Here is a 68,119-nt window from a genome sequence, read left to right as displayed (position 1 = left end):
CAAGGCTGCAGTGAGCTGCGATTATGGCACTGCACTCGAGACTGGACAACAGACCAAGACCCTATTTCTAAAAAAAATAATAAAAATTAGAAAAAAAAAAAAGAGCTCTCTGGCTGCCTTGTGTGGGATAGATTAGGGGGGATGGGGGCGGCGGCTCAGAGAACCAGGACAAACACCATAGAAATGCAGAGAAAGGCCAGGGAGCAGTGATTCACACCTGTAATCCCAGCACTTTGGGAGGCTGAGGTGGGTGGATCACCTGAGGCCCGGAGTTCGAGACCAGCCTGACCAACATGGTGAAACCCCGTCTCTACTAAATACAAAAAATTAGCTGGGTGTGGTGACGCATGCCTGTAGTTCCAGCTACTTGGGAGGCTGAATCAGGAGAATTGCTTGAACCTGGGAGGTGGAGGTTGCCGTGAGCCAAGATTGCGCCATTGTACTCCAGCCTAGGCGGCAAAAGCAAGACTCCGTCACAAACAAAACAAAACAAACAAAACAAAACAAAACAAAACACAACAAAAAAAACAAGAAATGCAGAGAAAGGGTTGAAGGCAGAGTGTTTGGGATGACGGAGCAACTTCAGGGCTATAGGGAGGAGGGCGCAGAGGCACTGATGCCAGGGCCCCTCCTGCCTGCCCGTTTCCCCAGGGCTCTCACAGGCCACGCGCAGCTCCAGCGTCTTGGAGAGCTGCACGTCATCTGCCGCGTCGTAATCCTCCACTCTGCAGCCGTAGGTCCCGCTCTGGCCCCGGGTCACTCCCTCTAGGGTCAAGTTCCCCTCGAGATTCACATTCAGCACTTCCTCCTGCTCGTCCTGAGAGACGGGGGATGAGGAACCAGGCTCAGAAGCCACCCCAGTTCAGCGGGCTTATGCTAGGTCAGAAGCCACCAGGTTAGTGTCATGCTAAGCCAGAATCAGGGGTCAGGGGTCATCAAGTCAGGTGGCATGCTAAGTGCTGGCTCTATCAAATCAGGGGTCAGAGGTCCTTTTAGTTCGTGGGCCACCAGATCAGGTGGCTGCCTAAACCATGGGGCCTCCCAGGTCCCACATTAGAAGACATGCCGGTTAGTAGGTCACAGAAGTCAGGGGCTGGGGGGTGGATCCCAGAGGGACCCTTGGGTGGGTCACCTGAAGGCGGAAAAGCGTATACTCCGGGCTGGGGCTGCCGTCCCCCCGGCAGAGCAGCTGAACAGTGTCACCCTCGCGTACCCAGCCTGCTGGGGTGGACGGGCTGCCCACCCAGAACTGCACGTGCTCCGTGGGATCTAAGGGAAGGGCAGGGAGATGGGAATTGTGATCAGGGGAAGGGTCAAGGCTAGAGGACAGGCGAGAGGTCTGCCCTGCATCCCAGGTGAGGGTTATGGTGGGTCAAAGGTTAGGGGTCATAGGTTTCAAGCCTCAGGTTCACACTTATTCCGAGTGCCAGAGTTCAGAGGTTGAAATAAACTAAGAGTATAGGTCAACAGTCAGAGGTCCGGGGTGATGGGTCAGTGTGAGACTTGGAGCCAGATGTCACAGGGGGACCCGATTCAGTGTGAGAAGGTGGAAAGCACCATTTAGTCATAAACTCCATGAGGTCCAGGGTGCTAAGTGGAGGTCGGAGGTCAGAGGTCAGGATGGGGCTTGTGCGACCAATTGAGGTCAGAGGTCAGTGGCCAGCACTAGCACATTTTTTTTTTTAGCATGAAGTAGGGAGGTAGAGGGTCAGAGGGGAGTGTGAGGCCACCAGGTGGAGGGTCAGGCCTCATGAGGTGTGGAGCCTGAGGTCAGAGGTCAAAGGCCAGCACAGACTCACAGTGCAGGGTGAGGTGGAAGGTGGGGCTGTCCAGACGGCCGTGGCGGCCCTCGGGCAGGCTGTAGTGGGCGGCGCAGTGGAAGCTGGCATCTCGGTCATCCTTGTGGAGCCGCAGGTAGAGGGTGCTGGTGAGGGACAGCAGGCCCGAGGCCTCCCGGACCGTGCGACTGGTCATGTAGCCCTCTGGGAGAGATCGGAGGAGGTGGCAGTCAGCCAGGCCCTAGCCCTGCCACCCACCCCAGCCCACGTCCCGCCACGCTCCCGCGCTGCTCACCTGAGTTCATCTCTACGGGCACCTCCAGGCGCTGCCCGTTGCGATACCACGTGATCTTGGGGGCCGGGTTCCCGTTCCGGCTGTTGCAGGTGGCGATCTGAGGCAGACACAGGCATGGCCCTGGGCTTGGAGCTAGGACTCTGAATTCGGGGCTCCTCTCTCAGTTCTCCCCACTCAGACTCAGGAGCCAGGCTCTTAACTCCCGACTCTCCCAGGACCCAGGAGTCCGAATTCTAGTCCCCGACTCAGACTAAAGAGTCCAGGCCTCCAGCACCATCCTCCAGGGACCAAGGATTCTGGGTCCCCCAGCTCTCTCCTTCCCAGGACACAGGAGTCTTCCCCCTCTGCCCCTCCTTTTTTTTTCTTTTATTTTTCTTTTCTTCTTCTTTTTTTTTTTTTTTTTTTTTGAGACAGAGTATCGCTCTGTGGCCCAGGCTGGAGTGCAGTGGTGTGATCTTAGCTCACTGTAGCCTCTGCCTTCTGGGTTCAAGTGATTCTCCTGCCTCAGCCTCCCGAGCAGGTGGGATTACAGTTGCACACCACCACGCCCGGCTAATTTTTGTATCTTTAGTGGAGACGGGGTTTCATTATGTTGGCCAGGGTGGTCTGGAACTCCTGACCCCAGGTGATCCGCCTGCCTCTGCCTCCCAAAATGCTGGGATTACAGGCATGAGCCACCTCGCCTGGCCTTGCCCCTCCTCCTGTATTACCCAGGGGTCCCCAGCCCCTCCTCCCTCAGACCCAGGAGTCCAGGGCCCTGTCCCCTCCTCCTCCAGGACCCTGGGACCAAGGTCCACCCGAGAGTACCTCCTGGGCAGAGTCCTCCATCACAGACAGTGTCCCTTTGTTGGGGGAGACCTCAGTGGCCTCTGGCTTTGCTGTGAAAAAGACGTTCACGTCAGGAGCCCGTGCCCTGCGCCCCTCCCTGCCTGCCTCCCTTCGGGGGATGCCCGTGGACACTTACCAAACACGTTGAGCCGCGCGGTGGCCTCGGCAGTGCCTGCCGCCCCTGCCCTCACCACGCACACGTAGTCTCGCTCGTCGCCCACCTGGGCCTCAGCCAGCACCAGGCGCCCCTGGGAGTCCAGCTGGTATGGGGGACTGCGGCCCCGGGTGTCGTGCATTGTGACCTGGAGCTCAGAGCCCTGCATCTCGGCGGAGGCTAGGCGGGGGCGAGCTCCCGAGCGGTCGGTCTGCGGGCGCAGGGCAGGCTCTCAGCTCCGGGTGTCCCAGCGCTCCTCAGTCTCTCTCTCTCTCTCTGGGCCCTTTCTCTCTGCAGCTCCTGGCTCTGCCTCTTTTCCTCTTGTTATGGGTCTCCCTGGTCCCTCTGTCCCTCCCCCGCTTCCCATTCTCCTGCCCCCATTCCCTATCCGTTCTTGATTTTTCCTGTCTCCTTTTCTCCATCTCATTCCGGTCCCATCCCTCCTCCTCTCCATCTCTCCCTCTCCCACTTGTCTCTCATTTTCTCTCCTCTTTTTTTTTTTTTTTTTTTGAGACAGAGTCTTGCTCTGTCACCTGGCTGGAGAGCAGTGGCTCGCTCTCGGCCCACTGCAACCTCCGCCTCCCAGGTTCAAGCGATTCTCCTGCCTCAGCCTCCTGAGTAGCTGGGATTACAGGCACATGCCATCACGCCCGGCTAATTTTTGTATTTTTAGTAGAGACGGGGTTTCACCATGTTGGTCAGGACAGTCTTGATCTCTTGACCTCGTGATCCACCCACCTCGGCCTCCGAAAATGCTGGGATTACAAGCGTGAGCCACCGTGCCTGGTCTTCTCTCCTCTTTAGTCCTCCCTGACCCCTCGAGTCTCCTGCTTTCTTTTTTTCTTTTTCTTTTTGAGATGGGGTTTCGCTCTTTTTGCCCAGGGTGGAGTGCAGTGGCATGATCTCCGCTCACTGCAACCTCCGCCTCCCAGGTTCAAGCGATTCTCCTACCTCAGCCTCCTGGGTAGCTGGGATTACAGGTGCCCGCCACCATGCCCGGCTAATTTTTGTATTTTTGTAGAGACGGGGTTTTGCCATGTTGGCCAGGCTGGTCTCGAACTCCTGACCTCAGGTGATCCACCCGCCTGGGCCTCCCAAAGTGCTGGGATTACAGGCGTGAGCCACCGCGCCCGGCTTCTGCTTTCTTGGTGTCTATCTCTGTTCTCTCTCTCAAGAGCCCGCAGTCCAGAGCAGGTCAATGTCATTCTAGACTCGGCTGTGCCTAGACACAGGGCACCTTGCAGATCCCTTCCCCTCAGTGGGACTCAGTGACCCCATCTGTAACAAGGAGTGTGGCTTGGTGGATCTCTACAGGCCTTAGGCACTGATGAGACAATGAACCTTTGCTGCCCTGCTGTGCCCAGACTCCAGGCCCCCCAGCCCCAAGCACTCACAAGGAACCATTCCAGCATATAATGGTCGTGGGTTCCCGTAGGGGTGCAGTCCAGAATGACAGACTTTCCTCGCATCACCTCCACCAGTGGGGGCACAGACAAGCGCACCTCCGCCTGGGCATCTGCAAGAGGGCAACTGAGCTATCATCCACCACACCAACAGGAAAAGCCCTCCAGACAGGGTCCCCTCTCCCCCAGGACACAAGCGTCCCGGTCCCCACCCCTCCTCCCTCAGACCCAGGAGTCCAGGTGCCAGCCCCTCCTCCCTCAGACCCAGGAGTCTGGGCCCCTGTCCCCTCCTCCCTCAGACCCAGGAGTCCAGGCCTCAGCCCCTCCTCCCTCAGACCCAGGAGTCTAGGCCCCAGCCCCTCCTCCCTGAGATCCTTTCGCCCTCCATCCCTTCTCCCTGCATCTCTGGGTCTCAAATCCATCTCTCCCTGCACTTGCAGAGCTCAGGGCTCCTCCTCTGGGCTGCACAGGGCCCTGTGGCCTCCGCTGAACACTCCTGGGGTAATACCGCACTGGCCCTTGCTTCTCCCAACAGAGCACACGCCACCACCCAGGGCAGGGCCAGGCCTGGCTCAGCCATTCGCCTCCAGCACCCTGGGCAGGGCCACCTCCGTGATGATGGATAAATGTCTCTCTCCATCCTGGTCTCCACCTTTGCGTGTGTCTCTCCTCTTGGGTCTCCATCTCTGTCCCTGTCTCTGCCTCTCTCTGCACCAGGACCACTCAGTCCCTGGGTCTCTTCTGCTCTCCCATGAGTGAGGGGCTGGGGTGTGGGCTGCGGCTGGGCCCGGAGCTTAGGCGGGATGGGTGTGTGGGGGCGGTGAGGGGGGACAGGGCTGGGCAGGTTTCAGGAATGTGGGAGGGACAGGCTGGCTGAGACCTGCCCGGCCTGGAGCCAGAGCCCCCAACCGCCTCTTGGCCCCCCTCTCCGTTTGCTACAACAGCAAACGGGATAAGTTGAGTCATCTTGCAACAGGATAAGGTTGGGGCCCAGGATCTCGGGAAGCTGGGCACCTGGACTCCTGGGATCAGAGGGAAGAGGAGGCTGGGGCCTGGTGGAGTAGTCCTTGTAGAAAAACCACCACCCTCCCTCACCCTCTGGGCTGGCATCCTGGCATCAGCTCTCAGTGCTTCTTAGAAACTCCCTTCCCTTTTCTGCTCAATCTGGCCCAGTCCTACCCCTGGGGACCCACTGTTGACCATGAGTGTGCCAGGGGCCTGGATTCCCAAGCGCTCACCTCTGGCCCCAGCCTGTCCCCAGGGAGGGGTGACGGGGTCCAGGCTGGTGCCTAAGGCTGGGTCTGAGCTGCAGACAACAAGTGGAGGCAGAGAGTTCCTCCCTCTTCCCCAATCTCTCTCATCTCTCTGTCCCTCTGTCCCCAGCACCCCCGCCACCCCCACCCCCGCCGCCCCGGGCCTCCTCTCCTTCTATCCCCATGCAGGTGTGTAAATGTAGCTGAGGCCCCAGCAAGGGGGCCTGTCACTTGGAAACACTTTGTTCCACTGTCACTGCCCGGGGCTGGTGCTCCGGCCCTTTCCTGAGGGAGGCGGGTTCTTTATACTGGACTCTGGAAACTCCCAAATATGTATGGATCGCTGGTGTGGGGACACATGGTCCTCGCTTCTCTACGGGGTCCCTGGACCTCTCAAAACTTGAGGACCTTTGGGGGAGGAAGCCCTGGGGTTTTGATCCTCTGTGCCCTGGGGGAAGCTATTCTAGCCACTGGAGGCCTGGACTCCTGGGTCTGAGGAAAGGGGCTGGGGGCCCAGATTCCAGGGTCTGAGGGAGGAGGCAGGTGGGACCCAGATTCCAGGGTGCTGAGTGGGAAGGGGGCTGACTTCTCTGGTTGTCTCTGATCCACCGCCTGGGTATCCCCAGCTCTCCTGCCTGGCTGTCCCCATATCTCTCACTGGAAGGCATACCTTCCAACACTCCCATATCTCTCCTCCTTGGGGTCCCCACATTTTGCTTCCTGGGGTCAGGGTAAAGCCCTTTTTCCTCGCTTTCCCGGGGTCCCCAGGGGTCTCTCCCGAGTCCCACCTTGCCCTCTGCCCAAGCCATACCTGGGTGCGCCGCCAGCATGACTGCGAGCAACAGCAGCCGTGGGGCCCCGCGCGCCTGGGCCGGTGCGTCCGGGGGCTCCATGTTCACGGCAGCGGCGGCGACTGAGCCCCGGCTGCAGCTCGGCCGCTGCGGGGCTGGAAGCCAGAGGCCCCGCCCCCGGCAGCCCCGCCCCGCCCCGCCCTCCAGGCCCCCCTCGTCCCCCCATGCCCGGGCGCGGGGCCAGGACCTCCCACTGCCCGGAGCGGACCTCCCAGTGCACGGGGCCAGGCTCGGGGCTCGTCCGCCCCCAAGCCTAGGGCTGTCCGGGCTTACTGACCAGCGCCTGCAGCGGGGGGCCTGATCGACCAGCGTAGCCAGCGACCCGAGCTGGTATCTCACCAGGCAACCACGGACCCTCTCCTCGTTATTCTGACCAGGGGCCTTGGGGACTCGTCCCCACTGTGACCAGCAGCCTGGGCTGGCATCGTCGATTTTAACCACAGGACCCCACTGCAACCTGTGGCCTGCGATGGCCTCTCCCAGTGTAACTAAAGGCCCCAAGCGTGCCGTCCGGGTGGCCTGCACTGGCCTCTCCCAGTCCAACCAGTGACCCCCGCAGCCTGACCAGTGGCCCCCAGTAGCTGCTCCCAGTATGCCCGGAGATGTTTTCCCCTGTGGTCAGTGCTCCGGGCTGCTTTCCTCGTCTGACCAGTAGCCTGGAATCAACCGGTTTAATCTCTTATCTTCAATGGTCTTCAAATCCAGGTCCTCCTAGGGCGCTTTGATGATGGAGCTGGGGGTGGGGTATGGGGTGCCCTCTCTGCTTGCTCACCCATGGAAGGCCCTCCCACTCTTCCCCCTGTCCAGGGAATCCCAGGAATGCCACCCTCCCTTCCTCCTTCCCGCTCTCTCCTTCATTCCCTCCCAACCTTGTGGGGAGGGGAGGAGTCAGGCTGGCCGGAGCAGGTGAGGAGGGCTGGGGAAGAGGCCAGGGCACCTGCGGGAAGGGGGAGGAGTCCAGCCACTGCTAGGAAGGGTGGGTCACAGGTCTGACCGCCCAAGGCCCCTACAGGCCAGGTCAGACTGGGACAAAATCCCCCACTAGATGTCACTAGTTGCCCAGGACAGTGGTCAGAACGTGGGAGGGTGGGGGGTCGCTGGCCACACTGGGAGAGGTTCCCCAGGCTTCTGATCAGCCTGGGGGTTGAGGTAGCCCTGGAGCTGGGCTTTGCCTGCTCAGACACACAGAGAAGGCTTGGATTACAGGTCAGCCTGGGAGTTATTAGACTGGTCAAGGTTACTTTATCCGTTGGTCACACAGGAGGGCAACTTCTTTTTTTTTTTTTTTTTTTTGACAGGGTCTTGCTCTGTTGCCCAGCCTGGAGTGCAGTGGGCGCAATCATAGCTCACTGAAACCTCAACCGCCTGGGCTCAAGCAATCCTTCCACTTCAGCCTCCCAAGTAGCTGGGACTATACGCTTGTGCTACCATGTCCAGCTAATTTTTGTATTTTTTTGGTAATAGAAACAGGGTATTACTATGTTGCCCAGGCTGGTCTCCAACTCTTGGGCTCAAGTGATCCTCCCGTCTTCCAAAGTGCTGGGATTACAGGCATGAGCCATTGCGTCCATCCTAGAGAGCAACTGTTACATGGGGAAAGATGACCTTTTAGGATTAGCTGTACCATCCCCTCCTCCAGGAAGTCCCCTCTGCCGTCCCTGGCTGGGTCACGTTCCCCCTCTGGGCTCCCCCACCTGAGCCCTGCACACTCTGGGGGTCCCTGGCTGGGGATGGGTCTGTCCCCCTCAGTGGACTGTGAGCCTGTGAGGGCAGGGCCAGGGATGTCTTGATCACTGTGGTGAGCTAAGGGCTCCTCCCCTGGGCACCCCGCCCAGCACAAGACCAGACACAGTGCAGGTGCTCAGGGAAGGTTTGCAAGGCACACAAGCTCACGTGCAGATTCCACTCAGACTGGAGCATCCCAGGATACACAATACAAACTCACTCATGGGGAATGCGGCGGCACTCCAAGACAGTCCCAGGTGCTGTCAAGCTCACACACTGTGAGCGCCGACACCCACACCTAGCTCTTCTGTCCCCGGCCTGTGCACCTTCTGTTTGGGCTGGACCCTGGTACATGCCCTCTCAGCAGCCATCCCCCGCTTCCACCTCCCTCAAGAACCCGGCCAGCTGAGGCTGGGCACAGTGGCTCACGCCTGTAATCCCAGCACTTTGGGAGGCCGAGGTGGGTGGATCACCTGAGGTCAGGAGTTCGAGACCAGCCTGACCAACCTGGTGAAACCGCATCTCTACTAAAAACACAAAATTAGCTGGGCATGGTGGCACATGCCTGTAATCTCAGCTACTCAGGAGGCTAAGGCAGGAGAATCGCTTGAATCTGGGAGGTGGAGGTTGCAGTGAGCTGAGATCGTGCCACTGCACTCCAGCCTGGGCAACAAGAGTGAAATTCTGTCTCAAAAAAAAAAAAAAGAAGAAGAACCTAGCCATCTGAGGTTCTGGGTGAGGGAGGAGAACTCTATGGCACGTATATGAAGGAGAAAAGTCAGTAACACCAAAACAGCAGCCGTGGCCCCTTGCAGACTTGCAGAAACTAGTCTTGTTCATCTGCCTTTGTCCCCTGTAATTTATTCTCGCAAAACAGCCTGAAGGATTCCTTTTAAATGTGAATCAACTCATGTCACTCTTCTGCCCAGGGTCCTCCCATGACTTCTGTCTCATTTAGGGTAAAAGCTAAGGTCCAGGTCAGCCGCAGGGACTCATGTCTGTAATCCCAGCAATTTAGGAGCCTGAGGCGGGAGGACTGCTTGAGCCCGGGAGTTTGAGACCAGCCTGGGCAACATAGCGAAACCCCATCTCTACAAAAAAATATAAAAATGGCCGGGCATGGTGGCCCACGCCTGCAATCCCAGCACTTTGGGAGGCCGAGGTGGGCAGATCACCTGAGGTCAGGAGTTCAAGACCAGCCTCGCCAACATGGTGAAACCCCCTCTCTACTTAAAATAAAAAAATTAGCCAGGGGTTGTGGCAGGCGCCTGTAATCCCAGCTACTCGGGAGGCTGAGGGAGGAGAATTGCTTGAACCCGGGAGGCGGAGGTTGCAGTGAGCCGAGATCGCGCCATTGTACTCCAGCCTGGGGGACAAGAGCGAGACTTCATCTCAAAAAAAAAAAATTAACTGGGCGTGGTGGTGCATGCGTGTAGTCCCAGCTAAACGGGAGGCTGAGGTGTGAGGATTGCTTGAGCCTGGGAGGTCAGGGTTGCAGTGAGCCATGATCGTGCCACTGAACTCCAGCGTAGGTGACAGAGTGAGACCCTGTCTCAAATAAAATAAAATAAAATAAATAAAGTAAAATGGCAACTCCTTTTATCCCAGCCTCTCCTTATTTCTCTTATCTTACATTTTCCTTGGTAGCATTTATTGCTGCCAGATAAATTACATTTAGTTATTTGTTATTGTTAATCTTATCCAGAATTTAAGGTGCAAGAGAACAGTAACTTGCTTCTGTTCATCACTGTATCTCGTGTCTAGAACAGTGCTTGGCATGAGGAGGAGATGAGTAAATATTTGTGGACTGAATTAAATCACGTTCTAAGGCCGGGCACGGTGGCTCACGCCTGTAATCCCAGCACTCGGGGGGCCGAGATAGGTGGATCATGAGATCAGGAGTTTGAGACCAGCCTGGCTAACATGGTGAAACCCCATCTCTACTAAAAATACAAAAATTATCCAGACGTGGTGGCGCGCGCCTGTAATCCCAGCTACTCAGGAGGCTGAGGCAGGAGAATTGCTTGAACCCAGGAGGTGGAGGTTGCAGTGAGCTGAGATCATGCCACTGCACCCCAGCCTGGGTGACAGAGTGAGACTCAGTCTCAAAAAAAAAAAAAAAAAAAAGTTCTAATTCCATCCATGCTGCTGCAGGTGTATATCCTCATATATTTTAACTAACAAGGCTTATCTTTTCTGAAACTCTGGGCTCAAGAGGTCCTCCTACCTCAGCCTCCCAAAGTGCTGGGATTACAGGTGTGGGCCACCACGGTTGGCCAGACTTACCTTTTCATTGTTTTTGAGATGGAGTTTCACTCTTGTTGCCCAGACTGGAATGCAATGGCGCGATCTTGGCTCACTGCAACCTCCGCCTCCCAGGTTCAAGCGATTCTCCTGCCTTAGCCTCCCAAGTAGCTGGGATTACAGGCATGCGCCACCAAGCCTGGCTAATTTTGTATTTTTAGTAGAGACAGGTTTTCACCATGCTGGCCAGGCTGGTTTCGAACCCCTGACCTCAGGTGATCCACCAGCCTCAGCCTCCCAAAATGTTGGGATTACAGGCAGGAGCCACAGCACCCGGCTGACTTATCTTTTCTTGACCTTTTATCCCATTATTTTTCAAACAGTGTGTGACGATTAACTTTACAACTAGCTCACAGCTTGCGGAATATGGGGAGAATGACACATTTGGAGGGGAATGGTTCTTCCCTGATTCCAGTCTCAGATCTGGAAAACGGAACTATTGAAATTTTTTGTCTTGGGTGGCAGTGTGAATGCATTTTTGATTGTACAAGAGACGGCTGTGCAGGGAATGTTTTGATAAGAACTTCTGCAAAGAACCTATTGATATTGAACATTCAAAGCCAGCTGTGGTGGCTCATATCTACAATCCCAGCACTTTGGGAGGCTGAGGCAGGCGGATCGCTTGAGCCCAGGAATTTGGGACCAGCCTGGGCAACATGGCAAAACCCTGTATTTACAAAAAATACATATTAACGGCGTGTGGTGGTGGTTTGTGCTTGTAGTCCCAGCTACTCGGGAGGCTGAGGTGGGAGGATCGCTTGAACTGGGGAGATGAAGGCTGCAATGAGCCAAGATCGTGCTACTGCACTCCAGCCTGGGTGAAAGAGTGAGACCTTGTCTCAAAAACAAAACACAACAACAACAAAAAAAACCAAAGGAGTGGGCTATAGTAGATATTTTGCCGGAAGGATTATCTAGCATCTGCAGCCCCTTCCCACATTTAAGGAAATTCCCACTGTCGGAAAGCCTCTGTTGCCCACTGTTGAAGCCAACAAGAATGGAGGTTTGCTTTCCTGCATCTGTTGGAGCTAAGGTGACCTAAGCTTGGCAAATCCTTCCACACTTTTGAGTATCAGGAATCGGCCATCTCTTCCAGCCATGCATGGCAGCTGGGACAGATTCTGTTTTCCAGAGATGGCTACAACAATCTCTTTTTTCTTTTTGAGACAGGGTCTTGCTCTGTCACCCAGGTTGGAGTGCAATGGCATGATCATGGCTCACTGCAGCCTTGTCCTCCAGGGCTCAAGCGATCCTCTCACCTCAGCCTCCTGGGTAGCTGTGAGTACAGGTGTGTGCCACCATTCCTAAATTTTTTTTTTTTTGTAGGAATGGGGTTTTGCCATGTTGCGACAGTGTCTTTCATCCCACATGTGTTTCCACAATCAGAGCTTGATACTCTTTTCATCAAGAGCTGGGGTCTATGGCACCTTCCTCTCAAATCTGTGCAGTTTGGTGACTTGCATGCAACCAACAGAATTCAGCTGAAGTGAAGTTGCGGAACTCCCAAAATGAGCTAGAAACGGCCATGCAGCTTCTGCCTGGGTCTTCAGCGGCCATATAAAGTTTGACTACCTTGAGGCAGCCATGCTGTGGGGAAGCCCAAGCTGGCCAGTGCAGAGACCACATGGTGGGGGAGGCCCTGAGACCACAGAGAGATGCCCACTTGTCCAGCATCCCCAGCCGCCCTGTGGCAAGCATCACTGATTGTACCGTTTGTTTGCATCCTGAGCCAAAACCAACCAGCCACGCCTTTCTTCAAATCCCAGCCCACAGCAACCATGAGATTTAATGCAATGATTGCTGTCATTTGCGGCTAAGTTGTGAAGTGATTTATTACCAGCAACAGCTAATGAGAAGAGCAGCCATATCCTATTTCTGGGGCAGCAGAGGCAGCAAGACAACTACAGTGTCCAGTGGCCATCGCCAGCATGGCCTCATCAGACCGGTTCTGTGGTGTCACTGTGGCTGGGTTACCATTGGTGGCCAGTTGCCAGTATTCTTCCTGCTCACTTTCCAATCCTGATTCCCCAGTTCACTCCTGGGATTCTGTGAGGGACCCCAAATCCTCTCAATAAATTCCCTTTCTGCCCCTGAGGTAGCGTCTGTTGCTTGTGATAATTCTTTCTTTTTCTTTCTTCCTTCCTTCCTTCGTTTTTCTTTCTTTTTCTTTCTTCTTTCTCTCTCTCTTTTCTTTTTCTTTTTTCTTTCTTTTCCTTCCTTCCTTCCTTTTTTTCTTTCCCTCTCTCTCCCTCCCTCCCTTCCTTCCTTTCCTTCCCTTCCTTCCCTTCTTTTTTTTTTTTTCAGAGTTTCGCTCTTGTTGCCCAGGCTGGAGTACAATGGCGCAATCTCGGCTCACTGCAACCTCCATCTCCTGGGTTGAAGTGATTCTCTTGCCTCAGTCTCCCGAGTAGCTGGGATTACAGGTGCCCACCACCATGCCTGGCTAATTTTTGTATTTTTAGTACAGACCGGGTTTCACCATGTTGGCCAGGCTGGTCTCGAATTCCTGACCTCAGATGATCTGCCTGCCTCGGCCTCCCAAAGTGCTGGGATTACAGGTGTGAGCCACTGCGCCCAGCCCTGATACATTCTTTCAAGCCTCCTGTCCATTGGAATACTTTCTCATCATTTAAAAAATTTTCTTTTCTTTTTTGAGACAGGGTCTTGCCCTGTTGCCCAGGTTGGAGTGCAGTGGTGCAATCTCGGCTCACTGAAGCCTTGACCTCCCAGGCTCAAGCCATCCTCCCACCTCAGCCTCCTGAGTAGCTAGGACTTACAGACATGTGCCACCATGCCTGGCTAATTTTTCCAAAATTTTTTGTAGAGATGGAGTTTCATCACGTTGCTCAGGCTGGTCTCAAACTTCTGAGCTCAAGCATCCCACCTGCCTCAGCCTCCCAAAGTGCTGGGATTACAGGCATGAGCCACCACGTCTGGCCTCATCATCTTTTAAGTATCAGCTCAGACATCGCCTCCTCCTGGAAGCACTCCCTGACCTCCCAGGCTGAGTCAGGTGCGCACTCTGGGTTCCTGTAGCCCCCTGGGATTCCCTACCCCAGCCATGCCCACTCTGGGTCATCACTATCTAGGGACAGGTCTCTTTCCTCTAGTGGAAGGTGAGCCCTAGTGGGGCAGTGATCACTGCTTCCTGATCAGCATTGCTCAGCCCAGGGCTGGACACAGGGCAAGGTCTCCAGGAATGGGGCATTTTAAACAAGGTGGAGGGAGGCTTGGGCCATTCCAAGATGAATCATGAGGTGGCATCTCTTCTTCCTCAGCAAGATTTAGACTGGAAGTTAGCAGTTACTCTGGGAGAAAGATGTCAGAGAGGAATGAAGGACAGAGAGAGGAATAAGAACAGACTGTGGCAAGGTAAGGTGCATAACCATCAGGGAAACGTGTGGTCCTTTTGACCAGGGACTTAACCTGGATATCTGGGTCTGGGTTCAGGGATTTTTTTTGCCATGATGAAGGAGAAGGGTTGGATGCCTGATTCTCAGAGAACTTGGGATTCTGGACTTCTAAATCCTGAGAGCAGGACTCCCTGGTATCACAGAGAAGGCTGGGGGCCCAGTTTCTTTTTTTTTCATTTTTTTTTTTTTTAAGACAGGATCTTGGTCTGTCACCCAGGCTGGATTGCTGTGGCACAATCGCAGCTCCCTGCAACCTCAGCTTCCTAGGCTCAATCTTTCCCACTTGGCCTCCCAAAGCCTTGGAATTATAAGCGTGCGCCACCGTGCCTGGCCCCAGCTTCCATTTGAAGATCTGAGGGTGGAGGAGGCTGGGGGCCTGGACTCCTGGGTCTGAGGGAGGAGGGGCTGGGGTCTGAACTCTTGGGTCCCAGGGAGGAGGGTCTAGGGTCCGGACTCCTGAGTCCAAGGAAGGAGGGGCTGGGGGTCTGAATTCCTGGGTCTGAGGGAGGACGGACTAGGGTCTGGACTCCTGGGTCTGGGGGAGGAGGGACTGGGGGTCTGGACTTCTGGGTCTGAGGGAGGAGAGGCTGGAGTATGGACTCCTGGGTCTGGGGGAGGAGGGACTGGGGGTCTGAACTCCTGGGTCTGGGGGAGGAGGGGCTGGAGTGTGGACTGCTGGGTCTGAGGGAGGAGGGGCTGGAGTATGGACTCCTGGGTCTGAGGGAGGAGGGGCTGGGGCCTGGAACAACAGTTCAGGTCGGGACCAGGCCTGGGGACAGCCCTTTCCCAGTGCCCGCTGCCCTCTGCTGCCCCCTGCTGGCCACTGCACTCTTCCTTCGCACCCTGGAGGACAGACCAGGCTTGGCAGTTTATTTCAGTTTCACAACCCCCTTCCAGCCCTTGGGGCTCCCTTTAGCAGCACATCTCGGTGCCCTGTAGGCGGAGAGAGGGGTGGGTTAGATGAGGTCACCTCCAGGTGGAGGAGGGTGGAGTGGGGTGGAGTGGGCCAGGGAGGGTTAGGGAGTGGACTCACCTGGCCTTCAGGCCGGGGCAGGGTCCTGGGGTCCCAGGGCAGCTGGAGGGGAGTTCCCCTTTAGGAGTCGCTGCAATGGAGATATTTTGAGAGGGCGGTTGATTGCCGGCATCCAACCTTTCCCTCTGCCCCTCTTCCCTGTCCCCTTTGTCTTAGACCTGGGAGTCCCAGACCACCTGGGGGCTGGAGGTGGCTTCCTGCGCAGCTGAGGCCACAGCCTTAATTCTTGGCAAGAGAAGAGGGGCCCGAAGTCTGGGGAGGGCCAGAAGTGCCTGGGGGGAGGAGATTAAGAAATGTCTCTGCTAGGCTGCAGCCTGGGTGGACGTCCTTTCACAGGCCCTGGACAGGGGTGACACAGTGGTGGCGGCCACCGTCTGACAGGACCTTTGGCCTTGTCCCTAGTCCATGCTGCCTTTTCCCTCTCACCTCTAACTCGTGTAGGATGAAGTTTCAGTTTGTCTGTCCGCCTGTCCATCCATGTGTCCATGCTTCTGCTCACTCGTGTGCCCCACAGACAGTCCCCAAGCCTCTCCAGTGGGTCAGGCCCTTTTATTTTCTTTTCCTTTTCTCTGTCTTTTTTCTTCGTTCTCTCTCTCTTCTTTCTTTCTTTCTTTCTTTTTCTTTTTCTTTCCTTCTTTTCTTTCTTTCTCTCGCTCTCTCCTTCCTTCCTTTTCTTTCCCTCCCTCCCTTTCTTTCTTTTTCTATTTCTTTCTCTCTTTCCTTTCTTTCTTTCTTTTCTCTCCCTCCTTCTTTCTCTCTCTCTCTCTTTCTTTCCTTGTCTTTTTTTAAAAACAACAACAACAACAACAACAAACCGAAAAAACAGGGGCCACGCGTGGTGGCTCACGCCTGTAATCCCAGCACTTTGGGAGGCCGAGGTGGGTGGATCACCTGAGGTCAGGTTTGAGACCAGCCTGGCCAAGATGGTGAAACCCTGTCTCTATGAAAAATACAAAATTGGCCGGGCGCGGTGGCTCACGCTTGTAATCCCAGCACTTTGGGAGGCCGAGGCGGGCGGATCACGAGGTCAGGAGATCGAGACCACGGTGAAACCCCATCTCTACTAAAAATACAAAAAATTAGCCGTGCGTGGTGGCAGGCACCTGTAGTCCCAGCTACTCGGAGAGGCTGAGGCAGGAGAATGGCGTGAACCCGGGAGGCGGAGCTTGCAGTGAGCCGAGATTGCGCCACTGCACTCCAGCCTGGGCGACAGAGCAAGACTCCGTCTCAAAAAAAAAAGAAAAATACAAAATTAGCCAGGGGTGGTGGCACATTCCTGTAATTCCAGCTACTTGGAGGCTGAGGCAGGAGAATCGTTTGAACCCAGGAAGTGGGGATTACCATAAGCCAAGATTGCACCACTGCACTCTAGCCTGGGCAACAAGAGCGAAACTGTCTCAAAACAAAACAAAGCAAAACAGGGTCTCACTCTGTTGCCTAGTCTGAAGTGCAGTGATATGACCATAGCTCACTGCAGCCTTGACCTCCTGGGCTCAAACCATCCTCCTGCCTCAGCCTCCCAAAGTGCTGGGATTACAGGCATGACCCACCGCGCCAGGCCAAGGCCGTGTTTTTCGCTCTGAGAAGACAGCTGTGAGCAAGACAGAAAACTATCTTTGTCCTGGTGGAGCTGATGCTCCACTGAACCCGAGGTTTGCAGTGACTGATCAGCTCCTGAACAAGGAAGCGTCCCAGAGCATGTTCCATGTCCTTCAAAGTGCCTGGGAGAGGGAAGATGCCGGGGAGGCCTCTTGGAGATGGAAATGACCCAGCTGATGCCTGAGTGCAAGAAGGATCCAGACAGAGGCTCCAAGTGAGTGGGGGCTTGCTGGCAAGTTAGAAGAGCAGCAAGGGTCCAATGCTGCTGGAAAGGAGTCGGAGTGGGGGAGATCAGAGAGGTGGGGAAGGGTCAGATCCCCAGCCCCAGGTCTTTGGGCAGTGGAGAGGACTTTGGCTTGAGTTCTTAGAGCCCTGGGGAGCCAGTGGGGATTTCTTTCTTTCCTTCTTTTTTGAGACGGAGTTTTTGCACTGTCGCCCAGGCTGGAGTGCAGTGGCACAATCTCGGCTCACTGCAACTTCCGCCTCCTGGCGGAAGCGATAATCAAGTGAGAATCAAGCGATTCTCCTACCTCAGCCTCCCGAGTAGCTGGGATTATGGGTGCCCGCCACCATGCCTGGCTAATTTTTGTATTTTTTAGTAGAGACAGGGTTTCAACATGTTGGCCAGGCTGGTCTCAAACTCCTGACCTCAAGCGATTTGCCCACCTCGGCCTCCCAAAGTGCTGAGATTACAGGTGTGAGCCACCGAACCTGGCTGCCAGTAGAGATTTCTGAGAGGTGAGGGAGGGGATATGACTCAGGTTAGAGATGACTGAGCTTGCTGGCTTCATCAAAACTCATGGGGAGGCTAGACGAAGTGGCTAATGCCAGTAATCCTAGCACTTTGGGAGGCCGAGACAGGAGGATCACTTGAGCCCAGGAGTTAGAGACCAACTTTGGCAACATGGTGAGACTCTGTCTCTAATTAAATTAAAACATTAAAAAAAAAAACCCAGCTTGTGGGGCTTGCGTCAGACTGGTCCCCATTTTCCCCATGAAAACACTGAGGGTCAGAGAGGTCCCCAGTGGTCAGTGGGGTGATGAGATCCAGCTCAATGGCAGTGTCGTCCCCTAAAGGGAGGTTTCTCAGATGGAGAATAGCAGTGTGTAGACAGCAACCCCAGGGGCCACTGCACCATACACAGATCACAACCACAGTGACACTGACCACTGACACAGTCCCATCACATCCAGTGTCCACAGCAGCCCCAGCCTCACCTCTGCAAAAAAAATTAAAAAATGAGCTGGGTGTGGAGACATGCACCTAGTAGCTACTCTGGGGGCTGACGAGGGAGGATCACTTGAGCCCAGGAGATTGAGGTTATAGTTAGCTGTGATTGCACCACTGCACTCCAGCCTGGCTGACAGAGACCCCATTTTTTTTTTGAGACGGAGTCTCGCTCTGTCACCCAGGCTGGAGTGCAATGGTGCTATCTCGGCTCACTGCAACCTCTGCCTCCTGGGTTCAAGTGATTCTCCTGCCTCAGCCTCCTGAGTAGCTGGGATTACAGGTGCATGCCACCACACTCCGCTAGACAGAGACCCCATCTTAAAAAAAAAAAAAAAAGCAACGCCAGGCACATAGCAAAAGTTATGACAGGCGGGGCCCACGCCTGTAGTCCCAGCACTTTAGAAGGCCGAGGCGGGCAGATGACTGGAGGTCAGGAGTTCAAGACCAGCCTGGCCAACATGATGAAACCCCGTCTCTACTAAAAATACAAAAATTAGCCGGGCATGGTGGCGGGCACCTGTGACCCCAGCTACTCGAGAGGCTGAGGCAGGAGAATCGCTTGAACCTGGGAGGCGGAAGTTGCAATGAGCCGAGATTGTGCCACTGCACTCCAGCCTGGGTGACAAAGTGAGACTCCATCTCAAAAAAAAAAAAAAAAAAAAAAAAAGTTTTGACAGTGCTTTGCTGAGAAGTAGCAAACCCAAGGCTGTCTCTTCCGTGGTATGTTTTGAAGAATGAAAGGGTAGGTGGGAGTGGACTGGAATTTTAATCAGGCAGGGTTTGGGGAGAGGAGGAAAGGGCGGGGGAGGCAGAGGGTACGGCCTAGGCAAAGGTGTCACCATCAGGCCCGAGGTCCCTGTCAGCCTGCTGTCCTGGCTGTGTCCCCCATCACTGTCCTCTGGGAGCCGGCTGAGTGCCTCCTAATGTTTCCATTTGCTTTTGGCGGCAGGTTGGATCTGTTTTTAGCTTCCCCGGCTGGTTTCATCGCCACCCCCCCGCTTCCTGCTGGCTCTCTTGTTTGCTGTGGTCGAATAATGTTCCCGGACTTCCTGAGCTGTTTGTTTGAAGACAGCTCAGTATTGATCAAAGCCTGTGTGTACTCAGCCGGAGATACTGAGATCTGCCTCTCCCCAGCAATCCAGGGTCCCAAAAATCCTGGGGTGGTAGCGTGGGGAGAAAAGAAAGCCAGGACAGGGCTCATTAAAAAATAAGTAGGCCGGGCGCGGTGGCTCACCCCTGTAATCCCAGCACTTTGGGAGGCCAAGGTAGGCGGATCACCTGAGGTCGGGAGTTCGAGACCAGCCTGACTAACATGGAGAAACCCCGTCTCTACTAAAAAATACAAAATTTGCCAGGCGTGGTGGCACATGCCTGTAATCCCAGCTACTCAGGAGGCTGAGGCAGGAGAATTCGCTTGAACCCCAGAGGCGGAGGTTGCAGTGAGACGAAGACTGCAGTGAGCCGAAATCATACTATTTCACTCCAGCCTGGGCAATAAGAGTGAAACTCCATCTCAAAAGAAAAACAAACAAACAAAGAAACAACAAAAAAATAAGTAGATGGTTTGGGGGCCTTAAAGACTCCAACACGCTTTTCCTCTTTCAGGCTGTGTGGTTTTGGGCAGGTACTGTCACCTCTCTGAACTTTTTTCCTCTGGAAAATGGAGAGAGGAACATCTGTTTGTTTGTTTGTTTTTTGAGACAGGGTCTCATACTCTGTCATCCAGGCTGGAGTGCGGTGGCGCAATCTTGGCTCACTGCAACCTCCACCTCCCGGGTTCAAGCGATTCTCCTGCCACAGTCTTCCAAGTAGCTGGGCTTACAGACGTGCGCCACCACGCCCAGCTAATTTTTGTATTTTCAGTAGAGACAGGGTTTCACCATGTTGGTCAGGCTGGTCTCAAACTCCTGACCTCAGTGATCCACCTGCCTCAGCTTCCCAAAATGTTGGGATTACAGGCATAAGCCACCGCGCCCAGCCGGGAGGGGAACATTTTTGACTTCATAGGGCTATTGGGAAGACTCACTTCAGTGTATTCATTTGGCATCTATTTATTGAGCACCTATGATGTGTGTGTGTGCTAGGCACTGTTCTGGACTCTGGAGATATGTTGGAAAAGACAACAAAGGGCTGACCTGCAGGACGGTTGCAACCTGACAGTGATAAAAGCCAGTAAAACCAACCCTAAGCTGTGCCGGGTGGCGAAAGATCTTTGAACATACAGCAGAGCAGGCGCCGGAGGGACAGCGGCGCTATTTTCATCTTTGCTTTTTTTTGTTTTAGAGAATGGGGTCCCACTATATTGCCCAGAAAGGTCTCAAAATCCTGGGCTCAAGCTTTCCTCCTGCCTCTGCCTCCCGAAGATCTGGGATTATAGACTCTGTTTTTTTTTTTTCTTTATTGGTTTAGAGACAGGGTCTCATTCTGTTGCCCAGGCTGGAGTGCAGTGGTGTGATCACGCCTCACTGGAGCTACCAACTCCTGGGATCAAGGGACCCTCCCACCTCAGCCTCCTGAGCAGCTGGGACTATGGGCGTGCGCCACAACTTTGGGGTAATTTTTAAATTTTTTTGTAGTATTGGGGTCTTGTGATGTTGCCCAGACTGGTCTCAAATGCCTGGGCTCAAACCGTCCTCCTGCCTTGGCCTCCCAAAGTGTTGGGATTGCAGGCTGGGCATGGTGGCTCATGCCAGTAATCCCAGCACTTTGGGAGGCCAAGGTGAGTGGATCAACTGAGGGCAGGAGTTCGAGACCAGCCTGGCCAGCGTGGCAAAACCTCATCTCTACTAAAAATCCAAAAATTAGCCGGGCATGGTGGCGGATGCCTGTAGTCCCAGCTACTTAGGAGGCTGAGGCAGGAGCATTGCTTGAACCTGGGAGGCAGAGGTTGCAGTGAGCCGAGATTATGCCACTGCACTGCAGCCTGGGCTACAGAGTGAGACTCCAACTCAAAAAAAAAAAAAAAAAAAAAGAAGTATTGGGATTGCAGGCGTGAGCCACCACCCCAGCTGGGGGTGCCATCTTGAACACAGTGATCAGGGAAGGTCTCCCTGAGAAGGAATGGGAAAGCGAGCCTCAGGAAAGGCCATGCAGGCCAAGGGCTTGTGCAACGGCCCTGAGGTAGGACACATCTGGGATGCTGGAAGGAGAGCAGGAAAGTCCTTGAGGCCGGCGCGGTGGCTCACTCCTGTAATCCCAGCACTTTGGGAGGCCAAGGAGGGCAGATCACGAGGTCAGGAGTTCAAGACCAGCCTGACCAACATGTTGAAATTCTGTCTCTACTAAAAATACAAAAATTAGCGGGGCATGGTGGCAGGCACCTGTAATACCAGCTACTCAGGAGGCTGAGGCAGGAGAATTGCTTGAATCCGGGAGGTGGAGGTTGCAGTGAGCCAAGATTGCGCCACTGCTCTCCAGCCTGAGCGACAGAGCAGGATTCCGTCTCCAAAAAAAAAAAAAGAAAAGAAAAGAAAAGAAAGTCCTAGAGGGGGAATGAACCAGGAAAAAAACAAGGAAAGAGGTCACAGAGGGGATGGGGGCCTTGGAAATGGGTGCCAAGGATGAGTCCCTGCCCTGGCACCCTGAGTGCACAGGTGAACCAGGGACCCTGGAGGTGAGGGAGGCCCCAGCCCCCAACCTCAGACCAGCGCCTGACTCACCGCCTTCGACTGGGCATTTCTGGGCTTCCTGGGGGGCAGATCTGGCCGTGGGGGCAATGGAGGAGCCGAAAGGGGCACCTGGAGGGGACAGAGGAAGGAGAGGGGGCTTGTGAGCTGCCATTTTCTTCTCGCCTCCATGTTCTCCTGCCTGGGACTCAGCATTCAGGCACTGTTCTAGACTCAAGATATAACAGAGACCAAGACAACGTATGAACACTTAGGAGGGTTACAGCCAGGGAAATCCACAGCCCCAGCCCTTGGGGAAGCCAAAGACCACTTCCCTAGGACCTGAGAATCTTGTTATCAGCCCCCTCCTCTCCTAGAACCCAGGAGTGTGGGCCCTCAGCTCTTCCTCCCTCAGACCCAGGAGTCCAGACCCCAGCCCTTCCTCCCTCAGACCCAGGAGTCCAGACCCCAGCCCTTCCTTCCTCAGACTCAGGATTCCAGGCCCCCATCCCTCCTCCCTCAGGCCCAGGAGTCCAGGCTCCAGTCCCTCCTCCCTCAGGCCTCAGGAATGTGGATTCCAGCTCCCGGCTGGCCCTGCTCACCTGCTCCAGCTCCAACTCCCTGCCTTCCTGGTCACTGCTGTCCCCCGAGTCCTCAGCAGTAGCTTGACCATGGAACTGGTAGATACTCACGGCCTCCCGGCCCTTGATCTCGCAGCGGCAGAAGGGGCAGGTCTGGCTGTCAGAGTGCTGGGGGAGGTCGGTAGGGAAAGGGTCAGTGCCCCCCTGCTCTCCATCCCGTCCTTTGGGCCAACGAGGAGCTCCCTGCCCAAAAGATCGATGTGGGGAAGACAGACAGAGGAAGGGAGACGGAAGGAGAGAAGAGGAGTCGTGGAGAGCAGGGGAATGTGGAGGGAAATGCTGGGAGGGAAGGTGAGAGAGGAACGGAACCAGAGCCGAGGTCAGGAGGGGGCACACAGGCCAGGGATCCTCCCCCATGGAGCCATGGCCACAGCTTCCAGACCAGGCCTTTCTGGGCTCAGACCCTCACTGTGGCCCTCGTTGTTGTTGTTGCTGTTTTTTAAAAAAACGGAGTCTCGCTCTGTCACCCAGGCTGGAGTGCAGTGGCGCGACCTCTGCTCACTGCAACCTCTGCCTCCCAGGTTCAAGTGATTCTCATGCCTCAGCCTCCTGAGCAGCTGGGATTACAGGCACCTACCATCACACCCGTCTAAGTTTTGTTATTTTTTTTTTTAGTAGACACGGGTTTTCCCCATGTTGGCCAGGCTGGTCTCAAACTCCTGACCTCAAGTGATCCACCCACCCCGGCCTCCCAAAGTGCTGAGATTACAGGCGTGAGCCACGGTGCCCAGCCTCACTGTGGCCCTTGGGAGGTCACTATTCTCAGCCCCGTTCTCCAGGGGACGAGGCTAAGGCTCAGAGAGGTGAAGCCACTGGCTGGGGATCACCCAGGCAGAGAAGGAAGGAGAGCTTTAGACTGATAACATTGCCAGAGAGGGAGAAAGAGAGGCAGCGTGTGCAGAGTGGGATGGAACCACAGGCCCGGGGAAAGACAGCCGGGCTCCTGAGTGGTCGCCGTCAGGTCTCTGCCCTCTCTGGACTTTGGTTTCCCCATATGATCAATGAGGCATAGAGGAGATCCTTTTGGGGCTTTCCCTGTAGAGAGGGGGAGACCAGAGGGGAAGGCGCCACAGGGGTCAGACCCACCTGCCAGGCAGCCAGGCAGCGGCTGCAGAGCAGGTGCCCGCACGGTTCGATCTTCACATCCTTGTTGCTCTCAGCACAGATCTTGCAGAGCTCAAATGTGGAGTCCATGGCCCAGTAGAGCTGCAGTTGCTCCTGGCAGGTGAGAGGATAGAGAAGACAGCGAGGGGCATGTTTCAGCCACGGGGACACAACTTGGGCCACAGGAAGAAAATCCCAAACCTCAGCTGGTTGTGGTGGCTCATGCCTGTAGTCCCAGCACTTTGGAGGCCGAGGTGGAGGGATCACCTGAGGTCGGGAGTTCGAGACCAACCTGGTCAACATGTTGAAACCCCGTCTCTACTAAAAATACAAAAATTAGCTGGGCATGGTGGTGAATGCCTGTAGTCCCAGCTACTCGGGAGGCTGAGGCAGGAGAATCACTTGAACCCGGGAGATGGAGGCTGCAGTGAGCTGAGATTGCACCATTGAGCTGCAGCCTGGGTAACAAGAGCAAAACTCCGTCTCAAAAAAAAAAAAAAAAAAAAAAAAAAGACAGGAAAATCCCAAACCTCTGTCTTGGTGCTGTGGCTCATGCCTGTAATCCCAGCACTTCTGGCAGCCAAGGCAGGTGGAATGCTTGAGCCCAGGAGTTCTGGACCAGCAAGGGCAGCATAGTAAGACCCCGTCTCTATTTAAAAAAAAAAACAAAAAACCTCTGTGCCAGACCTGAACCCTCTCCTAAGTCCAAGGTTGGCATGTCCAACGGCCTCCTACATGTCTTCACTCGTTTTTTTTTTTTTTTTTTTTTTTTTTTTGGAGACTGTCTTGCTCTGTTGCCCAGGCTGGAGTGCAGTGGCACGATCTTGGCTCACTGCAACCTTTGCCTCTGGGTTCAAGCGATTCTCGTGCCTCAGCCTCCTGAGTAGCTGGGACTACAGGCATGAGCCACCATACCTGGCTAATTTTTGTATTTTTAGTAGAGATGGGGTTTCACCATGTTGGCCAGGCTAGTCTCGAACTCCTGACCTCAAGTGATCTGCCCGCCTTGGCCTCCCAAAGTGCTGGAATTACAGGTGTGAGCCACCTCACCCGGCCATGTCTTCGCTCCTTGTTATGAGACTTCTTCTCCCCAGTTGTCTACACCCAGTGGTGCCAGATTTAGCAAATAAAAGTACTGAATGCTGCTAAATTTGAATTTCATTCTTTTTTTTTTTTTTTGTGGGTCGGAGTCCCACTCTGTTACCCAGGTTGAAGTGCAGGGTCGCGATCTTGGCCTACCGCAACCTCTAACTCCCAGGCTCAAGTGATCCACCCGCCTCAGCCTCCCAGAGTACTGGGATTACAGGCATGAACCACTGTGCCTAATCTAAATTTGAATTTCTTTCTTTCTTTTTTTTTTCTTTCTTGAGACCAAGTCTCACTCTGTTGCCCAGGCTGGAGTGCAGTGGTGTGATCTCAGCTCACTGCAACCTCCGCCTCCTGGGTTCAAGTGATTCTCGTGCCTCAGCCTCCCAACTCAAGTGCCTCAGCTGGGACTACAGGTGTGAGCTACCACACCCAGCTAATTTTTGTATTTTTGGTAGAGATGGGTTTCACTATGTTGGCCAGGCTGGTCTTGAACTCCTGACCTCAGGTGATCTGCCCGCCTTGGCCTACCAAAGTGCTGGGATTACGGGCGCGGTGGCACCCGGCCTCCAAATTTGAATTTCATGTAAACAGTGAATACAATTTGAAGTATAAGGATGTCCCAAATATTGCACAGTATATATTTATACTAAAACAAATTTAGGGCCAGATACAGTGGCTCATGCCTATAATCCCAGCACTTTGGGAGGTGGAGGCGAGAGGATCGCTGGAAGCTAGGAGTTCAAAACCAGCTTGGGCAACATGGCGAAACGCCATCTCTACAGAGAAATACAAAAATTAGCTGGGTGCAGTGGCTCACACCTGTACTCCCAGCTGCTCGGGAAGCTGAGGTGGGAGGATTGCTTGAGCCCGGTCGAGGCTGCAGTGAGCCATGATTGCACCACTGCACTCCAGCCTGGGTGACAGAAGAGATCCTGTCTCTAAAAATAAAAATAAATAAAAAATAAATTATTTATTTATTATTGTGTCTCTCTCACTCGTGGGGTGGCTGTGAAGATTAGGAGCTGGCATGGGGCTATCGCTGGCAAATGCTCAAATGCATTAGCTGTCCTGATGATCTCAGCAGCATCAGTTCCTTATTTAATCCCCGTGATCACCCCTGGGAAAGAGGCAGGAGGAGCCATATTTTCTGGAAGAATAACTGAGCCTCAGAGAGGTCAGGTGATTTACCCAAGGTCACACAGCCACCAAGCCAACACTCCAACCCCAGGCCTCTGGGCCAAGGCGACGTGGGGATGGCAGGGTCAGGGAATGGGGACCGCAGGTGCAGGTGCGGGTCTCACCTCTGACACGTGGATGCGCTGCTGGGGTTCTGCCTGGCCGAGCTCAGTCAGGTCTGGGTTGTGGTTCTTTCCATCTGGGTAGAGGTAGCTGGGGGAAGGGAAGAGAGGGGGACTGGGGGGCCATCCAGTATCTCCCACCCCCAGATGAACAAAGACCTTTACCCCCTACAGGGCCTCATATTTCCCTTGAGATGAGGATCTGCCCCAAATCCCTTGCTGGCCTGGGGTTATTTTCCCTCTGCCCGCCTCTAATTGGCACTGTGTCTTCTCAGATACCCCAGGGCAGGGCTATGTCCTCTCAGACTCCCAAGGTAGGGCACACGAAACCTCAGTGACTCAAGCTTCAGAAACAAGGATGAGATAGAATAAGAACCAGAAAATGGGATGAAAATTTCTGGCTTAGGGCAGGCGTGGTGGCTCACGCCTGTAATCCCAGCACTTTGGGAGGCCGAGGTGGGTGGATCATCTGAGGTCAGGAGTTCAAGACCAGCTTGGCTAACATGGTGGGACCCCGTCTCTACTGAAAATATAAAAATTAGCTGGGCGTGGTGGTGCATGCCTGTAATCCTAGCTACTCAGGAGGCTGAGTCAGGAGAATTGCTTGAATCCGGGAGGCAGAGGTTGCAGTGAGCCGAGATCATGCCATTGCACTGCAGCCTGGGCGACAGAGTGAGACTCTGTCGCAAAAAAAAAAAAAAAAAAAAAAAAAAAAAGGAAAATGTCTGGCTTAGCTCTTCTAGAACCTCACTCTTCTCCTCCATGCCCAAGCATAACAGATTTTAGCGTCACAGATCATGAAAGTGATCAAATCCTAGAATCTGATAGTATCAGGATGGAAAGACCCTCTGAGAACACCTGTACCACTTCTTCCCTCACAGACAGTGACCCAAGGCTCAGGGTGGGAAAGGCGCCTGCCCAAGGTCACACAGCAAGGACCAGAGAGACTCAGAACCAGGGTCGTAGGCCAGATCTCAGCACTGGGCTCCAGGACGCCGGAGAAGCAAGCTCTGGGCTCCCTGGGTCTCCCACTGGACCATTTCCTCGGCCTATCTGGCATGTCTCAACGCCACTCCAATTATCCCGACGGGGTCATGAGTCCCTGAGGCTAGTGGCCCTGCCTGGCCTGTCATGTGGAGCAGTGCAGGATCCCTGACCTGAGCCCCACAGCGGCTCTCCCACTAACACACTGTGTGACCTGGCTGGGGCCACTCTACCTTTCTGGCCTCAGTTTCCCCTTCTGTAACATGGACATAATCACGCCTGAGGCAAAGATTTGTGATGAGGATTAAATAAGACAGTGCTGGCCGGGCACGTTGGCTCACACCTGTAATCCCAGCACTTTGGGAGGCCGAGGCAGGCAGATCATTTGAGGCCAGGAGTTTGAGACCAGCCTGGCCAACATGGTGAAACCCCGTTTCTACTAAAAATAGCAAAATAAATAAATAAATAAAATAATAACTAGCCAGGCATGGAGGTGCGTGTCTGTAATCACAGCTACTTGGCAGGCTGAGGCAGGAGAATTTCATGAACCCAGGAGGCAGAGGTTGTAGTGAATGGATATCACACCACTGCACTCCAGCCTGGGCAACACAGCAAGACTCTGTCTCAAAAAAAAAAAAAAAAAGAAGAAATTTTAAAAATAAATAAGAAAGACAGTGCTTATAAAACATGCAGCCCTGGCTGGGAGCAGTGGCTCATGCCTGAATCCCAGAACTCTGAGAGGCTGAGGGGGAGGATTGCTTGAGCCCGGGGGTTCGAGACCAGCCTGGGCAACACAGAAAGACACTATGTCTAAAAAAAAAAAAATTAAAAAAGTTAGCTGGGCATGGTGGCATGTGCCTGTGGTCTCAGCTACTCAGGAGAGGCTGAAGTGGGAGAATCACCTGAGCCTGGGAGGTCGAGGCTGCAGCAGTGAGCCGTGGTCATGTCACTGCACTCCAGCTTGGGTGACAGTGAGACCCTGTCACAAAAACAAAACAAAACAAAACAAAACAAAACAAAAAAATGCAGCACTGGCCAGGTGCAGTGGTTTACACCTGTAACCCCAGCACTCTGGGAGGCCAAAGAGGGAGGGTCGCTTGAGCCCAGCAGTTTGAGACCAGCCTGGACAACATAGTGATATCTTGTCTCTATTTTTTTTTCTTTTTTTCTTTTTATTGAGGTGGGGGCTCACTATGTTGTCCAGGTTGGTCTCAAACTCTTGGGCTCAAGTGATCCTCCCACAAAGTTCTAGGATTTCAGGCATGAGCCACCATGCCTGGTGAATAATTTTTTTTTTTTTTTTTTTTTTGAGATGAAGTCTCACTCTCATCCCCTAGGCTGGAGTGCAATGGCGTGATCTCGGCTCACTGCAACCTCTGCCTCTTGGGTTCAAGCGATTCTCTTGCCTTAGCCTCCCAAGTAGCTGGAATTACAGGCGCCTGCCACCATGTCTGGCTAATTTTTGTATTTTTAGTAGAGATGGGGTTTTACCATGTTGGCCAGGCTGGTCTTGAACTCCTGACTTCAGGTGATCTGCCCGCCTTGGCCTCCCAAAGTGCTGGGATTACAGGCATGAGCCACAGTGCCCGGTGCAAATAAATTTTTTAAATTAAAAAAAAAATTTTAAATGCAGCATCCTCCTCTGTGCATAAACACCCAATAAGAAGGGACTTCTATGATTGACTTTATTTTATTCTTATTTTTATTTGTTGAGATAGAGTTTCGCTCTGTCGCCCAGGCTAGAGTGCAGTGGCGTGATCTCGGCTCACTGCAAGCTCCACCTCCTGACTTCACGCCATTCTCCTGCCTCAGCCTCCCGAGTAGCTGGGACTATAGACGCCCGCCACTGTGCCCAGCTAATTTTTTGTATTTTTAGTAGAGACAGGGTTTCACAGCGTTAGCCAAGATGGTCTCGATCTCCTGACCTCATGATCCACCCGCCTCAGCCTCCCAAAGTGCTGGGATTCCAGGCGTGAGCCACTGCGCCCGGCTTATGATTGACTTTATTTTTATGTTTTTGAGATGGAATCTCACTCTGTCACCTAAGCTGGAATGCAGAGGCGTGATCTTGGCTCACTGCAGCCTCAACCTCCCGGGTTCAAGCGATTCTCCTGTCTCAGCCTCCCGAGTAGCTGGGATTATAGGCATACACCACCACGCCTGGCTAGAGACCGGGTTTCACCATGTTGGCCAGGCTGGTCTTGAACTCCTGACCTCAAGTGATCTGCCTGCCTCAGTCTCCCAAAGTGCTGGGATTACAGACATGAGCCACCATGCCCAGCGTCTGATTTTTCTGTTTTAAATGGTCCCCAAGAGTAGCTGAAGTGTTGTCTCCTGTTCCTAAGCGAAAGAAGGCTGTGATGTGTCTTATGGAGAAAACGTGTGTGTCGTATAAGCTTCGCTGAGACACAAGTTATACTGTTGTTGGTTGTGAGTTCAATGTTAATGAACCAACAATAGGTACTGAATAAAGTGTCTTTTTGATTTTTTTTTTTCCTGAGACGGAGTCTCGCTCTGTCGCCCAGGCTGGAGTGCAGTGGCATGATCTCGGCTCACTGCAAGCTCCGCCTCCCGGGTTCACGCCATTCTCCTGCCTCAGCCTCCTGAGCAGCTGGGACTACAGGTGCCCGCCACCAAGCCAGGTTAATTTTTTTGTGTGTTTTTAGTAGAGACGGGGTTTCACCGTATTAGGCAGGATGGTCTCGATCTCCTAACCTCATGTTCCGCCCGTCTCGGCGTTCCAAAGTGCTAGGATTACAGGTGTGAGCCACCGCGCCTGGCCTTGAAAAAGTGTCTTTAAACAAAAACACACATAAAGGTTACTATGTTGTGATTAGTTGACAAAAATGTCGTGACCCAGCCGGGCAGGTGGCGTGCACCTGTAGTCCTAGCTACTCAGGACCCAAGAATGTATTTCCCCTGGGAGCAATGGCTTGGTATTCAACAATTCAGGGTGTGTGGTGACTTTATAGAAGATAATTACTGCAAATTGGCCAGGCGTGTGGCTCGCACCTGTAATCTGAGCACTGTGGGAGGCTGAGGCGGGCAGATTGCTTGAGTTCAGGAGTTCGAGACCAGCCTAGTCAACATGGTGAGACCTCCCCCCCATCTCTACGAAATATACAATAAAATTTTTTTGTTTTGTTTTGTTTTTTTCAGTGGAGTCTCACTCTGTCACCCAGGCTGGAGTGCAGTGGCGTGATCTCAGCTCACCGAAACCTCCACCTGCCAGGTTCAAGCAATTCTGCCTCAGCCTCCGGAGTAGTTGGGATTACAGGTGCGCGCCACTGTGCCCAGTTAATTTTTTTTTTTTTAATTTTTAGTAGAGATGGGGTTTCACCATGTTGACCAGGCTGGTCTTGAACTCCTGATCTCAGGTGATCCGCCCGCCTTGGCCTCCCAAAGTGCTGGGATTACAGGCATGAACCACTGTGCCCTGCCAAAAATGTTTAAAAAATTATATATTGAAAAATAAATAACAATTATTGCAAATAACAGCATATCTATCTATCTGTCGATCTATCTATCTGTCTATCTATCTATCTGGCTATCTAGCTAGCTACCTACCCAGCTATCTAGCTAGCTACCTACCCTCCTATCTCCTCTCTTGTATGTCAGTCATATAGATATGACTGATAAGAAAGTTCTGGCTAAAGGTGAAACTTTGAAAAGAAACCTGCCTTCTTGGACAGGCACGGTGGCTCACACCTGTAATCCCAGCACTTTGGGAGTCCAAGGAGGGAAGATCACTGGAGGTCAGGAGTTTGAGACCAGCCTGGCATAGCAAAACCCCATCTCTACTAAAAATCCAAAAATTAGGGCCGGGCATGGTGGCTCACGCCTGTAATCTCAGCACTTTGGGAGGCCGAGGTGGGTGGATCACGAGGTAAGGAGTTCAAGACCAGCCTGACCAACATGGTGAAACCCTATTTCTACTAAAAATACAAAAAAAAATTAGCCGGGCGTGGTGGTGCGTGCCTGTAATCCCAGCTACTCCGGAGGCTGAGGCAGGAGAATCGCTTGAACCCGGGAGGCAGAGGTTGCAGTGAGCCGAGATCATGCCATCGCAATCCAGCCTGGGCAACAGAGCGAGACTCCGTCTCAAAAAAAAAAACAAAAAAAACCCCACGTGTCTAGCAAGTTCTCCAGTTCTGTTTCTGCCCCATCAATCTAGATTCTAGAGCAGGATCTGATATCTAGAAGCAAAAGCTGGCCGGGAACGGTGGCTCACGCCTGTCATTTCAACACTTTGGGAGGCCAAGGCGGGCAGATGGCTTGAGCCCAGGGGTTCGAGACCAGCCTGGGCAACATGGCTAAACCCCATCTCATTTTTAAAAAATTAACTAAAATAAAAGAGAAAGAAAATAGAAACAAACGCTCTTGAGCTCAGTTCCAAGGAATGGAGCTCTTGCGGTTGTGCCCAGTGCCCCATACACTTCTCGGGGCTGTGCCTGGGCCCGACCTATGGCCATTTTGTGCAAACCTCAGAGGAGCCCCTTCCTCAAGACCTTTGACTGCCACCTGCTGGAACCTTCTAGTACTGCAGATTTGAGATGTCCCCTATGTGAATGGTTGCACCCTCAAACGTGGTGGCCGCCGGCAGTGCTCAACATGCAAGATCTTTCCAACCAGATTTTGCTGACACCCTCCTCCTACCAGAATGGAGACTCACAAGCCGTCCTTCTGTCCCTCCAGGAGCACCTGGGACAGGGGTTTGTCGGCAGGGATGGTCTGCAGGATGCTGCCATCTGAGCTCACATAGCCGATGGCCCACTGCCCCAGGCGAGTACAGCTGGGCCGGAAGATGTAGCTGGAGGGAGAGGTAGGTAGGATGGGGTGAGGAAGTGGTCACCGCCGTCCCTTTGGCAAACTCCCAGTCCCCCGCCCTGTTGGGAATCCAGGTGTCTAAGTCCTCACCCCCAGCTTCCCATCTTGTAGGCAATGGCATGTGCTAGATCCCCGCCTGCCTCTCTAGAGGATATATGCTGTTTTTACCTGCTTGGCTCTTTTATGATAAAAACAGCCCTGCTTCCATTTGGAGATCTCTCCCCGCTTCACTGGAGTTTAAACAAGGCCTGGGGTGGCCAATCAGTGCATTTCAGGACCCCTGACCACAGTGATAGGAGTCCATTCTGGGAATTTTGCTGGAAGCGTCAGAGCAAGGTGCCCCCTTTCTTACAGAGGTTGCTAAGAAGGTAGGGTACACAGCTGGGGCTTCTAGAAGTCATTTGCCACCGTGAGGAGAAACCGTGTTTGAGAATGAAGCAAACAGAGGAAAGCAGAGAAAGGGGATGAACAGGAACTGATTGCTGACAGTAGCTGTTGAGCACCTGGATCTGGCTGTGCCTGAAACCCACACCCTGGCCTTCTTTTCTTTTTTTTCTTTTCTTCCTTTTTGTTTTTGAGACAGAGTCTTGCTCTGTTACCCAGGCTGGAGTGCAGTGGCGGGATCCTGGCTCACTGCAACCTCCGCCTTTTGAGTTCAAGTGATTCTTATGCCTCAACCTCCCAAGTAGCTGGGACTACAGGCACACATCACCATGCCAGGCTAATTTTTGTATTTTTTTTTTATTTTTTTGAGATGTAGTTTCACTTTTGTTGCCCAGGCTGGAGTGCAATAGTGTGATCTTGGCTCACTGCAACCCCGCCTCCCGGGTTCAAGTGATTCTCCTGCCTCAGCCTCCCAAGTAGCTGGGATTACAGGCACATGCCACCACGCTTGGCTAATTTTTTTGTATTTTTAGTAGAGATGGGGTTTTACCATGTTGGCCAGGCTGGTCTTGAACTCCTGACCTCAGGTGATCCACCCACCTCGGCCTCCCAAAGTGCTGGGATTACAGGTGTGAGCCACTGCGCCCGGCCTGGCCTTTTCAATTACAGGAATTTATTCTTTCATTTTTTTTTCCCCCTTAAATCAGTTTGAAGTGTAACTGGAAGAATGCTAATGCACTCACCGTCCTACCCCTGCACCTCAGCCCTGCAGAGACTCACAAACCTGACCTTCTATTCTCCTGGTACCTAGACAGCTCAATTCTCAGCCCTCTAGGGGGACCCAACAGCTCAAAACTCCTGGTTGAAATAATGTAAGGACTCATATGTCTTGTTTTTCAGTCTCCTGTGCCAATAGGTGGGAAATTCATACTCAAAATATTGAACAGATGGTGCAACACGGCTCTGACCTACCAGAAACAGACCTTACCCTCAAGCAGGGTCTTTGGGCTCCTTGCTAGAGCGGGCACTGTCCCTTAGCTGCAGGATTATGGGACAGTACAGGAGGCCTCGAGAGAAGAGGCGGGCTGGGAGGGGCACTCAGTGTCCTGCCTCCGAGTTATCAACTCTCTGGGGTCCTGGGTACCTCTGTTCCCACTCTTGGAAGGACATCTGGTCTCCACCACGCACCAGCCCAGAGCCCAGATCCCTGAGCCCTGCAGCCTTGTTCTGCGGAGCCCTGGACGCTTTACCTGCCTGGCTTGTCCCTGCAGGCCTGCAGATGCTCTTGGACCTCATCATAGGTGAGGAAGGCCATGTAGCCTGGGTGGTTGACTGCCAGGAGCTGCCAGTTCTTGAGGAGTGTTGGCCATGGCTGGGGTGGGGCAGGACTTGGGTCAGGGAGAGACCAGGGAAGCAGCTCACATCCCTAAGTAGTCCCTAGGGCCCGAGAATCCAACCACCTCCTTCACACCCATGGTGGGCCTCAGGCATACCCCTTTTACAAGACCCCAAGCTCTTCTTTCTCCAGAACTCAGGAGTTTGGGACCCTAGCTTCCTCCTCCCTCAGACCCAAGAGTCCAGGCCCCCAGCCCTCTCCTCCCTCAAACCCTGGAGTCCAGGCCCTCACCCCCTCCTCCCTCAGACCCAGGAGTCCAGGCCTCCACCCCCTCCTCCCTCAGATCCTGGAGTCCAGGCCTCCAGCCCCCTCCTCCCTCAGACCCAGGAGTCCAGGTCCCAGCCCCTCCTCCCTCAGACCCAGGAGTCCAGGTCCCAGCCCCTCCTCCCTCAGACCCAGGAGTCCAGGTCCCAGCCCCTCCTCCCTCAGCCCCTCCTCCCTCAGACCCAGGAGTCCAGACCCCCAGCCCCTCCTCCCTCAGACCCAGGAGTCCAGACCCCCAGCCCCTCCTCCCTCAGACCCAGGAATCCAGGATTCAGCCCCTCCTCCCTCAGACCCTCCTCCCTCAGACCCAGGAGTCCAGACCCCCAGCCCCTCCTCCCTCAGACCCAGGAATCCAGGATTCAGCCCTCTTCTTCCTCCTGGACACGAGTCTAGCTCCCAGCCTTGGCCTTCCCTGACCTGAAAGAGCCTGGTGAAGACGTCGAACTCGAAGATGGACACGTGCCCGCTGCAGGTGAGGTCGATGGTGGTGCGCAAGGCCAGGGCTGTGCAGCCTGGTTCCACAGGGTGGCAGGTGCCCAGGAGGGACTCAAACTCAGCCCAGGGCAGCACACACCTGGGTGGGAGAGACACCGCTGAAGCCTCCCGGAGCCTATGATGGGAGGCTCTCCAGGAAAGAAGCAGCTGTGGGCCCGGACTCCTGGGTCCCTGGGCCAGGGCAGGATGGGGCTCCGGGAGCTGAGGGTCCCTGAGGACAAGGGCTTACTCACCGGGCTCCGCAACGCTCCCTCCAGAAGATGTGGGCTGGGGCCTTGGTGAGCTGGTACATGTGTCCACAGTACTTTCCCCCGGGGAAGAGTGCATGCAGCTCTGCGTGCATGTGGCTGAAGATGATGGCCAGCTTGGCCAGCTGTCGCCTGTGGGGATGGGCAAGGACTCCAGCTATCCTTGGGGCTCCCACTGACACCCTCTTCCTCCCCTCATGGGGAACACCTGCAGAGATAAGGCTCTGGACTCTCTCCTCAGTGTAAGGTAAGAGTCCATTCCTGCTGGGCGTGGTGGCTCACGCCTGTAATCTCAGCACTTTGGGAGGCTGAGGTAGGAAGATTGCATGAGGCCAGGAGTTTGAGACCAGCCTGGCCAACGTAGCAAGACCTCCTCTCTACCAAAAAATAAAAAGATTAGCCTGGCATGGTGGTGCACGTCTGTGGTCCCAGCTACATGGGAGGTTGAGGTGGGAGGATCACTTGAGCCCAGGAGTTGGAGGCTGCAGTGAGTCATGATGGTGCCACTGCCCTCCAGGCTGGGCGACAGGGCCAGACATTGTGTCCAAAAAAAAAAAAAAGAGACACTACAAAATATTTAATATAAAGAAGTGGCATGGGTCACTGAACTAGACCTTGTTCTGGGCTCTGGACCCCAAACCTCGTCTGCCCTGTCACTCTGAGATGCCTTCCTCAGTGCAGAACAGCAGAGGGGTGGCCTCCAGGCAGGTCCTGGGTCTGCAGCCAGCTGTTCCTCAGGAACTAAAGACCAAGTGGGTAGTCCAGGCAGAAACCGAGATGGGGGCCTAATGATCAGTTTCTTTGGGTGCGTCCATCTACCTCTCCTCCACCTAGGAGCCCATGGGGTCTCCACATTCTGAGGCCTGATCCTCCCAGCTGGGCCTCCCAGAGAGCTGGGATTACAGGTGTGAGCCACTGTACCCGGCCAGATCAGGCCAAGCTCTGATCACAAACGTGCACACATCTAGAGAACTTTGAATCAGAGAATAATAGTAATAGCTAACTTTTATTTTATCCTCAATGTAGGAAGCCCCATGGGGTCCACGAATTCTGAGATAGTGGGATAGTGGGAACCAGAATTGGGCTGCTGGGTGACCAAGGAAATGGCAAAATGGGGCTGAGGGCATGGGCACCCAAGGAAGGAGAAAACTGGGTGGCCCATGTTCCAGGTTCCTTTAGGAAGGAGGGGCTGGGGCCTGGACCTCTGGGTCTGAGGGAGGAGGGGCTGGGGCCTGGACCCCTGGATCTGAGGGAGGAGGGGCTGGGGGCTGGACCCCTGGGTCTGAGGGAGGAGGGGCTGGGGGCTGGACCCCTGGGTCTGAGGGAGGAGGGGCTGGGGCCTGGACCCCTGGGTCTGAGGGAGGAGGGGCTGGGCGCTGGACCCCTGGGTCTGAGGGAGGAGGGGCTGGGGGCTGGACCCCTGAGTCTGAGGGAGGAGGGGCTGGGGCCTGGACCCCTGGGTCTGAGGGAGGAGGGGCTGAAGGCTGCACCCCTGGGTCTGAAGGAAGAGGGACTGGAGCCTGGACCCCTGAGTCTGAGGGAGGAGGGGATGGGGGCCTGAGTTCCTGGGTCTGAGGGAGGAGGGGCTGGCAGCAAGACCTGGGCCTCACCCCTGAGGACTTTGTTCTGGAGCGAAGGCTCACCTGAGTCTGGAGCCCGCCCGGAAGAGCTCGTCGTTGGCACTCCTTTGGCCCCGGGGAGGCAGCAGCGCGGCCACCTGCCTGCTCTTGGCCTCCAGATTGGCCAGGTAGATGAGTAGAAAGTCCCCGGGGCCGCCGGGACCCCCGGGGCCGCCTCCGCCGGCCGCCCGCCGAGAATGGGCCACCTCTCGAAGCAGCTGCGCTGTGCGGGGCAGCAGGTCCCGCAGCGAAGGGGGACTCACGGACAGCCGGGGGTCGCCGCATTGCTCTTCTAGGCGCTGCAGCATCCTGACTGCCCGGCCCAGGGCGCGGGCCTCTTCCCACTGTCGCCCCCACGGGGCCACCGCCAGAGCCATGGGAGCCTCGCGTGTGCCGGCAGGGACCGGTGCGCCCGGGATACGCACGGCCTCGCCCAGAGTGAAAGGAGAGGGCGGGTCCTAGAGAACCGGGGAGGGGCCTGCAGGTACCAGTGTCTCCAAAGGGGGTGGGGACTGGAGGACCTGGCACGTGGGTCTTCAAGAGGTGGGATTTGGAGGCCGGGAGCGGTGGCTCATGCTTGTAATCCCAGCACTTTGGGTGGCCGAGGTGGAAGGATCACGTGAGCCCAGGAGTTCAAGACCAGCCTGGGCAACATAGTGAGGCCCCATCTCTAAAAAATGTTTAAAAAATAAAATAAAATGTGGCCGGGAGCGATGGCTCACAACTGTAATCCCAGCACTTTGGGAGGCTGAGGCAAGCAGATCACCTGAGGTCAGGAGTTCGAGACCAGCCTGGCCAACATGGTGAAACCGTGTCTCTAATAAAAATACAAAAAAGAAAAAAAAATTAGCTGGTGCGGTTTGAGTTTGATTCTCAAAAAGGAGCAGGGTGGGGTGGCTTTGGTGGGTAGCGGTAGGAGGGGGCTTCTCAGTGGGTGGGTGGGAAGTGCAGGTAGGATGTCTGGGTCCCTTCAGAGAGGGGCAAAGGGCTAGGGGAGGCCTGGGACTTCTTTTTTTTTTTTTGAGACAAGGTCTTGCTTTGTCACCCAGGCTGGAGTGCAGTGGTGAGATCTTAGCTCACTGCAACCTCTGTCTTCCAGGCTCAAGTGATCCTCCCACCTCACCCTCCTGAGTAGCTGGGGCCACAGGCGCGCATCAGCAGTTCTGGCTATTTTATTTTAATTTTTGTATTTTTAGTAGAGACGGGGGTCTCACTATGTTGCCCAGGCTGGTTTTGAACTTCTGAGCTCAAGCGATGCGTCCGCCTCGGCCTCCTAAAGTGCTGGGATTACAGGCGTGAGCCACTTTGCCCTGCCGTGGGTCTCTTCTTGGAGAGGGGAGGGGAAGGGCTGGGAGCTGCCGGGAGGTGGGACTTGGACACAGCACTTTGTCGAGTGGTATGGGACTTTGGTCGTGGCATGGGGTTAAAGGTCAGATAACTGAGATTTCAAGGAGGAAACGGTCAGGGAGGCATTGCTATCTCTCTGTCTCCGAGGAAGGAGGCACAGAGCCACCAGGCCCGTGGGTTCCCTAGAAGCAAGGGTTGGAAAGTGGGTGTCTGCGGGGACAGGAATTTGGCAACAAGATTTCTGGGTCCCGTAATGGTGTGACATGGGAGAAATCAGGCCAGAGTTAAGATACTCCTGAGTCCCAAAGAAGCCAGGCGGGAGGATGGGGTTCAAGACTGCAGGGGCGGGGAGCAACTCGTTTGTATAGGGGTGGCCGGGCGTGGCTTTCACCCAACCTGTAGAACCTGTAACATCAGCCTGGTTGCTCGGTTGCTCGCTGGGCAGCCATCGGGGCGCTGTGGGCCTCGCCTCCTAAGCAAGGCATTCTGGCCACGCCCCATCCCAGGCCAAGCCAAGTTCTTTCTTTTTTTTTTTTTTTTTTCTTTTTTTTTTTCTTTTTCCTGTGATACAGGGTCCTGCTCAGTCTTGCTCTGTTGCTCAGGCTGGAGTGCAGTGGCCTAATCATAGCTCACTGCAGCCTGGATCTCCTGGGCTCAATCAATCCTGCCTGCTCGGCCTCCTAAAGAGCTGGGATTACAGGCGTGAGCCACCATGCGTGGTCAGACCAGGCCAAGTTCTGATTGCAAATGTGCACATATCTAGAAAACTTTGAATCAGAGAATAATAGGAATAACTAACTTTTATTTTATTTTTTTGAGACAGGGTCTTGATCTGTCTCCTAGGCTGGAGTGCAGTGGTTTGATCACCACTCATTGCAGCCTTGGCCTCCGGGGCTCAAGTGATACTCCTGTCTCAGCCTCCCTAGTAACTAGGACTACAGGCATGCACTGCCACGTTGGCTATTTTTTTTTTTTTAATTTTTAGTAGAGACAGTGTCTCAGTGTGTTGCACAGGCTGGTCTCGAACTCCTGAGCTCAGGCGATTCTCCAGCCTGGGCCTCCCACAATGCTGGGATTACAGGCATGAGCCACTACACCTGGCCATACCTAGCATTTATTGAATGCTTGCTGTCTATCAGGCCCTGTGTGTAATGCTTTGCAAACATTTGCACGCTGAATTCTCAAAAGTCCTTTGAAGTTGGAGGGTAGGGGGCATAGGATGAGAGCCGAAACTCCCAATACACCCTGAGCCCCTCCTTAGCCCCACCCCCATCTTGTAGGAATTGAAAATCTTAAAAATTTTTCTTTAAATTAAAAAACGACCAAAAAAAAAAAAAAAAAGATCAGGCCGGGTGCGATGGCTCTTGCCTGTAGCCTGTAATCTCAGCACTTTAGGAGGCCAAGGCGGGCAGATCACTAGAGTTCAGGAGTTTGAGACCAGCCTGGCCAACATGGTGAAACCCCATCTCTGCTAAAAATACAAAAATTAGGCTGGGCACAGTTGCTCATGCCTGTAATCCCAGCACTTTTGGAGGCCGAGGTGGGTGGATCACTTGAGGTTAGGAGTTCGAGACTAGCCTGGCCAACATGGCAAAACCCCCTCTCTATTAAAATACAAAAATTAGCTGGGCGTGGTGTTGCATGCCTGCAGTCCCAGCTACTCAGGAGGCTGAGGCAGGAGAATCGCTTGAATCCAAGAAGCAGAGATTGCAGTGATCCAAGACTGCGGCACTGTGCTCCAGCCTGGGCGACAGAGTGAGACTCTGCCTCAAAAATAAATAAATAGATAAATAAAAATAAATAAATAATAAAAATAATACAAAAATTAGCTGGGCATGGTGGTATGCCTGTAATCCCAGTTACTTATGAGGTGGAGGCAGGAGAATCGCTTGAACCCAGGGGGGAAGAGGTTGCAGTGAGCTGATATCATGCTACTGCACTCCAGCCTGGGCGACAGAGCAAGACTCTGCCTCAAAAAACAAAACAAAACAAAACAAAACAGGATGAAAACCCATTAGCCTGAAAAAGTTCAAAGTGTTGACTATGCAAGTATTGTCAAGGAGCTGCTGTGAGTGCAAATGGACAAACTACATTGGAGAGCAATTTAGCAGCATCCACGAGACCTTTGGACAAATGGACAGGTCATTTATCCAGCTACCTCTTTCAGAGCTGTGGCTCGTAAACACTTTTGCTGGACATTAATACAGCTATAGGCACCTGAAGCAAAAGTTTCACAGAAGAGCTCTCACTCTATGAGCATGCACTCTAATAGCTTCTATTTAATTCCATTTCATTAAAGGAAAAATTGTTTATAACCCACTAAATTGATTTCACAACCCACTAATGGATCTTGATGGGCCGTTTGAAAAATACTGCCCTAAGAAACTCCAAGAGACGTGTTCAGGGATGTCAACTGCATTCTTGTCGGAAGTGGAGGAAAGTGGCAACAAGGTGGGTGTTCACCACCAGCAGCCTGACATAAATTGTGGTGTACTCTCACAGTAAACTCTTGTGCAGCAATCAAGGTGAATGAACTGGACACAAATACCAAGAGTGTGTGTCATAAACACATAATAATGAGTGGCCTGGGTTGAATCATTCCCCTCCCCACCAAGTTCACGTTCACTGGAATTTATGAATGTGACCCTATATGGAAATAAGGTCTTTGCAAATGTAATCAGATCAGGATAAGTTTCTATTGGATTAGAGTGGGTCCTAAATCCGACTGATGTCCTTATGAAAAGGAAATTTGGATACAGTTACAGGTGCACACACACACAACATATGATGATGGCGGCAGAGAGATTGGAATGATGCATCTATAAGCCAAACAACACCAAAGATTACCAGTGAACACCACAAGCTGGAAGAGGTGTGGTGCTCACGCCTGCAATCCTGTCACTTTGGGAGGCTGATGTGGGAGAATCGATTGAAGCCAGGAGTTTGAGACGAACCTGGCAACATAGCAAGGCCCTGTCTCTACAAACAAAAACAAAAACAAACAAAGCAAAACCAAAGAACCAAAAGTGGTTGGGTACAGTGGCTCACGCCTGTACTCCCAGCACTTTGGGAGGCCAAGGCAGGCGGATCACGAGCTCAGGAGTTCGAGACCAGCCTGACCAACGTGGTGAAACCCCATCTCTACCAAAAATACAAAAATTAGCCGGGTGTGGCAGCACGCACCTGTAATCGCAGCTACTCAGGAAGCCGAGGCAGGAGAATCGCTTGAACCCAGGAGTCGGAGGCTGCAGTGAGCCAAGATCATGCCACTGCACTCCAGCCTGGGCAACAGGGCGAGACTCCGTCTGAAAAAGACAAAAACAAAAAACAAAAACAACAAAAAAACTGGGTGTGCTGGGATGCTGCCTGTGGTCCCAGCTACTTGGGAGGCTGAGGTGGGAGGATTGCTGGAGCCCAGGAGTTTGAGGCTTCAGTGAGCTTTTTGTTTTTGTTCTTGTTTTTTTGAGAGGGAGTCTCGTTCTGTTGCCCAGGCTGGAGTGATGTGGAGTGATCTCGGCTCACTGCAACCTCCGCATCCCAGGTTCAAGCTATTCTCTTGCCTCTCAGCCTGCTGAGTAGCTGAGATTACAGGCACCTGCCACTATGCCCAGCTAATTTTTTTCTCTTTTTAGGAGAGACGGGGTTTCACCATGTTGGCCAGGCTGGTCTCGAACAGCTGACCTTGTGATTCACCTGCCTCAGCCTCCCAAAGTGCTAGGATTACAGGAGTGAGCCACCGCGCCCAGCTTCGGCTTCAGTGAGCTATGATTGTGTTGCTGTACTCCAGCCTGGATGATGCAGTGAGATCTTGTCTAAATAAGAAAAAAAAAATCTGCAACTATATGAACTCTTTTCCCAGATTTGACAGGTTTTTTTGTATCCACTTTGCAACTATAAGAACTCTTTTTCCAGATTTGACTCAAAGTGGATACAAATGAAGTGAATGACATGAAAAGATGCTCCACAATGTGATCCATTAAGGAAATGAACATCAAAACCACAGTGAATGCTGCTTTGCACCCACTACGATGACTGTCATAAACAAGACAGACAATCACAAGTGTTGGCAAGGATATGGAGAAATAATTGGAACCCTCTACGCTGTTGGTGGGAATGCAAAATGTTGCAGCTGCTTTGGAAAACAGTTTGGCAGCTCCCCAAAATGTTAAACATAGGGCTAGAGCATTCCTACGTGTATATATATCCCAGAGAATTGGAAGCATATATCTACCCAAAGACTTGTGGAAACAACCTAAATGTCCATCAGTTGAAGAATGGATAAACAAAATGCGGTGTCTACTCATACAACAGAAAATTATTTGGCCATTAAAAGGAATGATTTTTTGTTTGTTTGTTTGTTTTGAGATAGGGTCTTGCACTGCCTCCCAGAGTGGAGCACAGTGGCACAATCGTGAGGCTGAGACAGAAGAATGGCGTGAACCTGGGAGGCAGAGGTTGCAGTGAGCCGAGATTGAACCATTGTACTCCAGCCTGGGCAACAGAGTGACACTCTATCTCAAAAAACAAAACAAAACAAAACAAAAAAAACAGTCTGGTGATAATTGCACTATTCTGTGAATATACTAAAGTCATTGAATTGTACACTTTTTAAAATTTTATTTTTATTTTTATGGAGACGAGGTCTCACTGTGTTGCCCAGGCTGGTCTTGAACTCCTGAGTACAAGTAATTCTCCCACCTCGGCCTCCCAAAGTGGTGGGATTACAGGCGTGAGCCACCGCACCCCGCCAGAACTGTACACTTTAAAGAGGTAAATTGTATGGTATACACATTATATCTCAATAAAACAGGCTGGATCAGAAAGCCAAATACCGCTCATTCTCACTTGTAAGTGGGAGCTAAACGTTGAGTACTTAGGGACATAAAAATGGCAACAATAGAAACTGGGGACTTCTAAAAGGAGGAGGGAAGAAGGGAGGGGGCAAGGGTTGAAAAACTGTTGGGTACTATGCTCAGTACCTGGGTGACGGGATCAATCGTACCCCAAACCTCAGCATCATGCAATATACCCAGGTAACAAGCCTGCACATGTACCCCCTGAATCTAAAATGAAAGTGGAAAAAAAAAAAAAAGAAAGAAAGCTATTAAATAAAAAGTGGAGACCTGAGGATAGCCACAAGAGGACGCCCTGAGCACAGGGTTACCTCCTCCCTTGGGAACGGAGTTTCTCGGCCACGCCTCAAACTATGGCCATACCTTCGAGGCCCTGGCCACGCCTCTGGGACTGTGGTCACACCCCCAAGGCCCTAGCCCCACCCCTACACCTTAACCACACCCTAAGGTCCTGGTCACACCCTCAAAGCAGTGTCTGAAGCAGCCCATTCACGCCCCCAACTCCCCAGACTCTGACCACAAATGCTTGCAAGACTTAGAGATCCTCGGAAACACAGAACCTTAAACCATAGACTTTTTTTTTTTTTTTTTTTTTTTGAGACGGAGTCTCACTCTGTCGCCCAGGCTGGAGTGCAGTGGCATGAACTCTGCTCACTGCAACCTCCGCCTCCCGGGTTCAAGCGATTCTCGTGCCTCATGCTCCTGAGTAGCTGGGATTACAGGCGCATGTCACCACACCCGGATCATTTTTTGTATTTTTAGTAGAGACGGAGTTTCACCATGTTGGCCAGGCTGGTCTCGAACTCCTGAGCTCAAGTGATCTGCCCGCCTCGGCCTCCCAAAGTGCTGGGATTATAGGCGAGAGCCACCGCACCCGGCCAGAATCACAGACTCTTAAACCATGACTTTTACTTTGAAATCATTTGTTTTTCTTTTGAAATTATTTTAAAGTTACAGAGAAGTTGCAAGAATAGTTTCAGACATTATGTCCCTTTGCCTCTAAATGCTTCAGTTGCATTTCCAAGTGTAAGGATGCTCTCTTACACCACCACAGTACAGAGGAGCAGTGTACATTTCTCAGTGACGCTAGTATCCAACAGTGCAGCCTGTATGCAAATTGCCAGCTGTCCCCAAACTATCTGTCATAGCAAAAAGTTTTCGTCTCTTCAGTTTCCTTCAGTCTGGTGTAGTTCCTTGGCCTTTCTTTGTTTTTCATGGAATTGACATTTTTGAAGATTATAGGCTAGTTGTTTGGAGAAGGTCTCCTTGATTTGGGTTTGTGTGATGTTTCCTTGTGATTAGATTCTGGTGGCAGGAGTGTTACAGAAGTGATGCTGTGTCCTTCTCTGTACACGATATTGGGAGGCACATGATGCTGGTTGTCCCATGAATGCTGACAGATTTGGTCGGTTGGTTATGGTGAATCATGGAATCCCAGACCTATCGATTCACCAAGTCAGTCTCTTCCATCCCTGGGCCACAGTTTCCCTTTCTATAAAATAAAAGCCTGGCTTATGTGAAGGTCTGCAAACACACATAAAGAACAGATGCGTCGGCCAGGCGCAGTGGCTCATGCCTGTAATCTCAGCACTTTGGGAGGCCGAGGCGGGCGGATCATGAGGTCAGGAGATCGAGACTATCCTGGCTAACACGGTGAAACCCCATCTCTACTAAAAATACAAAAAATTATCCGGGCGTGGTGGCGGGCGCCTGTAGCCCCAGCTACTAGGGAGGCTGAGGCAGGAGAATGGCATGAACCCGGGAGGCAGAGCTTGCAGTGAGCTGAGATCGCGCCACTGCACTCCAGCCTGTGCGACAGAGCGAGACTCTGTCTCAAAAAACAAACAAACAAACAAACAATGAAAACAAAAGATGTGTTCTGTTTACCTCTCACACTCTTTTTTTTTTTTTCTTTTTCTTTTTTGAGACAGAGTCTCCCTCTGTCGCCCAGGCTGGAGTGCAGTGGCTGAATCACAGCTCACTGCAACCTCTGCCTCTGGGTTCAAGCAATCCTTCCACCTCAGCCTCTCAAGTTGCTGGGTGCCACCATACCTGGCTAATTTTTGTAGAGATGGGATTTTGCCATGTTGCCCAGGCTGGTCTTGAACTCCTGGCCAATCCACTCACCTTGGTCTCCCAAAGTGCTGGGATTACAGGTGTGAGCCACTGTGCCCTGACTCTGTGTGTGTGTGTGTGTGTGTGTGTGTGTGTTTGAGGCAAAGTCTCTCGCTGTCACTCAGGCTGGAGTGCAGTGGCATGGTCACAGCTCACTGCAGCCTCAACCTGCTGGGCTCAAGTGATCCTCCCACCTCAGCCTTCTGAGTATCTGGGACTGCAGGCACGTGCCACCATGTTTGGGGTTGAGCCGGGGTCTACCCATGTTGCCCAGGATGGTCTTGAACTCCAGGGGTCAGTCTGTCCTCCCACCTCAGCCTCATGAAGGGTTGGGATTATAGGTGTGAGCCACTGCGCCCGGCCAATGCTCTTAAAGCCATTTTTTGGAATATCACAGGCATTTAGAATCTGGCAGATTTCATGCACGCATCTAGGAGAGATGTCCTCTGCCTTTCTGGGTTTACTCAATGTGGTGAGAACAAGTGAGTGGGGCCCCGAGAAATGCATTGAAGGTATGACTTCTGGCGTTAGAGCTGTCCCTGGAATGCTAGGGCAGTCACCCATGAGGAGCTTTGGAAGTTGAGGGGTGAGTGATTAAATTATTATTATTATTTTTCTGTCATCCAGGCTGGAGTGCAGTGGCACGATCTTGGCTCACTGCAACCTCCCCCTCCCAGGTTCAAGCAATCCTCCCACTTCAGTCTCCCTAGTAGCTGGGACTACAGATGTGTGCCACCATACCCAGCACATTTTTGTGTTTTTAGTACAGATGGGGTTTCACCATGTTGGCCAGGCTATGAGTGCTTAATTCTGTGAAGGCTGGGAGGCTGGAGACCCCAAGCAGGACCCTTCCCCCATCTTTGGAGTCTGCCTTTCTCCAGCGGAAGGGGGAAGAGTATGGAAGGACATGTGCCCAGTCCCAAGGTCTAGGAGGCTGAGAGGGGATTTCCATGTGTACAGAGGCCAGATCCCTTGTTTTAGAGAAGTTACTTACAAAGTTCAGTGCTGGGTTCAGCTCTCAGGCCCGGGGACAGTTTCTCACACACGAAAAGCCACATCACCCACAGCCTAGATCCACAAGCACAAGAGGACTTCCAACACCCTCCAGGCTGATGATGGGCCAGGTCCTGTGCTAAGTGCCTGATACCACACTCTTATTAAATGCCCAACAACCCAACAACCCCAAGGGGTCTGGGGGATTCCCATTTTACAGGTGAGGAAACTGAGGCTCAGTGTGGTGAAGTCACTTCACCTTGAGTCATTCAGTCATTTGGTAGCAGAGCCCTGGTTGTGACAGATACACGTGTGGCCCCTCAATAGCCATTCTCTTCTCTTCCTTTTGTAACAGAACCCCTGAATTTTGGCTGGGTACATGCCGCCCAGATGAAACCACATTTCCCAGCCTCTGTTGTGGTAGGTGTGGTCATGTGACTAAATTCTGGCCAAATAGGATGTGATGTGTATGATGTGTACGACTTCTGGGTTGTAGCTTTAAAGGATAGGGGCATACAGTTGACTTCTGTTTCTTCTTTCCAATTGTTGGAATGTGGATGTGATGGTGGGAGCCGGAGCAGCCATTTTGGACCACACAATGGAAGTGTGCAGTGAGGGCAGCAGAACAACCAGGTAGAAGGAGCCTCGATCTCTGACATCCTTGGCTACTATTCTAGATGTGGGTGTTCACTGGGCCTTTACGGGAGAGAAAAATAGACTTTCATCTTATTTAAGCTACTATAGGCTGGACGTGGTAGCTCACGCCTGTAATCCCAGCACTTTGGGAGGCCGAGGTGGGTGGATCACCTGAGGTCGGGAGTTCAAGACTAGCCTGACCAACATGGTGAAACCCCATCACTACTAAAAATACAAAAATTAGCCAGGTGTGGTGGCAAGGGCCTGTAATCTCAGCTACTTGGGAGGCTGAGGCAGGAGAATCGCTTGAACCTGGGAGGTAGAGGTTGCAGTGAACTGAGATTTTGCCACTGCACTCCAGCCTGGGTGACAGAGCAAGACTCTGTCTCAAAAAAAAAAAAAAGCTACTATATTTCTTCTTTTATTTATTATATTTTTAAAGACAGGGTCTCACTCTGTCACCCAGGTTGGAGCATAGTGGTGCAATCATAGGTCACTGTAGCCCTGACCTCTCGGTGTCAGGTGGTCCTCCTACCTCAGCCTCCTGAGTAGCTGGGACTACAGATGCACGCTACCATGCCTGGTTAATTTTTGTGTTTTTTTTTTTGTAGAGATAGGGTTTCGCCATGTTACCCAGGCTTTTGCCATGTTACTCAGGCTTTTTGTTTTATATATTTTTAAAGATAGGGTCTCTCTCTGTTGTCTAGGCTGGAGTGCAGTGGTGCAATCATAGCTCATGGCAGCTTCAAACTCCTGTCAGCCTTTTTTTTTTTTTTTTTTTTTGAGATGGAGTCTCTCTCTGTCACCCAGGCTGGAGTGCAGTGGTGTGATCTCTGCTCACTGCAAGCTCCGCCTCCCGGATTCACCCCATTCTCCCTCCTCAGCCTCCCGAGTAGCTGGGACTACAGGTGCCTGCCACCACGCCTGGCTAATTTTGTTTTTGTATTTTTAGTAGAGACGGGGTTTCACCATGTTAGCCAGGATGGTCTCGATCTCCTGACCTCGTGATCTGCCCACCTCAGCCTCTCAAACTGTTGAGATGACAGGCATGAGCCACTGCGCCCTGCCTCAGCCTTTGAATCGCTAGGACCACAGGCACCTAATATAATTTTTTTTTTTTTTTTTTAGAGACAGGATTTTGCTATGTTGCCCAGGCTGATCTCAAACTCCTGGGCTCAAGCAATTCTCCTGCCTTGGCCTCCAAAAGTGCTGGAATTACAGATGCGAGCCACTTCACTCTTTCAAGAGATGGAGTCTCACTGTGTTGCCCAGGCTGGTCTCAAACTCCTGGGCTCAAGTGATCCTCATGCCTCAGCCTCCCTCCCGAGTAGCTATGACTACAGGTGTGTGCCACCATGCCCAGCTATATTCTTTAATTTGGTTACAACCGTGGAATAAAAAAATGTAGTGAAAACACACATCTAGGCTATGAACTCATTGCTCCATTTTTGCACCAGGACAAAGAATAGGTCTCATCATCTCTACTTTGTTTCCTCTGACCTCAAAACTGTCAAAAATTCTTGGATGATGGCAACAGCAATTCCCATTTATGAAGTTCTTACTCAGCACCATGGCTTGTAATAAATATTGCACAAATTTATTCCCCTCCGCTTTTTTTTTTTTTTTTTTTGAGACAAGGTGTCTCTGTCACCCAGGCTGGAATGCAGTGGCACAATCTTGATTCACTGCGGCCTTGACCTCTTGGGCTCAAGTGATCCTCCCACCTCAGCCTCCCCAGTGGGTGGGACTACAGGCGTGCACCACCACACCGGCTAATTTTTGTTTTTTTTTGAGAGACAGGGTTTCACTATATTGCCCAGGCTGGTCTTGAACTCCTGGGCTCAATCTATCTGCCCACCTCCAGCTGCCAAAGTGCTAGGATTACAGGCGTGAGCCACTGTGTCCCATTAATTTTTTTTTTTTTTCGGTTTGGACAGGAAGCAGGATTTATTGATGGGTGTGAGTAAGCAGGGCTCGCCACTATTCCAGGGGCCCATGATTGGGGATGTATCTGATGCCACAGCCATCCGGGATGAGCTACTTCTCAGCCACCGTGTCTTCACATTCATCTGCACTAAACTTGGTAAAGTCCCACCGCCTTGAGATGTGGGTCTTCTGGTGGCCAGGGAACTTGAACTTGGCCCTGGGTAGGGCCTCAATCACATGTTCCATGTTCTGCAGCTTGGTGCGGATGGACGTGATGCCTTACCCAACGTGAACCCTGGCCACCACACCCTGGGGCTTTCCAGAGGCGCCTCCCATACCTGTCTGGAGTCTAGACTGGGGTGAGGTCAAGATGAGAAACATGAACATACATTGGAAAGGGCTATCTCCAAGGTCCCTTAAGGCCACCCCTACACGCAGCAGGCTGGGTATACTACTGAGGGCACTGCTGTTTGCCGCCACTGCATACGAGGAGAGGAGCACAATTAGCTTGACTAGTATTCATGTTTAAACCTTGGAGCAAACCTGCAAGTTGCTCTAAGGATTAAACATAAATATTGGCTGGGTGCGGTGGCTCATGCCTGTAATCTCAGCACTCTGGGAGGCCGAGGTGGGCGGATCCCCTGGGATCAGGAGTTTGAGACCAGCCTGATCAACATGGTGAAACCCTGTCTCTACTAAAAATACAAAAACTTAGCTGGACCGGTGGTGGGCACCTGTAGTCCCAGCTACTTGGGAGGCTGAGGCAGGAGAATTGCGTGAACCCAGGAGGCGGAGCTTGTAGTGAGCCGAGATTGCGCTGCTGCACTCCAGCCTGGGCGACAGAGTGAGACTCCATCTCAAAAAAAAAAATTAATAAATAAAATAAAAAATTAGCTGGGCATGATGGCGCATGCCTGTAATTCCAGCTACTTGGGAGGCTGAGGGAGGAGAATCACTTGAACCTGGGAGACAGAGGTTGCAGTGAGCCGAGATTGCACCACTGCACTCCTCCAGCCTGGGTGACAGAGTGAGACTTGGTAACAACAACAAAACAAAACAAAACAAAACAAAACAAAACAAAACAAAACAGAGACAGGATCTCCCTCTGGCACCCAGGCTGGAATGCAGTGGCGTGATCATAGTTCACTGCAGCCTTGACATCCCGGGCTCAAGTGATGCTTGAACCTCAGACTCCTAAGTAGCTGGGACTGCAGGCACCCACCACCATGCTCATGCTCAGCCAATACATTTTTTGATCTTTTGTAGAGACAGCGTCTCACTATGTTGACCAGGAAACATAGAAAGAATCTTCTCTCCCTCCCGCCCTCCCTCCTTCCCTTCCTTCCTTCCTTCCTTCCCTCCCTCCCTCCCTCCCTCCCTCCCTCCTTCCTTCCTTCCTTCCTTCCTTCCTTCCTTCCTTCCTTCCTTCCTTCCTTCCTTCCTTCCTTCCTTCTTTCCTTCCTCTCCCTCTTTCCTCCCTTGCCTTCCCTTCAAGGCAGAGTATTGCTATGTTGTCTGTGCTGGTCTTGAACTCCCGGCCTCAAGTGATCTTCCCACCTTGCCTTCCCCAACGTGCTGGGATTGCAAGTGCGAGCCACTGTGCTCAGTGACAAATGTCCTTATAAGAGACAGAGAAGAAGACATGGACACACAAAGGAGAAGATCCTGTGAAGACAGAGGCAAAGACTGGACTGATGCAGCCACAAGCTGAGGAATGCTTGGGGCTACCAGAAGCTGGAGGAGGCAAGGAAGGATTGTCCCCTGCAGTTTTTGGTGAGCGTGATCCTGCCGATGCCTTGATTTTGGGCTTCTGGCCTTCAGAACTGTAAAGGAATACACTTCTGTTGTTTTAAGCCACCTAGTTTGTGGCAGTTTGTATGGCAGCAACAGGATTTTTTTATTTTTTTGAGATGGACTCTGGCTCTGTCTCCCAGGCTGGAGTGCAGTGACGTGATCTTGGCTCACTGCAACCCCTGCCTCCCGGGTTCAAGCTATTCTCCTGCCTCAGCCTCCTGAGTAGCTGGGATTACAGGTGCACACCACCACACCTGGCTAATTTTTGTATTTTTAGCAGAGACGGGATTTCACCATGTTGGCCAGGCTGATCTCGAACTCCTGACCTCAAGTGATCTGCCCGCCTCGGCCTCCCAAAGTGCTGGGATTACAGGCATGAGCCATCATGCCTGGCCAGCAACAGGACATTAACATACCGTTCAAGCCTGGCAGCTTCAGAGATACCAGAGCACAGGGTCTGGGTCAGAAACACTGAAACACAATTGCAAACAGAAAGACGCATGGACGCCCCAGTCAGGCGGGCCAGGCACACACAGGTCACCCGGTCAGTGCTCACACAGGCCATCCAGAAGTGCGTGTGCACGAGTGTTTGTGTGCACACACACAGCCCTTCGCGGACCCCAGTGATGCCATCCAGGAAGTTGTTAAGGCAGTTGGCCCCATAGATGCAACTACATTACAGAGTGATGGGGATTAAATGTTCACTATCGGCAATTCATGTGACGACCCAGAGAAGCCCCCACAGATTAAAGAAACAAACAAACCAAAAAACCCCATACAAACAAACAAAAAACACTCAGTGCTATGGTTTGAATATTTTTTCCTTCAAAACCTCATGTTGAAATCTGATCCCCTCACTTGAGCCCAGGTCGAGGTTGCAGTGAGCTAGGATCTCCCGCTGCACCCCAGCCTGGGTGATAGAGTGAGACTCTGTGTCCAAAAAAATGAAGAAATTTGGGCCTGGCACGGTGGCTCACACCTGTAATCCCAGCACTTTGGGAGGCTGAGGCGGGTGGATCACTTGAGGTCAGGAGTTCAAAACCAGCCTGGCCAACAGGGTGAAACCCCATCTCTACTAAAAATACAAAAATTAATTGGGCATGGTGATGCATGCTTGTAATTCCAGCTACTTGGGAGGCTGAGGCTGGAGAATCGCTTGAACCTTGGAGGCAAAGGCTGCAGTGAGCCGAGATTGGGCCTCTGCACTGCAGCCTGGGCGACAGAGTGAGACTCTGTCTCAAAAAAAAAAAAAAAAAAAAGAACTTTGATTCCCAAGGTTGGAGGTGGGCCTGATGTGAGGTGTGTTTGGGTCATGGGGGCAGATCTCTCATGAATAGATTAATGTCCTCTCTGGCGGGTGAATGAGTTCTCCCCGTTAACGCCCATGAGAGATGGTGTTAAAAGGAGCCTGGCACTTCTTCTCTCTCTCTCTCTCTCTCTCTCTCTCGCTTCCCCTCCTGCCACGTGATCCCTGCACACGTGTGGTTCCCTTGGCCTTCTGCCATGAGTAGAAGCAGCCTGAAGCCTTCACCACAAGAAGCAGATGCTGACACCATGGTTCTTTTATTTATTTATTTTTTTGAGACAGGGCCTCACTCTGTTGCCCAGGCTGGAGTGCAGTGGTGCGATCATAGCTCACTGCAGCCTCGAACTCACAGACTCAAGCAATCCTCCCACCTCAGTCTTCTGAGTAGCTGGGACTACAGGTGCCTGCCACCATGCCCAGCTAATTTTTTTTTTTTTTGTACAGACAGGGTCTCACTATACTACTCAAGCTGGTCTCAAACTCCTGGTCTCAAGGGATTCTCCTGCCTCAGCCTCCCAAAGTGCTGGGATTACAGGTGTGAGCCACCATGCTTGGCCTCGATTTTGGACTTCTTTTTTTTGAGACGGAGTCTCGCTCTGTCGCCCAGGCTGGAGTGCAGTGGCGCCACCGCATCCGGCCCTGAAGTTTTCTTATTTATTTATTTATTTATTTATTTTGAGACGGAGTCTTGCTTTGTCGCCCAGGTTGGAGTGCAGTGGCGCAATCTCGGCTCACTGCAAGCTCTGCCTCCCGGGTTCACGCCATTCCCCTGCCTCAGCCTCCCGAGTAGCTGGGAATACAGGTGCCCGCCACCACGCCCTGCTAATTTTTTGTATTTTTAGTAGAGACAGGGTTTCACCCTGTTAGCCAGGATGGTCTCGATCTCCTGACCTCGTGATCTGCCCACCTCGGCCTCCCAAAGTGCTGGGATTACAGGCATGAGCCACCGTGCCGGGCTGATTTTGGACTTCTTATGCCCAGAACTGTAAGAGAATAAATTAGGATTGTTTGGCTGGCATGGTGGCTCACACCTTTTGTAATCCCAGCACTTTGGGAGGCTGAGGTGGGTGGATCACCTGAGGTCAGGAGTTCCAGATCAGCCTGGCCAACATGTCGAAACCCTGTGTCTAGTAAAAATACAAAAAATTAACCTGGTGTGGTGGTGCATGCCTGTAGTCCCAGCTACTTGGGAGGCTGAGGTAGGAGAATGGCTTGAACCAGGGAAGTGGAGTTTGTAGTGAGCTGAGATTGTGCCACTGCACTCCAGCCTGGGCGACAGAGTGAGACTCTGTCTCACAAAAAAAAAAAAAAAAAAAAAAAAGTTAGCATCATTTCAAGCCACTGCATTTGTGATCTGTTATAGTGGCAACAGGAAACCATTACAAACCCCGACTGACACACAGAGACATACCCCAGAGTCAAAGCACAGATGTGTGGCTGGGCGCGGTGACTCATGCCTGTAATCCCAGCACTTTGGGAGGCCAAGGCAGGCGGATTGCCTGAGGTCAGGAGTTTGAGACCAGCCTGGCCAATGTGGCAAAACCCCGTCTCTACTGAAAATACAAAAATTAGCCAGGCATGGTGGTGGGTGCCTGTAATCCCAGCTACTCGGGAGGCTGGGGCAGGAGAATCTCTGGAACCCAGGAGGCGGAGGTTGCAGTGAGCCGAGATTGCGCCATTGCACTCCAGCCTGGGCGACAGAGTGAGACTCCATCCCAAAACAAAAAAACAACAAAAAAACTACAGATGTGGTCCATTAGAGGGGCCCTGTGGAACCACTGAGTAAAACTGTGTCACACCATGTGAGGCAGTCACAGGGCAACAATCACAGCATCACCCCGGATCTCAATGTTAGGAACACTCCTAAACACCACGCACTCGGACAGCCAGAGACGATTGGGGCTGAAGTCAACTGTGGGTTATCACCGGGACCCCCACACTACAGAAACACACATGCCCAGGGTCACTACGGAATCCAACAGGGTATCCTGGAAAGATATCACACACCAGCCAGGTGCTGTGGCTCATGCCTGTAATCCCAGCACTTTGGGAGGCCGACAGAGGAGGATCATGAGGTCAGGAGTTCGAGACCAGCCTGACCAACATGGTGAAACCCTGTCTCTACTAAAAATACAAAAATTAGCCAGGCGTGGTGGTGCACACCTGTAATCCCAGCTACTCGGGAGGCTGAGGCAGGAGAATCGCTTGAACCGGGGAGGTGGAGGTTGCAGTGAGCCGAGATCACGCCACTGCACTCCAGCTTGGGCGACAGAGCAAGACTCTGTCTTGGAAAAAAAAAAAAAAAGATATCACACACCATGTCCTCCTTAGAAACAATGGTACAGTGACAATGATGGCAACATTCACAACCAAACACACCAGAAGTCCCAGAGTGACACACAGGAGATTGTCTGAGACTCACGACATCACTGTGGGAGTCAGCTGGATTCAGTGCACGGGTGTGCACACACACGAAGGCACTTCCGCCAGGTCCATCTCATGAAAGAGACCCATGCACCCAAGGGATATGGTACAAAAATAGTTTATTACAAAAGAAATCCAACCAAAATGCTTAATAATTTACATCGTGATTCGTGCCCGTTACGGCTCACCTCTCCCCTCCTCAGTTATCTGGTAGAGAGTGGAGGGGAGTGGCTGTTTCCTGGGTCCACCAGCTCTGGGAGGGGACATGGAAATGGAAGATGTGGGTGGCATTCCGGACAGGGACTGGTGCCTGAGAATGCTGGGGTCAGAGTCCTGGGAGGGAGCGAGATGGGGGAACATCTGTGTTCAGAAGTGGGAGTGTATGGGTAGGTGCATGTGCTTCTGTGCAAATCCTGGTCCCGAAGATGGGGGGGGGGGCAGAGTGAGATCTTCACAGTTTCCAAAAGGGTTGACCCCACAGGGCAGGGGGGCCCCTCCTCATGAGTCCAAGATCTGCCCCCCCATCCCCCTCAGCTGCCTCCTGGAGCTGGGGAGGGGGGCACCGGCCGGCCAGGGCCTCGGAGGACCCCAGCAAAGGGCATGAAGGCAGGTGGAGATGGGGAAGGAAGGAAGAAATTGGGAGGAGCCATGGGGAATCCAGGGGGGTCCTTAGGGGGAGACTGGGAGGGTGAGGAGGATGGTGATGCAGAGAGAAGACCTGAGGAAGGAAGAGAGACAGAAGGGGAGAGTGGTGAGAGGCTAGACCCAGAGAGCAGGGGCTGGGGCCTGAGATCTGGGTCTGAGGGAGGAGGGGCTGCGGTTTGAGGGAGGAGGGGCTGGGGGTCTGGACTCTTGGGTCTGAGGGAGGAGGGGCCGGGGATTTAAACTCCCGGGTCTGAGGAAAGAGGCATCTGGGGACCTAGACTCCTGGGTCTGAAGGAAGAGGGGCTGGGGGTCTGAAGGAGGAGGGACTGGGGGTCTGAAGGAGGAGGGGCTGAGGTCTGAGGGAGGAGGGTCTGGGAATCTGGACTCCTGGGTGTGAGGGAGGAGGGGCTGAGGTTTGAGATAAGAGGGGCTGAGGGTATGAGGGAGGAGGGGCTGAGGTCTGAGGGAGGAGGGGCTGGGGGGGGTCTGAAGGAGGAGGGGCTGCGGTTTGAGGGAGGAGGGGCCAGGGATCTGAGGGAGGAGGGGCTATGGGTTGGGATTCCTGTGTCAGAGGGAGGAGGCTAGGAGCCTGGACTCCTGGATCTGAGGGAGGAGGGGCTGTGGGTTGGGATTCCTGAGTCTGAGGGAGGAGGGGCTGTGGGTGGGGATTCCTGGGTCTGAGGGAGGAGGCGCCAGGGCTGGAGGTTGGGAACGGTTTCTCACCGTTGGAGCTGAGGCGGCTGCTGCTCTCGGGGGAGGTGTCGGCGCTCCGGTCAGGGGAGGGGTCTGGCTGGGAGGTGGAAGCAGGCCGGGTGGCCTTCCCCCTCAGGATGTCGATGACCTGTAGGAAGATGGGCGTGACCACAGAGCCACCCATGCCTCACAGCCCTCTCTCCTTCTATCCCTCCTAGCTCACCGGCTCCAGGTGGCGGCCTCTCCATTTCTCAGTAAGGAAAGATGGGCAAGGCACTTTTTTTCTTGGTGCCAGTCTCTCCTCCTTTCTGGAACTCACACCCGCGCTCTCAGAGGCTCACCCACTCCCCTCCACGCAACGGCACAGACACCCTCACTCCTCTGCGCTCTGGCACACTCGCCTGCCACCAGCCCGCGGACACACGTGTGCAAGGGGCATGTCCACAGCTGCCCCGGCTCACCCTGCGGCTGCGCGCCACCATGAGCGGCGTGTCGTTGTGGCAGTTCTTGAGGCTGCTGTCAGCGCCGCTGCGGACCAGCGTGCGCACCAGCGGGAGGAGCCCGCGGCCGGACGCTGAGTGCAGGGCGGAGCTGCCGGAGTACATTTGCGCGTTCACGTTGGCGCCGTGCTGCGGGGCGGGAGGGCCGGGTCAGGAGGGCGCGCGGGCCACCCGGGGCAAGGGAACAGAGGCTGGAGGCCCGGGTGGGTGGCCGGCACGTGGGGCGGCACCGGATCGGGGTGGGGTCACAGGAAGGTAGGAGCGAGAGCCAAGGGCGGGCCAAGCGGGACTGCGTTGGCGGCGCTGAATGAACTGGAGCTGGACACCGAGGCCCGCGCCCCAAAGGGTCCGGGGGGCTGGAGGGGGGAAGGACAATGCGTGGACAGGGCCTGGCTGGAAGGCGAGGTCAGCCAGGCCATCGCAGGGCGGGGCCTAGGCCGTTGAGGTGGCAGGGGAGGAATGGGACAAGTTCGTAGCCAGGGGCGTGGAGCCCTAGCGTCGAGATAACTAGGCCCTAAAGGAAGGATCAGAGCTGGACGCGGAGCAGGAGCCGAAGCGAGAACTGGAAGGCGGGGTCAGAGCTAGGGGCTGGGGCCAGAGCCGGTTGGGGGTCAGAGGATAGGGTGGGCGCGAGGCTCAGGGGGGCTGTACGCACCTGCAGCAGCAGCTGCACCATGCTAAGGCTGTTGTTTTCCACGGCGTGGATGAGCGGGGAGCGGCCGCTCTTAATGTCCTGCGGCGGGGAGGGAAGGTCTTAGCTTCTCCAAGCTCTGCTCCAGCAGCCGGCGACCCGCATCCCGTTCACATCCCATTCGCGGGGTCCAGCCTCTCTCTTGGGTCTGATACTCCAAGCCCCACTCCACGCGGGCGCTCTCCCACGCCAGCCCCACACTGGCCACGCCCCCTCCAAGACCCCGCCCCTGCTAAGGCCCCGCTCCCTCCCAGCTCCTAGAGCGCGCTCACCACTGCATCGATGTCGGCACCGCGCTCCAGCAAGAGCTGCACGGTTTCTTGGCACTCGGTGTTCACTGCCACGTGCAGGGCGGTGAGCCCTGAGGGAGAGGAGGGCTCGGTGAAACCTAGGCCCGGGCTTTGCGGCCGCTGATGGACTCTAGGTCCGCTGGACAGCCCAGCCTTGCCCCGCGGTAGATGCTCACCGTCATAATTACGGGCCTCCAGGTCCAACGTGCCCGGAGCTGCGCTGTCCAGCAGGGCTCGCAGGCAGGTCGGGCTGCGGTGCTCGCACGCCAGGTGAGCGGCCGTCTGGCCATGGCGGTCCAGCGCCATGGGGCTGGCACCAGCTGTCACCAGGAGCCGGACCACAGACGGTAATGTGGTGATCACAGCCAGGTGGAGCGGTGTCTGGGGAACAGCGACTGTGAGGGACCTGTGTCCAGCCCTGCCTGTGTCTCCAGTCCTGCCTCCCTCAGGTTTTCGGAACCCTTATTCCTCATCCTGCAGTCTTCCCCAGGAACAGAAACCTGAGACACCTCCTGTCTCAGATTCAAGAGTCGGGGCCCCATGCTCCTCCTTCCCCAGGACCCAGAAGACTGGGCCTCCAACCTCCTCTTTCACTAGTACCCGGATTCTGGGTCCCCAGCCCCCTCCCTCCTCACTAGGAGGTCTTTAGGCCCCCACCCTCTCAGGAACAAGGAGTCCAAGGCCCTAGAACCCTTATTCCCCAGGAACCAGAAGCCTGGAGCACCTCGCTACTTAGAGTCCAGACCCCAGCCCTCCTCCCTCAGACCCAGGATTCCAGACTCCTAGCCCTCCTCCATCAGACCCAGGAGCCCAGGCCCGCAGCCCTCCTTCATCAGACCCAGGAGTCCAGGCACCAGCCCCTCCTCCCTCAGACCCAGCGTCACCTGCCGTAGGTTGTTGTAGATGTCGAGCTCTCGGCCCCCCTGCTGGAAGAGGTTGACCAGCCGGTGCACAGCTGGCAGGTTACCCTGCACCACAGCAATATGGAGAGGCCTGGGGGTGGGGGAGTGAAGGAATCACAGGCATTAGGGGCTGTTCACCTCTCACCCTCATGCTGTTGGCAATGCTAACTCCAATGTGTCGAATACTTTGGAAATGTCCCCAGTATTCAAACACTTCTCCCCACCCACTCCCTCCATCCTGATTTACCACCCACTCTCTCCATCCTGCTTTAGCCACCACTGGCTCCCTGCTGGTCTAGTACAGTTCCATCCTCATGGCTTCTCTGCTCCCACCTATGCTGTACTGTCTGTCCCCCACACAACAGCCAGAGGGACCCTTTTATTTTATTTTATTTGTTTGAGACGGAGTCTTGCTCTGTCGCCCAGGCTGGAGTGCAGTGGTGCTATCTCGTGCTCACTGCAATCTCTGCCTCCCAGGTTCAAGCGATCATCCAACCTCAGCCTCCCGAGTAGCTGGGATTCCAGGCGTGTGCCATCACGCCCAGCTAACTTTTGTATTTTCAGTAGAGACAGGGTTTCACCATGTTGGCCAGGCTGGTCTCGAACTGCTGGGTTCAAGTGATCCTCCTGCCTCCCAAAGTGCTGGGATTACAGGCATGAGCCACCACGCCCAGTCTGGAACAAAAGTTTTGACTAAAAGGGAGGTGAGGACAAACTGGGATGGGGCCATTGTTCTGGAGGCTGTACAGTCCAGAACCCCCTTCCAGACTGAAGGACTCACTCTCTCAGCTTCTGGGAAGATTGTCAGCTTTCAGACCATTTGGGAATTACCCTCAGCTCAAGAGAGCTGCTTGTCCAAGGTCACGCCCCATGTGAATCAAGGGCAGCTGCCCTTCAATGGCATCCAGTCACTGGTTAATGCCAGCATAGAGAGCCTAGCCTCCTGACCCCAAGGCTGAAGGCCATTCCAGCTTCAATATTCCCTGTGGGATGGCTGAGGCCGTGTGGAGGCGACACAGCAGCTCAACTTCTCCCTCTGCCTAGGTGGGCTTCCTTCGTCCCACAGGTGTTGATGGAGAACATTTCCAATAAACTTCCTGCTCAGTTTCCAGAGACCCCGACCTAGAACAAGCTATTCGGAGACTGGTGTGTGTGTGTGTGTGCGTGTGCTTGTGCACGCCTGTGCATGTTTGCATGGGGTGGGGGACAGAGCGGAGGACCCAAGGAGGACTACCTGTACACAGTGGGCGGCAGGATCTTTATTTAAAGTTTACTAAGTAATTCCTTTCTCGCCAGCACCCGTCTCTCTTGTGGAATGTGTTTCTAGAATCCAGTTTAAACTAGCCTCCCAGGTGGTTCTGACGGAAGTGCAGAAATTCTGGGGCCAGGGTTGCAAATTGGGCCACAACCCCTCCTAGCCTAGCTGCGTGCTAGGGCAAAGCCTGCGTGCTGGGGGCCTTTCGTAGCCTCAGTTTTCTCTTATGTAAAGTACAGCGCCCACAATGCCAGGGTGAGATCACGCAGGTGAATCGCTGAACCTGACTCCTAATCCGTGAAAGCCAAATTTAAAAATAAAATGTTGAGGGAGGGGCCGGGGTCCCTGGGAAGGGTCCCCCCTTCTCTGCATCTCCCAGGACGCCTGGCCTGGGTCCCTCTCGGGGCGGCCAGGGTTAAGTGAGGGCAGACGCGGCGAATGATTTCAGAGAAACCGTCCAGGCCTGAGTTCCCATAAACGCGCGGGCCGCAGGGGGTGGGGCGGGGCTGGAGGAAGTGGGGACGGGAGGGGCGACCCAGCCCTCGGACTTCCAGTAACAGGTCTGCTGGGCGGGGCTCTGCTTCCTGCTCCCGGGGGAGGGAAGCCTGTCCCGCCGGGGATCTACCCTGGCCACCCCTGGCACCCCAACTTCCATCCCTGAATGGGGCGGGGGAAGGGGGTGCCCAGCCCAAGAAGACCTAGCTCCCTTGAGGTGTGTGTGTGGGGGGGGACGCATAATCCTGAGTCCTCCCGCCTGGGGGACCCTCTGGAACTCCACCCCGCAGAGCTCAGGCTCCAGCTGGCTGCAAGTCCTCCTTATCCCGGCATCCACCCCCAACATCTCTTGGGAGCCAGAAATAGCCCTAACTCTTCTTTAAGAATAAGGACTTCCCCCGTCCTTCAGAGCTCCAGAATCCTAAACCACCTTGCCTGTCCTTGTCCCCTCAGAGACCCAGAAATACAGCGCCTCAAACCCTGTCCCTTTGGGAATACAAACTTTCAGGCCCCTTGGCGTGACCAGCTTCACCTGCCCAATGCTTAGAATGTCCTGCTGCCGCTGTCGTGAAATTCTTAAGTTTTGAACAAGGGACTCTGCAAATTTCTGTGTCTGGTCCTGCCCCTAAAACCCCTCTGAGTGCCAGGTCCCCAAGCTGCCAAGCTGCTCCTCATCCCCTCGGAGATTAAGGAATACAGTTCCCCAACTTCTGCCTTCTGAAAATCAGAACATCACCCCCCCCGCCCCCGCCTTCCTGCCCCCTCCCCAGGTTTCTGGCTGCCCAGTCCCTAACCTCTTGGGGGTCCAAATGCCCCAAGGCCCGTACCCGCCTGTGAGGAGATGGAAGCCCAGCCTCCTAACCTTTTGGCTCCTGCGGGGACCCAGACTTAGAGTCCCCCGCCCTCCTCGCCCCCACTGCCCTCCCCCGCGGGTGTGAAGTGGAGCCGGTGGCGCAGGCTGGGGCCGGGCCGCTGCCCGTTCCGGTAAAGTCTCAGCCCCAGCGGAAGGGGTTAAGGTTGGAGGAAGCGCCAGGAGGGGGGAGGCTGCGAGTGAGTGACGGGTGCTGACGTGGGGGAGGCAGAGCAGCTGGGTTGCGGTCAAGTTCTGCGGGAAGGGATTTCCCCCAGCAGGCAGCTGAGGCAGAAGTGTTTGCCTTGGGGGAGAGTCGGGGAGGGAGGGTGGGGGGAGGGCCTGGGGCTGGAGACTGGTGGGCCGGGTGGCCTCTAGCAAGCACCCTGCTTTTCAACAGCATGGACAGCTCACCCCTGGGGGCAGAGACTACTAATTAAGCCCGTTTCGTAGATGACCCCCCAGAGGTACCCAGAAGGGGAGGGAACTAGGTTTTATTAGCTCTTTATAATCTCGGCCACTTTCTCCTGCTAGGGTTCTGGAGATGGCCTGCAACCACCCTGGGAGCTCTGCTCAAACATGACCCATTTCCATGCATTGAGCACTTACTGTTTGCCCAGCCCCGTTCTGTGCACCGTATTAATACATGTGTACAAGATCTCACTGAATCCTAATTGTGATAGGTGCTATTATGATACCCAGTTTCCAAATAGGGAAACTGAGACTCAGGGACATGAAATCACTCAGTGGGCCAGTGGCGGGGCAGCCCTCTGCTACTTCTCTGCAGAAATAGGCCTGTTCATCTCTACCTGTGGTTTCCAGGCCCCAAACTAATTCTCACAGAAGCGCTTTGTATAAATCATGTCATTTCTTCCTCCCGGAGACCCTCACACGCGATGGTTCCTGTTTTTACAGAGAGGGAAACTGAGGCACAGAGGGAGTAGAAAGTGGCCACGCTGAGATTCCAACCCAGGTCGATAGAATAATAAGAATCATGATGATCAATTGTAGTGAGCGCTTACTATGTTCTAGGCACAGAGCAAACCCTCCCGTGCAGGACTTCTCAGCAGCCTCACAAACGTGTTCTTCAAACTGCAGGTGATAAACCATGGGGGTTGTGAAATCAATTTAGGGGATCTTCGAATTAATGTAGTGGGCTGTGACCATGAAACAATGAAGTCGACTAGAATGGAAAATGGCAAAGTAAAGCTGTAAGCTGGGCTCGGTGGCTCACACCTGTAATCTCAGCACTTTGGGAGGCTGAGGTGGGAGGATCATTTGAGCCCAGGAGTTTGAGACCAGTCTGGGCAACATAGCAAGACTGCCGTGTTTCTACAAAAAAAAAAATTACAAAAATTAGCCAGGTGTGGGGGGAGTGCCTGTGGTCCCAGCTACTCAGGAGGCTGAGGTGGGAGGATCATTTGAGCCCAAGAAATCAAGGCTGCAGTGAGCTGTGATTGCACCACTGCACTCCAGCCTGGGTGACAGATCGAGACCCTGTCTCTGGAAAAAAAAAAAAATGTCACAGTAGAACCCACATAGTAAGGGCGAGTATTGTTTCATTTTGTGCAATTTTAATTTCAAGTTTATGTGTGTGTGTGTGTGTGTGTGTGTGTGTGTGTGCTGGGTTTGAGATAAAATAATAGTGATACTAACAAACACTTACTCGACATTTATGCCAGGTCCAGTGATAGAAGTTTTACATGTATAATTCATATAGTAAGTTAATCAATGAACTGTCTTTCTTGTTTTTAGGTTGTGATAAAAAATCTGAAGACCACTGTTCCAAAAATAGTGTTCTAGGGGTGGGCTTGGGGCTCATGCCTGTAATCCCAGCACTTTGGGAGGCCAAGGCGAGTGGATCACTTGAGGTCAGGAGTTTGAGACCAGCCTGGCCAACATGGTGAAACCTTGTCTGTACCAAAAAATACAAAAATTAGCCGGGCTTGGCAGTGGGCACCTGTAGTCTCAGCTACTCGGGAGGCTGTGGCATGAGACTCACTTGAACCTGGGGAGCAGAGGTTGCAGTGAGCCGAGATCGTGCCACTGCACTCCAGCCCGGGCGACAGGGTGAGCCCCTGTCTCAAAAAAACAAAAACAAAAACCAAACAAAAATAGTGGCCTAGGAGGTAAATGCTCTCAAGGTGCCCATTCTTCAGAGGAGGAAACTGAGGCTCAGAGAGGGGAAGGGCCTTATTCAAGGTCACACAGCCTGTGGTGGAGACTGAGTTCTGAGTCAGGTCCACTGGGAGCTGAATGGCCCTGTGTTATGGACGGCTGGTCTTCCCAACCACCCCTCCCCTTAATAGGGGACTGTCACTCACGTGTCTCCGTCCTCATCTGCACGGGTGGCCATGGCGATGTCAGCAGAAAGGGGGTGTTCCATGGGGCACATCATGGGGTATAGGGGTGTAGGCAGGTTCACCAGAGGAAACGGGGAACCCATGGTCCGAGTGGGGTACAAAGGCAGTAAGGCTCCTGGACAATGGAGGACAGAGAAGGGACATGGGTGAGGCCACACCCACAGACCCTCAACCCGCTCCCCACTTCTAGACCTTTGCTCCTGTGGTGTCACCTGCCCTTTCTCCTGGGTCCCTTTTGCATCCCATACAGGGTCCTCAGGGCCTAAAACAAACCCCCTTCCACATCCCTCCTCTGGGCTCTGGCAGCTTCCTCTCCCTCCAGGGCTGGTCACCCTCATTGTCACTTACCTTCTGACCCCAATCTCCAATCAGACAAAGGGTCCCTTAAGAACAGAGGGTGCACCCATCATCAACTAGCAGGGGACCCCAGGGACTGTCTGTGGAGTGATTTTGTGGCTGATGAATTGCTGGGTGCAGGGCGTGGGATAAATGTAGAGTGGGTTTGGGGAGAGTGGAGGGAGAGAGGAGGTGTTACCAGAAGCCTGTTCAAACTGTTTTTGAGATGGAGTCTCGCTCTGTCACCCAGACTGGAGTGCAGTGGCACGATCTTGCCTCACTGCGACCTCTGCCTCCCAGGTTCAAGCGATTCTCCTCCCTCAACCTCCCAGGTAGCTGGGATTACAGATGCTCCCCACCACGCATGGGTAATTTTAGATCAAACTGTTTAAAAAGGGGCCACGGTAGGCCGGGCGCGGTGGCTCATGCCTCTAATACCAATACTTTGGGAGGCCGAGGCGAGCGTATCACCTGAGGTCAGGAGTTCAATACCAGTCTGGGCAACATGGTGAAACCCTGTGTCTACTAAAAATACAAAAATTAGCCAGGTGTGGTGGTGCATGCCTGTAATCCCAGCTACTTGGGAGGCCGAGGCACAAGAATCGCTTGAACTTGGGAGGCGGAGGTTGCAGTGAGCCGAGATCATGCCAATGCACTCCAGCCTGGGCGACAGAGCAAAACAAAACTCTGTCTCAAAAAACAAAAACAAAAACAAACAAACAAACAAACAAACAAAGGCGAGGGGACCATGGCAGCAGGCTAATCCATACCAACCCATCACACAGATAGGGAAAACTGAGGCCTGCTTTCTCACTCTTGGAATGGGAAAGCTGGGAGGCCATGGCAGAACTCCTGGCACATAGCTTGAGGCTCTCCAGCTGTCACGCTGATGGGGTGGAGGGTGCAGAAACTACCTAAAGTTTTGGGGCTCTGTAGAAGGGCTCTCTGCAGCTTTGGGGGTCAACTGGGGATGGTGACGTGGCTACAGCTGTGGTAGGGGACACCGCTTCTTTAGATCAGGGATGGAGACAGGATGGAGAGAAGAGTGTGTGGTCTTTGTCATCTGCTGATCCTTGTGGGCCTTCTGTTCTCGAACTCCCAAGTTTCCAGGTCCCAGTATCTCCAATACCAGGCCTTGGGGCCCTGAGGCTTTCTGTCTGGAGACCCCTGAATTTTTCATCCTGCCTCTAAATTACCCAGTCTCAGAATTACCCAATCTTAAGATCCTCAGTCCCCTGATCCCCTTCGGCCCACCTGATCTTGACCTCAAATAGGACCCTGATCATTTGTGGCCCCACATAACCGAGTACCCAGAACCCCAGGTCTCTGTTCCCCTGGGTCCTCAAGACCCCCTGGTATCTGGGTCCCTGCAGCTCTGGTTCATTTCCTTGGATCCTTGTGATCCCAGATATTGCGGTGCTCAGAACCCCATCTCTGTTTTCATAATGCCCATGTCTCCAGATATCTTGGTTCCTGAGATTGTGACATCCTGAGATCCTCAGTATCTGTCTCCTTAGAACCCCAGTCTCTGTTGCCGTGACTCCCTTTGATTCTAATATCAGGATACAAGGAACCCCAGTTTCTCCAGCCCATCTCAGCTTCCTCATAACCCTACACATCTGGCTTAAGAGCTTGTACTTTTTTTGTCCCTAGGATACCAGGCTCTGTGCCCTGATTCCCTGACACCCCCATATTTGTACCACTGGGCATTGTCCCTGGCCCCCCCACGTCACTCAGCCCCTGGGCTCTGCCCCCCAGGATCCCCAAATCCCCAGATCCCAAGGCACAGCTTGCTGGCTCCCCGATGATCTCATATCTGTATCCCTGGAACCCGGGCTTATATCCTCTTGTCCCCCAGGTCCCTGGAGAGACACCGGTTTGTGCCTCGAGCTCTGCCTCCTGGCTCTGGTGACCCTATGCTCTGTGTGGATCCCACCCGGCCCGGACCCTCGGGGGCCACTCACCCGGGTAGTAAAGCGCCTCCGGCCGGGCCAGGCCGTGGGGGGGCCCGGGGACCGCCGGCAGGTCGCAGCCGCCGCGCAGAGGGTCCAGGGGGACGACAAGGCCCGCAGCGCCGCGGGGAGCGGCGGGCTCCGGGGAGGGCGCGCGCAGCGGGCGCTTGCGGAGCGGCAGCGCGGCTCCCGGGAGTCCGGCGGCCTTGGGCCGGGTGCGCAGGTCCACGGGCCCCTCGTCCATGGCCCCCGCGGGGCATCGGGGCATGGGGCCGCCGGGGACGGCGGCCGGAGCGCGGCTGGGCTCGGCTGCACGGGAGGGTGGTTTCGCCGGGCGCCGGGACTTCCCCTGCAGCCGGCTGAACTGAAGGGACTTTTGTCGGCCGGGGCGGTGCCGGCCGCCCGCCTCCCCGCCCCCGGCCCCCCCGGGGCCACCCGTACGCCCCAGGGGTTTCCTGGACCCGCCGCTGCTCCCGCCGCTCGGCGGTGCAGCCTGCCCTGCGCCCCGCCCGCGCCGCGCCCCGCTTGCCCCCTCCCGGCCCGCGGCGCCCGGGGCAGCCAGGCTTCGGCGGGGGAGGGAGAGGAAAGGAGGGGTGGGGGGAGAGGAGGCGGGGTTGGGGGGTGGGGGGAGTGTCCCCACCCCTGCTGCCAAGGGCCGCTCTCGGTCTCTCTGCCTCTGTTTTTGTCTTTCTGGCCCTATCTCTCAACATCTCTATCTCTGAGTCTGTAACTGTCTCTCTGGTTCTCTTGTCTGAGTAGGTGTTTCTCTCCGTACCCCCGCGTTTGTCTCTGTGTGCTCTGTTCCGTCTCTGTCTCTCTCTTTTGTCTCTTTGTGTCTGTCACCATCTCTCTGTCTCTCAGTTGCTGTCTGCTTCTCTGCCTCTCAGGAGGCCTTGGCATCTCTGGGACGGGGGTTGGAATCTCGGTTCCCACTTACTCGCTGGGTGACCTCGGCCAAACGCTTCCCCTCTCTGAGCCGTTTCCTCCTTAGTGGGAGTGAAGAGACGCACCCGGGGCAGGGACTGGCGCTCGGCAGGCGGCCGGGAACGATTCCTCTCCCCACCCCTTCCATCTCTGCCACTCCACATGCCTCATCAGCTGTGGGTCTAAAGGGGCTGGGGGTGTTGTGAGGGTGGGGAGCGTTCCACTGATAGTGTCTCTGCAGGCGTTGGGGGCCCTGCACCCAGCCGGGGCCCGTGGGGCACCGGGGTGGGTGCTAGGAAAATCCTAGGTGCACAGAGAGAAAGAGACATGGAGACAGGAGCAGAGATCTTGAGAGAAAGGGAGATAGCAAGAGACACAGACACCAGGCCAGAGTCAGCGCGACCGAGGACGGTGCTGCAGGAGCGGGGAGCAGTTTGGCTTCCCCCAGACTTCCCCTCCCACCTCGAGGAGGGGTTGATGGGTGGGGAACAGGCCAGGCGGGTTGGGGTCATGACTCAGGCTGGAGATGGGAGGGAGGGAGGGGGGAGGCGGGACTCTTCCCGGTCTCCTCCCCTCCTCTCCCTCTCCCCGCCCCGGGGTGGGGCCCCGAAGGTCCGGGGCTTTCCCGGATTTCCCTGGGGGCGGGGCAGCCGCTGGGGTTGAGTCCGGGTCACTGAGTCACAGGAGGCGGAGAGGGAAGCTTCGGGGACACAGAGGGCGGGGCATGGGGGCAGCACCCCGGACCTGCCCAGGGGGCACGCGGCATCTCTCTGGTTCTCTCCCCCGGTCTCCTTCTGTCTTCGCAACTTGCCTGACCTCCCTCTGGTTGTCTCCCGCCCCCCCTCTGTCTCTGTCTCCCCATCTCTGTTGCTGTCTCTGTGTCCCCCTGGGACCTTGAAAGTGGGTGTTGGGGCCCCGGGAAGGGACTTTGGCCGTACTAGGGCCCCACCCGAGTGGATCGTTAACCCAGGATGTGAGAAATGGCTGTGGGGAGAGGCCTCACCCCTTCCCTCCCTGATCGTTTCTGCCTCTCTCTGGATCTCCCTTATCCCCCTTCATGGTGAAACATCCCGAGCACGGACCTGTGTTAATTCCACCTCCACCCCTTGCTCCCGGTGGGACCTCAGACAAGCCATCCCCTGTCTTGAGACTCAGTTTGTTCTTCTGGAGAATGGGACCAGTGGCAACCCCTGCCTGCTGGTGGTGTGGGGGCCACAGCAAGGGAAAAGAGGGGAGGAACTGGGTTGGACAGGCTGGGGGCTGTGTTCCCTGCCCACCCAACCCCACCCCTGGGGACCCTCAGACACAGGAGAGGGGTGTGGAGCACTACCCCATTGCACAGAAAGGAAAGCTGAGGTTTGGAGGGGTGAGGCTTAGGGTGGGGACCCTCAGAGGTAGGGTTGGAAGGACACTCAAGCCTGTCCCACTCCTGGCATCCCGGGGCAGCTGGTGCAGTGGTTTCAACCTAGCAGGACTGTAGAGGGGAGAAGATGTGATGGGGCCCGTGGGGGCTTCGAAGGGCTGGGAGAGAGGGTGCTGCTGGCAGACAGGGTGCTGCTGGGAGAGAGGGTGCTGCTGGCAGAGAGGGTGCTGATGGTTCTCTGAGGTTGGATGAAGGATAAAAGGGTCTGAAGGAGGAGGATCTGAAGAAGGAAGATAGGTCTGAGAGAGAAGTAGATGGTTTAGTGGGAGGAGGCGGAGAGGATCTGAAGGAGGAGGACAGGTTCTGTTGGAGGAGGCGAGGGTCTGATGGAGGAAGGAAGGGTCTGAGGGTGGAGGCGAGGTTTGGAGGGAGGAGGTGAGGGTCTGAGGGAGGAGACAAGTGTCTGAAGGAGGAGGTAATAGTCTGAGGAAGGAAGCGAGGGTTTGAGAGAGGAGGTGAGGGTCTGAAGGAGGAGGTAAGGGTCTGAAGGTGGAGGTGAGGTTTGGGGGGAGGAGATGAGGGGCTAAGGGAGGAGGTGAGGGTCTGAGAGAGGAGGTGAGGGTCTGAGGGAGGAGGTGGGGGTCTGAAGGAGGAGATAAGCGTGTGAGGAAGGAGGTGAGCATTTGAGAGAGGAGGTGAGGGTCTAAAGGAGGAGGTACGGGTCTGAAGGTGGAGGTGAGATTTGGAGGGAAGGGGTGAGGGTCTGAGAGGAGGTGAGGCTCTGAAGGAGGAAGTGGGCATCTGAGGGAGGAGGTGAGGGTCTGAGGGAGGAGGTGAGGGTCTGAAGGAGGAGATAAGCATCTGAGGAAGGAGGTGAGGGTTTGAGAGAAGAGGTGAGGTTCTGAAAGAGGAGGTAAGGGTCTGAGGGAGGAGGTGAGGGTCTGAAGGAGGAAGTGAGGGTCTGAGTGAGGAGGGGAGGGGAGAGTATCTGAGGGAGAGGGCACAGTCTGAGGAAGTCTGCGAAGCATTAAGTGAGGAGATGCAGCTCTGAGGGAGGAGGAGAGAGTTGGAGGGGAAAGAAGGGTCTGAGGGAAGAAGATTTGGAGAGAGTTTGAGGGTAAAGGCCAGATCTGAGGGAGAAGAAAGAGGTTCAGGGGAAAAGATCTGAGGGTCCGAGGGTGGAAGCCATGGACTAGGGGAGGAGGAGCTGGTGGGGTGGAGGGGTAGAGAGGCGTGCCTCCGGAGCCAGCAGGGACCAAGGGGAGGGAAGGGAAGGGAGGCTGGGAGGCAGCCCCGCCCTGCAGCTGTCTCTAATTTCCCAGAATCTTCTGCTCTCAGGAAAGTCCCAGCTCCCACAGCAGCCTCCCTCCAATGTCGGGAACGGAGGATGCGGAACCAGGATGGCCACCCCCACCCTCCCCCCCGCTCCTTGCACCCCAGGCGGAAAGGACTAGGGTCTCCTTTCTCTGCGCCTTGGCCTCTGGAGGGCCCCCACCCGCAGGGGCAGCCCCTGGATGAGTCTCAGAAACTTCCCAGAGGAGGCCCGGAAGTTCTGCTTGGTGTCTCACCACTTTCCCTTCATGCAGGCCGCCCTTCATACCTGTTCCGATCTCCTCCCCAGCTGCTGCTTCTTTTCCCCCAACCC

The 68,119-nt window shown here is 54.1% G+C and overlaps 3 protein-coding genes and 1 pseudogene across 4 annotated transcripts in view; all 4 read right to left on the bottom strand.

Annotated features, from left to right (window-relative positions):
• The window catches only part of BCAM (basal cell adhesion molecule (Lutheran blood group)), a 13,633-nt gene extending 6,969 nt beyond the window's left edge, over positions 1–6,664 (bottom strand). Inside the window, exons 1-8 of the mRNA XM_030797412.1 lie at positions 6,523–6,664; positions 4,450–4,571; positions 3,038–3,266; positions 2,881–2,951; positions 2,074–2,170; positions 1,800–1,982; positions 1,133–1,269; positions 661–817 (exon numbers count right to left, since the gene is read on the bottom strand). Of these exons, the coding sequence (XP_030653272.1) occupies positions 661–817; positions 1,133–1,269; positions 1,800–1,982; positions 2,074–2,170; positions 2,881–2,951; positions 3,038–3,266; positions 4,450–4,571; positions 6,523–6,604 (1,078 nt within the window). The 5' untranslated portion in view covers positions 6,605–6,664. The remainder of the gene's footprint in view (positions 1–660; positions 818–1,132; positions 1,270–1,799; positions 1,983–2,073; positions 2,171–2,880; positions 2,952–3,037; positions 3,267–4,449; positions 4,572–6,522) is intronic.
• Positions 6,665–14,842: 8,178 nt separating this feature from the next.
• Positions 14,843–36,255, bottom strand: CBLC (Cbl proto-oncogene C). 2 transcript variants are annotated; one of them, XM_030797410.1, is made up of 11 exons: positions 35,846–36,255; positions 34,188–34,334; positions 33,877–34,033; positions 33,050–33,171; positions 31,261–31,398; positions 25,608–25,695; positions 23,200–23,331; positions 22,075–22,221; positions 21,527–21,604; positions 15,038–15,107; positions 14,854–14,937 (listed from the first exon to the last, which is right to left on the bottom strand). In XM_030797410.1, the coding sequence occupies exons 1-10, from the start codon at positions 36,196–36,198 to the stop codon at positions 15,045–15,047; spliced, it is 1,425 nt and encodes a 474-aa protein (XP_030653270.1). In that variant the 5' UTR covers positions 36,199–36,255; the 3' UTR covers positions 14,854–14,937; positions 15,038–15,044. The 2 variants fall into 2 exon arrangements, with proteins under 2 accessions (XP_030653271.1, XP_030653270.1); XM_030797411.1 differs by lacking the exon at positions 31,261–31,398 and having other exon boundaries at positions 14,843–14,937.
• Positions 36,256–48,089: 11,834 nt separating this feature from the next.
• LOC115831039 lies at positions 48,090–48,214 on the bottom strand (annotated as a pseudogene).
• A 5,103-nt stretch (positions 48,215–53,317) lies between these two features.
• BCL3 (BCL3 transcription coactivator) lies at positions 53,318–64,577 on the bottom strand. Its single transcript, XM_003277564.3, has 9 exons — positions 64,200–64,577; positions 61,861–62,014; positions 56,919–57,027; positions 56,211–56,415; positions 56,017–56,105; positions 55,709–55,786; positions 55,015–55,182; positions 54,584–54,701; positions 53,318–53,933 (listed from the first exon to the last, which is right to left on the bottom strand). Exons 1-9 carry the CDS (start codon positions 64,453–64,455, stop codon positions 53,746–53,748), a joined length of 1,365 nt encoding a protein of 454 aa, XP_003277612.3. The 5' UTR covers positions 64,456–64,577; the 3' UTR covers positions 53,318–53,745.
• Positions 64,578–68,119: the final 3,542 nt, after the last annotated feature.

Source organism: Nomascus leucogenys, chromosome 17 (genome assembly GCF_006542625.1).
Source record: "Nomascus leucogenys isolate Asia chromosome 17, Asia_NLE_v1, whole genome shotgun sequence".
Taxonomy (NCBI): Eukaryota; Metazoa; Chordata; class Mammalia; order Primates; family Hylobatidae; genus Nomascus; species Nomascus leucogenys.
This window is presented reverse-complemented; position numbering and strand designations above follow the sequence as displayed.

What these genes read in the sequence shown, in the direction of transcription:
- CBLC (XM_030797410.1), bottom strand. Translation starts at nt 36,198, where the DNA reads ATGGCTCTGGCGGTGGCCCCGTGGGGGCGACAGTGGGAAGAGGCCCGC. An exon ending in GAGGGACAGAAGGACGGCTT is followed by an intron (nt 25,696 to 31,260) that starts GTGAGTCTCCAT and finishes CCCTTCCCCCAG; the next exon opens with CTACCTCTACCCAGATGGAA. An exon ending in GAAATGCCCAGTCGAAGGCG is followed by an intron (nt 15,108 to 21,526) that starts GTGAGTCAGGCG and finishes TCTCCATTGCAG; the next exon opens with CGACTCCTAAAGGGGAACTC.
- BCL3 (XM_003277564.3), bottom strand. Translation starts at nt 64,455, where the DNA reads ATGCCCCGATGCCCCGCGGGGGCCATGGACGAGGGGCCCGTGGACCTG. An exon ending in GTGCCGACATCGATGCAGTG is followed by an intron (nt 55,787 to 56,016) that starts GTGAGCGCGCTC and finishes TCCCCGCCGCAG; the next exon opens with GACATTAAGAGCGGCCGCTC. An exon ending in CAGCCGCCTCAGCTCCAACG is followed by an intron (nt 53,934 to 54,583) that starts GTGAGAAACCGT and finishes TTCCTTCCTCAG; the next exon opens with GTCTTCTCTCTGCATCACCA.